At 35.3% G+C, this 72089-nt stretch overlaps 1 protein-coding gene across 1 annotated transcript; it reads left to right on the top strand.

The window, feature by feature from the left end:
* The first annotated feature begins 30611 nt into the window (after positions 1-30611).
* On the top strand, positions 30612-53852 carry LOC132565421 (solute carrier family 28 member 3-like). Its single transcript, XM_060230062.1, has 10 exons — positions 30612-30712; positions 31865-32018; positions 32313-32504; positions 33552-33713; positions 37092-37217; positions 40152-40282; positions 44037-44220; positions 44785-45078; positions 47966-48146; positions 53821-53852. Exons 1-10 carry the CDS (start codon positions 30612-30614, stop codon positions 53850-53852), a joined length of 1557 nt encoding a protein of 518 aa, XP_060086045.1.
* Positions 53853-72089: the final 18237 nt, after the last annotated feature.

The following is a 72089-nucleotide window of genomic DNA, read 5'->3' as shown; positions in this document are numbered from 1 at the left end:
GGCTGTGTTAATAGTTTACAATAGTCTGTTTCAATGAAGGCTCTGACCTTACTTAATAACTGTAAATATAAGTACAATAAACATTCTGACGGTTGATAAGATATTCCTGTCCATATCAATGTTTATAACTTGGTTCCTTATCCAGAATTTAACAACTAATCCTGCAGAGTTTATTTTTTATTCGCTTGATTTCATGTCGTTGGATAAAAATCCATTTTTTTTATTCTTTCGGCAACGAATTAAAGCTATATTAAGTAACATAAGTTCTTAATTTCTTATTTCTATTTCTTAAATTTAAAAATGTGTAGCTGGTGTTGTATACATGTTCTTTGATGCTCGTACTGTAATGTATTTTTTAGAAGAAAAGCCAATTAGAAGCTCTAAATACAGGAATTCTTTAAATTGTCATGTCCTGAGATACGTTGCTAGGTACACAACATTACCAACTGCAGTATGGTTACTGGTAAATATAAACCCAATTAGAAGTCGTTACTACAACAAGTAGTGAAACTGTTGGATAACCTTAGTTTGTTTTCAACTGGAGTGGGTGTGTATATTTGTAAATAGTTACTATAAACTATGATGCAGTATAATATTCTTGTTCACAAACACAACAAAATGTCACAAATAAAAGATATTGGAGGACTGAGAAAAACAACATATGGTCAATATGTCTGGAAGTGTCATTTCCTTTTTATCTCCGTTACATATGACATTGCTGAGAAAGACACTAAGGGCACAACTGTATTATTTTGTTGTGATAATTCCTCTTAGTTTCATTCTCCGTACCTTAAGTTGAATCACAGTTTGAGGACATTGGAGTGATCGGGGCAGATGACCTCCATACCATGACTGTTCCACGAATCAGATTCCGGACTCTGCTCTATATATTTGCAAGCGACTTTCAAATGACACGCTTGCATTGTACCCACGTCATCGTATGACAAGTATGCAAGCAATAACAGTTAAAAAGATGCTTTGTTTAAAGATAGTTCCAAGTTTTGTTGTTGATGACGTTTTAATCGCAGACATTTTGACACAATTATATCTTCGTTATATTATCTCCTCGTCTTTATTTAATTATTTTGTTTTGTCTGGAAAAAAATGAACCTCTTAATAAAGCAACTCACAGGTTACAAAATTAATGCCCCTTAGATTCCGTATAGAAGGATGGAATTATTGCAGTTAAATGTAGTTTAAATTCGGGATTCGCATCAAAAAGTGCAATTTATTTATATGCCTTTTTACTATCTTTAACATAAAGAGGTACTTACTGGTATCATGTATGGTTATATAGTACATATAAGTTGGATGATGTACTGATCTACAGCTTTTCATCAAACATTCACAGGCTATTAGGTATACAGTATTGAAAGGGGACATGCAAATAAAGGCGTTAATTAGTAAGGGTCAGACAGGTTTATGACTGTGTACCTTGATACATCATAATATCTACACACACAGGAGGACAATAGAACTGTAGTATATTGCTATTTATATTGGCTGTAAGTCAAAAGGTGTAAACATTGATCTAAACCTTCAATTTACCGATCTCCATTGATCAATCTTTCTGTGATTTTTTTTGGTTTTGTTTTGTTTTTAAATCAATTTACAAAATAATGCATTATTAAAGGTGAAATAACGAGGATGTTAATATGTTAAAAATTTTTATATGTTAGAGACAGGTATGTCAGAATGACATGCTTTTTCCGGTAGATTCCAGGGTGTGTAAATATTTACATATTAACCTTTTCCAATTCAATGTATCAATTATTGTCATTAGTCATAAACATAATTAAGTAATGTATCATTGTGTGCTTCTAGGTTAATATCGTTCACTAACAGCTAAAGTACAACCAGATCATTGACATTATAAAAAAAATCATAAGTGAATTTTCATTAACTCACATCTATCATTTATTAATGATTTATCAACTGTAAAAGGGGGCGTTTCCAGAGCCGTGGTTATAAATACAGCTCTGTGTACCCTTTATCGTTACCATTGTCTGACCAGATATTACAAGGTAAGTAAATAGCATGACTATTACCGGCACATATTTTTTATCTTTACTTTGGAAATATTTTAGTCGTATATATTTCATGAATGTAATATATATAGAAATATCTTACATGTTGAAATAAGGTAATGTCTTGAAATGGAAACTGTAAAACAAACCATGATGCTTTATACAGATCAACATTTATTCATATCTTGATAAAATGTCAACTAATTCCGTATTTTGGGTAACTTTGTAGCTGTCATGTGTTTCATTCGAGATTTTTTTTACTCTTTCAAACCAAGATTAAAGCAAAAGTTTCTTTACCGATGTCAAAGTTTCATATATAAGATTCGATTTAGTTAAGTCATCTGAACACACCTGTCGTGTATGTGAATAGAATAAGACGTTAATAAGGTTCTTGTAACTTGTGTCCAATCCTTTCGCTGGTTTTGGCGATAAAATATGTTTAAAAGTGCAACCATTTTGTAGATGTAATGGAACAGACGGACATTTTAGATGGCATGTGTTCGATCAGTTTTATTTCATGACTTACGTGAATTCGTTTAAACTAAAGAAAAACAATACTACTAGTGTGTTTGCTGTATATATCACATGCTTGATGTTTATATATTTTTTTGGCGATAAAAAGTGTGTAATATTAAATTGTAATATAACACAAGTTTAGAAAACACTGGACGAATGATGAAGTTTTATAACCATTTTACAAAATCTGTGACATTTTTCGGGAAAAAAATCGTATATATAGTCACTTTTTCAAAAGAAATGAAAAGATAGCGAGTTAAAATCACACGTATTTTGTTAACCTTAACGGATAAACAACAGATACCAGGTATACAACAAGAATATATCAATTATTCAAATAATTTCTACTTTGGAAGGTGATCTGGCCACTATACACACACACGACAGATGTGTCAATTCAAATTTTTAGTACATTTTCAAAGTAACATTTCTTTGGGGAAAAATAAAAAAAATATAATAGGTATTTTTATTGAGTTAGCTCCCATTGATCTGTGAGTCATGAACAATTAATATCGATCTATTTACATATTTCAGATGAGAACTGCATGCCTCAGTCTGCTGTGTGGGTTAGCACTATGTGTGGCCACAGTTTACTCATTTCCACAGTACAGATCAAGGAACTATTTCACCTATCCGTCATTCACGTCCTATAATTCCCGACCATCGTTCTCTTCCTTCCAGTCGTTCCCTTCGTATCCTCAATATGTACCCCAGTTCATGAATTACAGAAGTGGTAAGTTATCGAGAATCCAGTCGTTCCCTTCGTATCCTCAATATGTACCCCAGTTCATGAATTACAGAAGTGGTAAGTTATCGAGAAAAGTTACTTTTTTTAGCTAAGTATTCATTTTAGGAGTAGTAGAAATAAAAAAAAATTTCTGGCTTCATTTCTCATTTTGATTCTGAAAATGTACATTTCATTGTGTTATATGTGAATGCCTTAACTTTAAATAAGTACAATATATTTATTTATTTATTTATTTACTATTCAATGGGTTTTACGTCCACTATGACGGCCTGTCAGTCTTTCACCTTGCTAGTATAAAATAGGGTCAATGGCTTAGAGTATTTATAATATGCTTGCAAGCTTTATGACAAGCAAGTTTTTAAGGTTATATTTTGTCTAAATAGTGTTAACATTAGACATCAGATATAATAATTTACATGTGGTCTTGTTGAGCAAATGAATTAGAAAATGAATTAAAGGCAAATAGAAGCAATACACATACATTTCGATCGTATGAAATTACGCCAAATGACTTTCTGGTTCTTATTGTTACGTAATCCTTAGGTTTCTTGTAAACGTTTCTCAGCAGCACTGTTTGTTTTAAAAAGGTTGTTTATAACACAGCAATTTATTTCACCCAATGAAATGAAGTATAAAATATTGGTAAATATTTTCTTTCTATTTATTTAGAATCCAAGAAATTAATCAATTTTATTTCCTTTCAGATGACATGTTCTCCGATTTTAACAGACCAGACTACAACACATGGGAAACACCAGATAATTACTATAGTCCATACGGTGGTTACCGCCGGTTTGATTGAGTCTTCATCGTCACTTCCTGCCGTGACGTCATATCTGTGAATATTATTTGTCACGGATAGAGGGATGGTGCAACAAACGAACAGGACGGACCAACGTGGTTATCGAATTATTTCATCATTTCTAATTGGGCAAATGAAAAAAAAACTAAATACCAAACACTTTTCACTTTATGTTATGCTTAACAAGCTTTCTCCTTTCATGTGATAATTGTAACTGTTTATCATACTTCAGCGCTATTAATATTTATTGGTCATTTTAACCTGATTTTATTTGTATCAAGATTTGCGAATGTGTTCCTTGTTTTGTTCTTAATGTGTTCCCTCTTCATTCGTACATCCCTCCAATTGTAAGAGATTTTATTCTCTTTGGTGTATTGTAGTAATGTATAATCATTGTTTTCAATTTTTCAAAGACAATGTTGTGAGCATAATGTACCAGCGTACTTGCTTTGCTTGTCCGTGATAATTTGAAGTTTCAGGTTTCAGTGAAGATTGCAGAAAATAAATATGACACAATGTTAATAAAATATATAACATGTAACAAATTCTGTGTTATTGATATGTTTGGACTTTTTGATTTGGACTTTGAACAAGTATCCATACTCAAAACTGCTCCGACAGTTAAATCACTTCCACTCATAGACCCTATCTCTAGTGGAAGACTTTGTACAAGTATCCATACTCAAAACTGCTCCGACAGTTAAATCACTTCCACTCATAGACCCTATCTCTAGTGGAAGACTTTGTACAAGTATCCATACTCAAAACTGCTCCGACAGTTAAATCACTTCCATTAATAGAGCCTATCTCTAGTGGAAGACTTTGTACAAGTATCCATACTCAAAACTGCTCCGACAGTTAAATCACTTCCACTCATAGACCCTATCTCTAGTGGAAGACTTTGTACAAGTATCCATACTCAAGGCTACTCCGACAGTCTAATCACCATATCAAAATTTTATGGAAACGGTTGACAAGGTCCACTCATTGACCGTCCGTGCGGGACGGACGGACGGACAACCTGATTCCATTATACCCCCTTACTTCGTTGCGGGGATACAACTTAACTTAAGATCCAGGTAACTATAGTTGATAAATACAGATTCAGAGTCATTTGTTTCGCTGTCTGCCACGCGTATAGCGTGAAACCAGGGGTCATTTTACAAAGTAAGAGTTGAAACAAGGCTGACAAATTAAGTTTTGGATAATTAAATAATTATGAATAGTAAAACATGTATGCTTAAATTACAAAAAGTGACATTTCTCCAGAAATCTAATACACGTGAGTTATAGAGACAATGAAAACTGGAAGCGCTGCATGGAGTAAATAAAGGTGTTATAACTTGTAATACAGGTAAACAATATTGATATATCACTTTATATGTTCAACTTTTTAAGAATCTACAAACGTATAGAATGAAACGATGATCGAAAACGGAAAGCATTCCCTTCATTTCAATGAAACTTGGATATTTGCAATAATAATTTGGAATGAATTTGCTTCTAAGTTGTGATATTTGTACATTATCTGTTATATAGATAATGGTATTCTTCATCATTTTCATTAGCACAAAAAGGACTCACCAGCGTCCTGCTTCAATAGGAAATTTCATAATGGAAGTTTGAAATTTACATACAATTGTTCGATCTTTCTCATAAGATTTAATAAAATACTTTCTACTACAACCTGCGTATGTTATTTCACGCCCAGACTATTCATTAAACTCCATATCCATTGTTTATTCATACACATAAACACACGTGTATTATTGGTGACAGGCCTACCGCTGAACCCCGTCCCATTTCCGACAATATCTCAGTATCAAATGATCTTAAACTTAAATGTACAGCTGAGCTCCAAGGATGTCAGTATCGAGACCACCTAGAAACACTGCAAAGAGTATTAGAAACTCAGCCCCAAAATTACACGCCATCTTAATCGTGTCTGCAATCACATTTTCCCGCGAAGAAGCACTACTGTTATCTGCAATAAAATCTAGTTCCATTTTTTTTAAAATTAACAATTTGTGTAATTTTGTAACGTGTTTCATTGAACTAATGTTACCGGATATTTCTAAACAAGATTTCTGAATAAATAAGTATTTTGCTTCAAAAATTGCGATTTTGTCTCTTTTTGCATATTAATGAGCCAATCAGACAACCTACTATGTATTCTTACGCAAAAGTGTCAATGGGGGCGAAACAATGTTGTACACAATATATATATTTTTACGTTAAAAGGTTATGGTAGAAAGAAGTTCTACAACTCGTGGCAGTTGATTATCATCGTTATCAAACTCTCGTGAGTTAATCTTCAAATTTGAAAATTAACTAACTCGAATTAGATAACAATGATAATCAACTGCCACTTGTTGCAAAAATGAATTTATATTTGAACGTGTCGTGTAAAATCGCTTAGCTCCGCCCACTGTCACGTGACAAACGAAGAATAAAGATGGCGGCGAAAGCAAACCTTGTATGTGTGCCAGAATTGACCTCTATCAATAGTTCTAATGACGATTTACTGTCAAAACGATCAAAAGACATTTTCCCGTTACCGGCTCCAGTCTTACCATACCGATTCAGATAGTATAGCAGTCTGTGAATATTAAATCAGAGGCTATCATTATCAGATGGATAAACCGAAGAGCTACATATCCTAACCCTTACCTATCAATCATAATAGTTGAAAAATCAGTCTTGTATGCATTTGACATGTTTGATATCAAACTCTGTAAAATGTGGCCAAAATAATGGAAAAATCCCAGTTATAAAATTTTGTCGAATGTTTGGTGACAACACTGTTAAAATGGCAAACTTTGACTATGTAGACATGTAAAATGATGGCGAGCTGGTATACTTCGGAGTTACATTAGCTAGTATAAATGTGTGTGTGTATATGAAACATGGACCATTTTCAGTATACTTATGACCAATACCTGCAAAGTGCTATGTAATGTAACTTAATGGTAGAATCATGGAAAATATTAATATATAGAACTATTTTTTGTTATCTAATGATGTTTTTTGTGTGTGTGTTTTTTTGTGTGTTTGTGTGTGCGTGTGTGTGTGTTTATTTATTTTTTTTTCGCTTTATAAAAATCAATAATCTTCGTTCATTGGGCGTTATAAGCACTGACAGAACAGCCCGACATCTGATGGAATAGCAAAACAGCCGATTACAATTTCGCGGGAAAGTTTGTCAACTCAAGGAAGTAAACGGAAAAAAGTTCCAAAACAGCGTCATCTTTTTACTTTATTTTTGTGAGATATTTCAATATTTGCATTTTCATTCACATATTGCTTGGGTGTTTTAGTTTATATAAAATACATGTACAGAATTCAACAAAATGATCAAACGCAATAGCAAATTCACGTTCATTTTTACCGCAGATGTACAGATTTGACGTTTACCTGTAACTGTATAGCATATACTAATGTATATAAAAGTGTTGACATAAAATATAATTATGTCTTATGAATAATATTAGATATAACTGATATATTTTAATATCACTTAATTATGTCGGATGTAGAACACGTAATATATCAGGTATTGTCAGAAGTGTTCGTTATATATATAGAGAGAGAGAGAGCGGGGGGGGGTATATAACTCGTCTTTGTATGTTGAGAATACTTGGTTTATATGTAGATAACACATCTGTGCACATGATAAGTTACAGCGTGACATATTATAGATTATTTTGCAAAGAAATTATTTTAAAAAGCGATGAACTAAACATTTTCCAACAATCCTCAAATTTCTATGAATACCCTTATTATTATCGGGATATGTTATGATTAATTAGGGAATATCTTTTAACTTGTTTGGGGTGTATACGTGTTAGAGTTAAACAAACAGGAAATCAGAATAAAAACTACATTTGTTTTGTTGTGTGTCTAAATTGTATGATGTGTTTTGGGTGTTTTTGAGGTGATTTTGGGTGGGTGTTTAGTATGTTTGAGGTGATTTTGGGTGGGTTTTGGGTATGTTTGAGGTGATTTTGGGTGTGTTTTGGGTGTTTTTGAGGTGATTTTGGGTGGGTGTTTAGTATGTTTGAGGTGATTTTGGGTGGGTTTTGGGTATGTTTGAGGTGATTTTGGGTGGGTTTTGGGTGTTTTTGAGGTGATTTTGGGTGTTTTTGAGGTGATTTTGGGTGGGTTTTGGGTATGTTTGAGGTGATTTTGGGTGGGTTTTGTTTTTTGGGTGATTTTGGGTGAGGTTTGATTTTGGGTATGTTTGAGGTGATTTTGATTTTTGGGTGGGTTTTGGGTATGTTTGAGGTGATTTCGTTGGGTTTTTGGTGTTTTTGAGGTGATTTTGGGTGGGTGTTTAGTATGTTTGAGGTTATTTTGGGTGGGTTTTGGGTATGTTTGAGGTGATTTAGGGTGAGTTTTTGGTGTTTCTGAGGTGATTTTGGGTGGGTTTTGGGTGGTTTTGCTAAATTTGCTACACTACGTTGTTTTCCTGCAAGGCAGCTCTGTATATAGCACACTACTGTCCGTGGGGACTTTTCCGCAACTCCGAAGATGTTTGTGAGCAGCTCCTCTAGATCAACAGTAATGATTCCGCCAATACTCTGCAGTAGTACTACAACCAATCCGCTATAATCCGATTACTCAGCCTCGTACCTACTCCACAACAAATCCCCTCATAGTCTACAACCACTTGGATTCTCGTATCTGTTACTTCTGGACCAAAGTAATTCTTAAAACAAAGGTGTTGGAGTTATCTACCTTCTACCACAGTTTCCTACACAATGTAGATCAATACCCAGCCTCCTCCTATCCCTTGCCGGATTGAGCGCAGGTGGTAGACAGACTGAAAAAAAGATCGTTATTGTAGTCCAAGTAATTTATGGGTTTAACATCAAACTTGTTTAGCCTATAACCGTGATGGTGTATTCTCCCATTTCAAACTTGTTGAGAAAACATGAATGCAGTGTTATGACAATAGTTTCCGTTTTACTTGTGTTGTTCTCTAACATGTTTTAAATGTGACGTTCTCCCATCTGTTTTACCTGTGTCGTTCTCCCACCTGTTTTACCCGTGTCGTTCTTTTACCTGTTTTACCTGTGTTATACTCTCACCTGTTTCACCTGTTACGTTCCCCCACCTGTTTTACCTGTAACGTCCCCCCACCTGTTTCACCTGTAACGTTCCCCCACCTGTTTCACCTGTAACGTTCCCCCACCTGTTTCACCTGTAACGTTCTCCCACCTGTTTTACCTGTGTTGTTCTCCCACATGTTTTACCCGTGTTGTTCTCCCACCTGTTTTACCCGTGTCGTTCTCCCACCTGTTTTACCTGTGTTGTTCTCCCACCTGTTTTACCCGTGTTGTTATCCATTCTGTTTTACCCGTGTTGTTCTCCCACCTGTTTTACCCGTGTCGTTCTCCCACCTGTTTTACCCGTGTTGTTATCCCATCTGTTTTACCCGTGTTGTTCTCCCACCTGTTTTACCCGTGTCGTTCTCCCACCTGTTTTACCCGTGTTGTTATCCCATCTGTTTTACCCGTGTTGTTATCCCATCTGTTTTACCTGTGTTATACTCCCACCTGTTCACCTGTATTTCCTGGATTATACTCTCATATCTGAATGACCACACTGTACTCTGTGATTATAATATGGATAGAATATCCAAGCTGTATATTATTTGGAGCATATAAGAAGGTCAGATGGTAAAATTAATTACATATCCCCCACAAACTACCAACATGACAAATGTACAAATTCAAGTGGCGTATCTTCGCAGCTTGTCTGGTAGACCGAACACTGTGTGTAACAGATATATCTACTGGAAACAGACACAACACTTACAACCACTTAAAGGATCATGCTAAGATTGTGTTACTCAGGAGGTATGGTGTCCAACGATGTTAGAGGTTTATTCAACAAGAAATTTATGAGAATACGGTCAGATAATAAGTCGGCTGACCAGCGCTACAGGAGTAGAGGAACTCGGACAGACATCAACATGGAGGAAAATGGACCCAGACAACTGCCGTGCAGGAAAACCTACTACTTGATGAGGGTGACCAAGCCTTGGCAACATCCGACAATTTGATCAGTCTCTATAAAGCAGATACTCTCTTCTGTTAACGAACATTTAACATGCCCGACTCATTTTCACCAGATCTTCACCATCTATGTCGGGAGACGAGGTATACCTATTTGTACACATTCTACTCCCCCGCAATAACCAGACAACATGCCAATGGTTTTTTTTCACGCTACTCAAAACCTAGATGACAGACCTCTATCTCAACTCAATTTTCTTGGAGTTCCAGACCAGCAACTAGATAAGTCACATCCAACATGAAGCAGAAGAGCAACTGACACGCTGAGTAAAAAGTTAATATTGACAGCCGCCTCAACAACTCTAGGAACATTTGGAGAATGGTACAGTTGATGTTATACTAAAAGCAAGCATCCCATCTTATAAATTTAGAGATACATTAAGTTAACTGGTTCCTTTCGTTTAATTAAGGACTATTAATTATCAGTCCTTAGTATGCACATTCTAATATCAAATCAGTGTTATAAGTTAGTACATGTATTAAACATGTATATTTGTGTCAAAGATATGTGTGTATTTCAAAAATATGCTAATTATACAAACGTATGCTGTATATTACCTTTATTACTACCATTACATTTGTTGTGTAATAGCATTATATATGGTTTTGTATCTATGGATCTCATTAATATGTAGACTGAAACAAAGTGAAACATATTCCCTATACTTTTTTGAGTACCGTCATATTGCTTCATTTAATATCAATGTGTTATTTTATCCATCATATACTTATAACGGTAGTGTTTAGCGATTTAGTGTCAGATAAAATCACTGATATTGATGTGTTCCTATCAAATATCAGCTGGAATCTGGTAAACAATTGTTTAACATATCACCAAAATACGAAAAATATGACTAAATTGTACTGTAATTTACACTATAGTAATAAACAACACAGGCATGGACTTAGAATAGATATTCTAGGTCCGTGGTACAGATAAAATAGGTAGTGTGTTAGAACAGGTAAATAATCTACCTGTATATAGGTAGTATATCAGAACAGGTAAATAATCTACCTGTATATAGGTACTATATCAGAACAGGTAAATAATCTACCTGTATATAGGTAGTATATCAGAACAGGTAAATAATCTACCTGTGTATAGGTAGTATATCAGAACAGGTAAATAATCTACCTGTATATAGGTAGTATATCAGAACAGGTAAATAATCTACCTGTATATAGGTACTATATCAGAACAGGTAAATAATCTACCTGTATATAGGTACTATATCAGAACAGGTAAATAATCTACCTGTATATAGGTACTATATCAGAACAGGTAAATAATCTACCTGTATATAGGTACTATATCAGAACAGGTAAATAATCTACCTGTATATAGGTACTATATCAGAACAGGTAAATAATCTACCTGTATATAGGTACTATATCAGAACAGGTAAATAATCTACCTGTATATCGGTAGTATATCAGAACAGGTAATTAATCATCCAGTATATAGGTACTATATCAGAACAGGTAAATAATCTACCTGTATATAGGTACTATATCAGAACAGGTAAATAATCTACCTGTATATAGGTAGTATATCAGAACAGGTAAATAATCTACCTGTATATAGGTACTATATCAGAACAGGTAAATAATCTACCTGTATATAGGTACTATATCAGAACAGGTAAATAATCTACCTGTATATAGGTAGTATATCAGAAGTTCAGGTAAATAATCTACCTGTATATAGGTACTATATCAGAACAGTACAGGTAAATAATCTACCTGTATATAGGTACTATATCAGAACAGGTAAATAATCTACCTGTATATAGGTACTATATCAGAACAGGTAAATAATCTACCTGTATATAGGTACTATATCAGAACAGGTAAATAATCTACCTGTATATAGGTAGTATATCAGAACAGGTAAATAATCTACCTGTATATAGGTAGTATATCAGAACAGGTAAATAATCTACCTGTATATAGGTACTATATCAGAACAGGTAAATAATCTACCTGTATATAGGTAGTATATCAGAACAGGTAAATAATCTACCTGTATATAGGTACTATATCAGAACAGGTAAATAATCTACCTGTATATAGGTACTATATCAGAACAGGTAAATAATCTACCTGTATATAGGTAGTATATCAGAACAGGTAAATAATCTACCTGTATATAGGTAGTATATCAGAACAGGTAAATAATCTACCTGTATATAGGTACTATATCAGAACAGGTAAATGATCTACCTGTATATAGGTAGTATATCAGAACAGGTAAATGATCTACCTGTATATAGGTAGTATATCAGAACAGGTAAATGATCTACCTGTATATAGGTACTATATCAGAACAGGTAAATAATCTACCTGTATATAGGTACTATATCAGAACAGGTAAATAATCTACCTGTATATAGGTAGTATATCAGAACAGGTAAATAATCTACCTGTATATAGGTAGTATATCAGAACAGGTAAATAATCTACCTGTATATAGGTAGTATATCAGAACAGGTAAATAATCTACCTGTATATAGGTACTATATCAGAACAGGTAAATAATCTACCTGTATATAGGTACTATATCAGAACAGGTAAATAATCTACCTGTATATAGGTACTATATCAGAACAGGTAAATAATCTACCTGTATATAGGTACTATATCAGAACAGGTAAATAATCTACCTGTATATAGGTAGTATATCAGAACAGGTAAATAATCTACCTGTATATAGGTACTATATCAGAACAGGTAAATAATCTACCTGTATATAGGTACTATATCAGAACAGGTAAATAATCTACCTGTATATAGGTACTATATCAGAACAGGTAAATAATCTACCTGTATATAGGTACTATATCAGAACAGGTAAATAATCTACCTGTATATAGGTAGTATATCAGAACAGGTAAATAATCTACCTGTATATAGGTAGTATATCAGAACAGGTAAATATCTACCTGTATATAGGTAGTATATCAGAACAGGTAAATGATCTACCTGTATATAGGTACTATATCAGAACAGGTAAATAATCTACCTGTATATAGGTACTATATCAGAACAGGTAAATAATCTACCTGTATATAGGTACTATATCAGAACAGGTAAATAATCTACCTGTATATAGTTAGTATATCAGAACAGTACAGGTAAAAAATATACCTGTATATAGGTAGTATATCAGAACAGGTAAATAATCTACTGTATATAGGTAGTATATCAGAACAGGTAAATATTCTACCTGTATATAGGTACTATATCAGAACAGGTAAAATCTACCTGTAATAGCTATTTCAGAACAGGTAACAGTGTATCTGTATATAGGTACTATATCAGAACAGGTAAATAATCTACCTGTATATAGTACATATATCAGAACAGTGTAAATAATCTACCTGTATATAATATATCAGAACAGGTAAATAATCACTTATATAGTACAATCATCAGAACAGTGTAATCTACCTGTATATAGGTATTCAGAACTTGTGTACACTTATATAGGTACATATCATCAACAGTGTATCTGTATATAATTGTATTCACTTGTGTACACTTATATAGTACAATCATCAACAGTATTTATATATAGCTTATTAAAAATGATTAACATATAACTTATCAAACAGAAAAAAACATAAACCTATCAGAACAGGTAAAGATTTTTTTATCAGAACAGGTAAGATGTACATATATATAATCGTGATAAATAATGTGTATATAGTAGTTATTGGGGCTTTTCACTTCTGTTCAAAATACTTTTTTTTCTAAATTATTCCTACATGGTTTGGATCAACAGTGTATCTGTATATAATTGTATTCACTTGTGTACACTTTTGTACAATCATCAACAGTGTATCTGTATATAATTGTATTCACTTGTGTACACTTTTGTACAATCATCAACAGTGTATCTGTATATAATTGTATTCACTTGTGTACACTTTTGTACAATCATCAACAGTGTATCTGTATATAATTGTATTCACTTGTGTACACTTTTGTACAATCATCAACAGTGTATCTGTATATAATTGTATTCACTTGTGTACACTTTTGTACAATCATCAACAGTGTATCTGTATATAATTGTATTCACTTGTGTACACTTTTGTACAATCATCAACAGTGTATCTGTATATAATTGTATTCACTTGTGTACACTTTTGTACAATCATCAACAGTGTATCTGTATATAATTGTATTCACTTGTGTACACTTTTGTACAATCATCAACAGTATTTATACTTGCTTTTAAAAATGATTAACATTATACTTAAAACAGAAAAAAACAAAACCTTCGGGAAAGATTTTTTTAAGTAAGATGTACATATATATAATCGTGATAAATAATGTGTACTAGTAGTTATTGGGGCTTTTCACGACTGTTCACAATACTTTAACTAAATTATTCCTACATGGTGTCAAACGGTCAGGTTTAATCGACGTTCCCATCTGAAAAAAAACTGACCAAATTTCCCTGACTATGTGGTTTTTTGTTAAATTCTTTCGTTAATGAGGGATCATCAGTATAAAGATCCTTTTATATAAAAGTTTCTTGCTAAAATCGGGCACAAACAGCACCAGCCAGCAGTTTGATGTCTGTAACATATGATAATGTTGAGATCGTTGAACAGCACCAGCCAGCAGTTTGATGTCTGTAACATATGATAATGTTGAGATCGTTGAACAGCACCAGCCAACAGTTTGATGTCTGTAACATATGATAATGTTGAGATCGTTGAACAGCACCAGCCAGCAGTTTGATGTCTGTAACATATGATAATGTTGAGATCGTTGAACAGCACCAGCCAGCAGTTTGATGTCTGTAACATATGATAATGTTGAGATCGTTGAACAGCACCAGCCAACAGTTTGATGTCTGTAACATATGATAATGTTGAGATCGTTGAACAGCACCAGCCAACAGTTTGATGTCTGCCGAGCGATGACAAGTGAAACATTGTCTCCATTTCACAAGAGATTCTAATCACGAGAATTACTATCGCACACTATACAAACATTTACGAGCATTTTTGTCCTCGTCAGGAAGATTAGGAAAACCATGATTTGGATCTGTGTTTTGAAAATATCATTACATCATGAATATCGATGAAAATCGAGTGTCGAGATTTTTAAAGACGTAATATGAAAAAAAACCCATTGATACTAATATTGATACTAAATGCAAGACTCAAATTCAATAAAACTACGAGAAAATATGAATACAAGAAAGATTCACACGGCGACTCCTTGGAAAAGTACAAGGATATTAAGACTAGGTGTTCCGGCAGAGTAAGCGTCCTCTGCTTCATTGACGACACCAGCTAAGTAAATTTTAGGCGATCCATGGATGCAGAGGTCGTTTGTTTCTCATAGCTTGAAGTATCTTCCTATGGAAGTTTGAACCGACGTTTTCCGAAATAAGAGATCATTTAACCCAGTATTACAGCCAAATCAAAGGTCAAGGTGAGGTTAAGTTTTGTTTGTGTTGGGTATTGTTGATATAGTCAGACGTCTTTTATGAAGTAGATATTTCGAATTTGTTTTATTCCTTAAATGATTCTTGTTGTACGATAGAATATTAATAGTATTGACAAGAATATGGTACAAAAATTTACTCTTGTCTATTGTTGTAGTTGTTTGTTGGCTGTTTGGATGGTTGTTAAATTCTAATGCATTTTTCCCTCGATATGTTATGTTTATATTTCCTTGCAATAAATGAGCATTGTCTGATTTTTTATCAGTTTTTATCTTTACGTGTTGGAGACCAGCAGAACTGATATATAATGGCCGAGTGTCTGCAGTCTGGCTTTGAAACTGTGCAGTGTTACTTTTGTATTTCCATGACGTAATCATTACTTGTGTTTTGTAATAATATCACAGTGTCATTGGCCTCAAAATTTGATAAAAAAGAATTGATAAAACATTCCACAGGACAAATCTTAGAGCAGCTATTTCTTAGCTGTTGAAATCAATTATTGTATGTTTAGCCTATAGTGATGTATGTAGCATTTAAAATTAGATTGCTATGACCTTCACCTCAGTTTCTGTAAAATCATAAAAAAAAAAAAAAAAAAACACACTTAGCCTTCACAATATGATAATCGTATAATGCTAACCAACTCATCAGTATTTTCACTACTTTGACTTTTCTGTACATTGGAATTATAGTTAGGGATATCTGACTTGGCAAACATAAAGATTCATATACATGCATGGTTAAAGATGCACACGTGTACTTGACATTGTTTTGAAACACGCAAACACTGATATTTTTTTTGGTAGATGTGCTGAATAATGATGCACACTCATATTTCATTTTACATTAATTATCTCAAATCCCATTCTGGATTTCCACACAATAGGCTCCTGGTGTGACTTGGAAGCCCTAGACTGTAGAAATAGTTAATTAATCAACACATATTATATATAATTGTAAATCTGTGTTAACATGTGATATTCATTAGTTTGTTGATTAAATACCATTCTTATTAGAATTTATTGATTAGTGAATCCCAACCTAACCAGCTGTAACGATGTCTCTAGGGAATAGTCCTGTAGGTCAGTGCAGTCTCACAGGTCTATCAACAAAGCTGTAACGATGTCTCTAGGGAATAGTCCTGTAGGTCAGCGCTGTCTCACAGGTCTATCAACAAAGCTGTAACGATGTCTCTAGGGAATAGTCCTGTAGGTCAGCGCTGTCTCACAGGTCTATCAACAAAGCTGTAACGATGTCTCTAGGGAATAGTCCTGTAGGTCAGCGCAGTCTCACAGGTCTATCAACAAAGCTGTAACGATGTCTCTAGGGAATAGTCCTGTAGGTCAGCGCAGTCTCACAGGTCTATCAACAAAGCTGTAACGATGTCTCTAGGGAATAGTCCTGTAGGTCAGCGCTGTCTCACAGGTCTATCAACAAAGCTGTAACGATGTCTCTAGGGAATAGTCCTGTAGGTCAGTGCAGTCTCACAGGTCTATCAACAAAGCTGTAACGATGTCTCTAGGGAATAGTCCTGTAGGTCAGCTCTGTCTCACAGGTCTATCAACAAAGCTGTAACGATGTCTCTAGGGAATAGTCCTGTAGGTCAGTGCAGTCTCACAGGTCTATCAACAAAGCTGTAACGATGTCTCTAGGGAATAGTCCTGTAGGTCAGTGCAGTCTCACAGGTCTATCAACAAAGCTGTAACGATGTCTCTAGGGAATAGTCCTGTCAGCGCTCTCACAGGTCTATCAACAAAGCTGTAACGATGTCTCTAGGGAATAGTCCTGTAGGTCAGTGCTGTCTCACAGGTCTATCAACAAAGCTGTAACCAGTAACGATGTCTCTAGGGAATAGTCCTGTAGGTCAGTGCAGTCTCACAGGTCTATCAACAAAGCTGTAACGATGTCTCTAGGGAATAGTCCTGTAGGTCAGCGCAGTCTCACAGGTCTATCAACAAAGCTGTAACGATGTCTAGGGAATAGTCCTGTAGGTCAGCGCTGTCTCACAGGTCTATCAACAAAGCTGTAACGATGTCTCTAGGGAATAGTCCTGTAGGTCAGCGCAGTCTCACAGGTCTATCAACAAAGCTGTAACGATGTCTCTAGGGAATAGTCCTGTAGGTCAGTGCAGTCTCACAGGTCTATCAACAAAGCTGTAACGATGTCTCTAGGGAATAGTCCTGTAGGTCAGTGCAGTCTCACAGGTCTATCAACAAAGCTGTAACTATCAACAAAAAGCTGTAACGATGTCTCTAGGCATGTCTCACAGGTCTATCAACATAGATCCTGTAGGTCAGCGCTGTCTCACAGGTCTATCAACAAAGCTGTAACGATGTCTCTAGGGTCCTGTAGGTCTGTGGTGCCTATCTGTATGGTGTCTGTGGTGTCTGTCTAACTTTTTTCAATGCATGTTGCTGTTTTATTGAATTTTATTGAAGACAGAAATGCTATCACTGTGTTTCTGTACGTCTCGTGCAGGTGCAATCTTTGTTTTCATAACCATGGGTCCAATCATGAAATCTGCGATGCCTGATTTCGGACAGTAAAATTCTGAAGTCTCGGAAAAAACATATTTGAATGCATAGCGTTGCCAACGCAACTTGGCCGCTTTATGCGAACAACAAAACATTGACTCTACCTTGATGATGTTAGTGATACCATTTAGATATTGCAGGCATCAGATAAAGGGATTTTTATATGCTTATCATAAAATATCACAGAGCTTCGGTTCTTAAATCATCAAAGAAGTAAACAAAAAGTAAACAAAACGAAGTGAAACAAGACATTTCCTGTCGGTGCCATCGTTAATGTCAAACCAACAGACTCAAAGCAATTTTTTTCAAAGTTACAAAGTACGAGCTTAGCGATTTTTAAAAGCCTATACAACAACCGTGAGTTCGTGTGACCTGCTTCCGCCACAGTAAAATAACTATTCCGACGATGAAATAATCTGTTCAGTAAAGACGTAGGTTTTGTTTCCGACATCAGTTCGGGGCGAAATGTCGCTAACATGTACACCTAACAATTTTTTCAAAAACCAAAACCAGCAAAGTGCTCCCGGACTTACAAAATACGGTCGTCGATTTCCATAAAAAAAATTAGACGAAATGATATAACAACACACGGTGTGTTTTAGACATTTTCCCCGTCTCGTTCGTAGCAATTACCGTTCCGAACAACTAAAAGGACCTGCTGAACGTAATAAAAACAAATACTCGTAGGTCTTGCGGGCCCATAAATTGTAAATGCATGACATCTTGAGCTAGGCACGGCTGACATTCAATGACACTAATACGGCATACATTTATCGCCAGCCAACCTAAGTGGAGACACAATTTTATCACAGTTACAATAATAACCCACCTCGCATTGGATCACCAACATATACCTTTATGTCATAGTCATTTTTCTGACGGTAATACCAACATTACTCACTGCTAGATTGATAACGGCACAATATGCTTTTCACGCAAAATTGATTATGCCCATGTGATTTCGGAACCGGTGAGAAATATGTTCAAATTTTGTATCATTGAGAGGATAAATAGAGGAGTGAAGAGAAGAAAAGTGAATAGGTCTATCTTTTAAAGAACAAATAAAGATCAAACAATGCTGTGCGCCATGATCCCGCTGGCATATTTTGTATACATTATGACGAACACATTCATTGACGAAACATATTCCGACAATTAAACCTACAGACGTATTTTTCAGGGACACAAATAGTCTTTCTTCAACAAACCCAACTTTTCAAATGACATTTTTAACTGTAAAAACAAGTAGGATCTACAATTACGCAGATGTACAACAGCGGACGTCATAAAAATAAATGGACAGATGACATCACATAATACCTAAAGATGACGTCACATGACTCCTAAAGATGACGTCACATTATACCTAAAGATGACGTCACATGACATCTAAAGATGACGTCACATGATACCTAAAGATTACGTCACATGATACATAAATATGACGTCACATTATACATAACGATGAAGTCACATGATACCTAAAGATGACGTCACATTATAACTAAACAGATTACAGGTTGGGATGCACACATTTACAGAAGACATCACACGTGTGTATATACGAGGTCAGATAACAAATGTATAGTGTTTTATGATATGGGTCTACAAACTGCATTAAGTCTGGTTAAGTCTTCGCTAAGAGTAGAAACTTTCCGATATCTCACCACTTGACGAAAACATGCTGGTAGACAATTGTCCTGGCCATCTACTATATAATGCGGACGGCATTCTCATTATTTCTTGTAAAGTATGACACTTGACATCCTAAAGTACCGTTCAGTATTAGGAGATCGATCAAAGCCAGGCTACCTCACTGCCAGTGCTTTATTAGGAAGTATTTAATGGTCCCCCTGGGTATCGTCGGACTAATTTGATGTGCCTTTTGTTTTGTTAAATATGATGAATGTCAACGATTCATTAAGAAAGAAGTCTTGTCCATCAATAACAGCTGGTGATATGGAGGATGAACGGCACCACATCCCGATACTGGACGAACAGACGGACCAACCTTGTACGGTATGCGTTATTTACCAGATATCGTAGAACCAAATACATTTCATCATAAACTATTTGTGGGACTCTTATAAGTCAAATTCCAACGTGTATGGAGGCGACTAAAGGAAATCAAATTCGTTCGAATCAATGCCGTGACAGATAGTTCATATCTGGCTTACCGTGTTAACATTATGCGAGCAAGCAGAGTATACCCCGTGCCACAAATGGTTGTGTAACACACACAACTGTCCTTAAACTGAAATATATCATATGTATATTTTATCGTTTACTTCACAACACGAATGACCATGAGGTACTGTAAACAGAGGCTTTATCCCCTCTGATCTGATAAAAAATGTACATACAGACTTTATGAAAAAAAAAAATGAAAAAAGTCCACTTTCTGTCATGTTATAGTCTGCACCTTCTGAATTCGTTTGTATTTTACCCGGGAGTGCCGAATAATTAAATATTGATTGAAGTTAATTAAAACTGATAATTGTATATTGAAGTCAGTTTGTGATAACGTTAATAACTAAATTTTATTTATTTGTTTTTTTAACGTTTTTTCAAACATTGCCTTGTCGTTGGTTTTATTCAATTACTAAATGAGTATGTTGAAAACTTAACAAAATATTATCTATACAAATTGTGTAAGACACGTTTAATTTACAGCACTTTTTATCAAAATCTGTTCCAGATAATTATCCTCGACTTATATCTAAATTTCGGTTATATTCAAATCAGCTGCGGTTAGAATAATGAATAATGCATATATCAAAAAATGTCAAGAGACCATAACATTGTAACTAGAATTCAGTAGCAGACGAGTTCCATTTTATTCTAATCTGTCCTCTGTAGATAAATCTACGCGACCGTCCTTCGTCTTGTACAAACATGCGTTATAGGGGGAAAATCTTTGTTTTTAGCCTAATGTGTGTTGCATATTTATTAAGTTACCTCCTGTAAAATTATTTTGTCCGCCACAATTCAAATAATGATTTACTTTTGTATTCAAATGTATTTTTTCTTCTTGCATCATACAATATAATTTCATTCTATACAATATCTAAATATTTTTTTTTGTAATACAATATAATACAACACAATACAATATACAATACAATGCACCACAATACACAATACAATACACAATACAATACACAATACAACACATTACAATACACAATACAATACACAATATAATACACAATACAACACATTACAATACATAATACAATACACAATACAATACACAATACAATACACAATACAATACAATACACAATACAATACACAATACAATACACAATACAACACAATACAATACACAATACAATACACAATACAATACCAATACAATACACAATACAATACACAATAGAATACACAATAGAATACACAATACAATACCAATACAATACCAATACAATACACAATACAATACAATATACAATACAATACAATATACAATACAATACACAATAGAATACACAATACACAATACAATACACAATACAATACCAATACAATATACAATACAATACACAATAGAATACACAATACAATACAATACAATACAATACCAATACAATACCAATACAATACACAATACAATACAATACACAATACAATACAATATACAATACAATACACAATAGAATACATAATACAATCCAATACACAATACAATACACAATACAATACAATACACAATACAACACAATATAATATACAATACAACACAATACAATGTTACACAATACAATACACAATACAACACAATACAACACACAATACAACACAATACAATACACAATACAATACACAATACAATATACAATACACAATACAATACAATACACAAGACAATACACAATACAACACAATACAATACACAATACAACACATTACAATACCAATACAATACACAATACAACACAATACAACACATTACAATACACAATACAATACACAATACAATACACAATACAACACATTACAATACACAATACAATACACAATACAACACATTACAATACACAATACAATACACAATACAACACATTACAATACCAATACAACACAACACATTACAATACACAATACAACGCACAATACAATACACAATACAATACACAATAAAACACAATACAATACACAATACAATACACACACAATACACAAAACAATACACAATACAATACACAATACACAACACAATACACAACAAAATACACAATACAATACACAATACAATACAATACACAATACAATACACAATACAATACAATACACAATACAATACGCAATACAACACAATACAATATACAATACAATATACAATACACAATACAATACGCAAAACAATACACAATACAATACACAATACAATACACAATACAATACAATACCAATACAATACACAATACAATACCAATACAATACACAATACAATACGCAATACAACACAATACAACATACAATACAATACACAATACAACATACAATACAATACACAATACAATACACAATACAACACATTACAATACACAACACAATACAACATACAATATACAATACACAATACAATACGCAAAACAATACACAATACAATACACAATACAATACACAATACAATACAATACCAATACAATACACAATACAATATATTCTCTACCGTTATAATGGAAAGACTTTTTCTCCACAAGACAAAAGTGAATAGCACCTTCTAATACAGTATAACCAAATTATGAAATACACTGCATTGTTTTTCCGGTTTTTTTCTACCAGTGATATACATCTTTATGTTTTACCAATGTTGCCGTACGATGCTAACATAGACAATTACATTCTACTGACACAAACCAGTCGATACGCAGCATGGAAGGAACAACTTCCAATCTTAAAGAATCTAGTATATGTCGGCCAGAAACCTAAAGCCTACCTCACAAGGACTAACAATAAATCAAGACCAAAGAAGACGCTGTCTCCATGGAGAAATGTAATTGTTTAGAAACAGATAAGGCCACACATATTAAGTTGCTTCTTTATGGCAGCAGGCACATTTCTCACGCCTGAAAAGCAGACAAACTCGTCCTAAAAAGCAGCTTGTGGCTAACAATTTGAATTGTTAACACTATTGTCATCATTTGGAATTCTTTTTTGTACAAGATGTGCAGACAGTATTTGAGAAGTCATTCAGTCGTTTCGTCTAAATCTGATACATAAATATATTTTCACTCGAAAACATGAATATTTAATTATTAACATTTACACATCATTTTGTAGATGCGAAACAATCTTATTTTCTCACTGATGCAAATTCCATGAAGCAGAAGACGCTTACTAACCAGGAACGCGTGGTCTTATTCTTCTAGCTCCTTTTCAAGGGCTCCGTTTCGTTTTTTCTGTCGTTTATATTTTTCCCTCGGTATTTTTTGTCGTTTTTAACTTTTTTTAATCTATGTTGCCTTTCCTCTGTATATCCAGGGGCGGATACAGGGAATTTAAGTTAGGGGGGCGTTATAATTAACTTACAGAGCAGAGCCCTGGTGGGGGGTTCAAGGGGGCGAAGCCCCCCGACGGAAAATGGTTTAAACAGGTTTAAACCTCCCAAAAAACCGTTAGGAAATGACTTGAGGAGGCGTTGTTTACGAAAAAATATCATATATAGGAAAACTAAAAAAGTAAGGAGTAAGAAAAGCTACTAATGAGCATGTCATTAGACATTATTAATAAGCGTTGTGATATAGACCTTTTTTGGTGTGCTTTTGTATTTGCACTTGTATTTGCGTCAATGTGCCTGGCTGCCTGTATGAAGTTATTAATGCTCTGTTATTTCTACTAATATATACAAATGTAATACCCTTTAAACTTCTGGATAGACGGACAAATAAGGTGAATTTCACATAATCAAACTTCGTTAACTTACGGAAAGTACTATGAACACAACAAAGAATAAGACTTCAAAATTTGAATTATAATACTCTTTAAAAGTTCTTCAAAAGCATTCGCCTCGGATTTCGTCTGGCAAAGTTGTCAATTATTTTGTCTATATCCACCGTAATATCTCGGTGTATAAACAGAAGCATCAAACAGTTGAAGCGGTCTTCTGACATCGTAGATCTAAGGTATCCTTTGTTGAATCTCAGTGATGAATTAGCTCTTTCAACAGAGCTGGACGTAACGGATGTGAGAAGCATGAGATGTAGAATTGTAGTAATGTTTGGATAAATGGTGGGGCAAGTCAGAGGATCCTGTAATGTTGCCTTCAGTGTTTTTGGTCGATGACTCTGACGACCCCACATGTGCTTCCAGAGCACTAACTCATGACCGAGAGATTCAACATGAGACAGATCACTTCTATGAACCACTGTCAGGTCATTAATGTCATCTTGAGTTATGCCTGCCACGTTGTCAGGAAGCAATAGCAATGCTTTGGTGCTTTGCTTGGCCAAGTCTGAGAAGCGCATCTCAAGTTGTTGAATCAATGTGTCAACATAAGGAACAAAAATAGACCTCTTAAAGTATTCTTTAGCCGTCGAAGCTGGAACATTGCTCCTCTGCGTCTGCTTTCCGCACTGTCTCGGAACCTGTAGAGGGGTATTTGAGGACCTTGACATCTCGTCCATCTTACTGTAGATTTGGTCAAAGTCAGGGGCGATGGATCTGGAAGTCGCAATTACCTCCCGTATGTCATTAACCATTCTGTATCCTTGCAAAACGTCTAAAGATGAACCTTGTAGTTTTCTGCTGAGTCCCGACATGTAGCGAAAATAATGTAGAACCGTCTGGAAAGCAGCAACAAATACAGGTTCTGATATTTTGTGTAGCAATCCATTTGCCTCTACCACTGCTTTAGAGTCCCATCCTCTCTCCTTGGACGATATTGCATCCAAACACAAAATGATAGGCTCATAGAGGTCATCAAATGCCTGAAGTGTTGTATGTTTTTCAACCCATCTCGTTTCAGAAAAAACTTTGAACTTCTTTTTGTCAATCTTCTCTGTATCTTCAAGGCCATTATTAACCTCGTCTACTGCTTTTTCAAACCTTCTAGTCCGCTTGGGTGAGTACTTGAAAAAGATTCCTAGTCTTTTCAATGTATCCAGGCATATCTGAACCTCTTTGAGTTGACAGCTTTTACTAATAGCTAAGTTCAGATCATGACTGCTGCAATAATGGTAAATTGCTTTTGGATTGATGGCTCTAAATCGTGCGGCTGCTCCAATATGTTTGCCTGCCATATTTCCTGCCCCATCCATAGTCTGCGATCGACATTTCTGCGGGTTTAGACCAACACGTGTTAAGCAGCTGATTATTGAATCGCAAATGGCTTCTCCAGTGACACTTTCACATGGGATAAATTCAAGCAAGCGCTCCGTTGGTTGGCCATCTACCAGATAACGAACAACAAGTCCAAGCTGTTCCCAATTACTAGCATCTGTGACTTCGTCACATTGAATACCGTAATGGGGGCCAATGGGTTGTGCATTTATTTGTTTGACAATCTCTTCCTGAATGTATATTTTCACACATGTAAGAAGTTCATTCTGAGAAGTTTTTGAAATGTATGATGCATTTTTGGCACATGATCGAAGATGCTCCTGTAGAATCAAATTCCCCATATTTAAACTGTTTTCTCCGTTTGATTCGTCGTCTCGATGGCCTCTTAAAGCTATGCCTTGTCTCCCGCAGAATATAAGTGTCTTGATTATGGAAGACAAAATTTGCCTGTTCTTCTTTAATCTTTCTTTTTCTACAGTTCTAATGGAAAAGTCTATTCTCTGACTTGGGTCCTTATACGCTGCAATGAAAGAATTCAGTTTTGCCATAGACGACAAATGATACACACAAGTCGAATGCTCTTTCATGTCTTCCACAGCATCTTTCCAGTTAAAGTAAGGTTCTGAAATCAGTTTTTTTGGACGTCTATGTGAGGTATCAGGGAAAAGACAACACCCTAAACAATACAGACCGTCCTTTGATTCTGAATAACACAGGAATACAAAGGTTTTCATCCACTCTTGCTTGCATCGACGGTGTATGACGCCGCTTTTCCTCCTTTTATCTTTGTATATACGTGAAGGAAACCTATAATTATCATGAGGAATTCTGTTTGATATCAATGAGAACTTAATATCATCTGACAGATTATCAGGTTCTTCAATAACATTTGCTATGTCAAAGGATGAAAGAAGCGGTGAACAAGCATCAGAGGTACCGAGACCCATTTCGAAATCTTCCTGTATCTGTTGATTATTTACAGATTCAGATACACCAGTCTCCCCAAGTACACCAGCCTCACCAGTCTCACCGGGTACACCAGATTCACCAAGGACATCAGTCTCACCAAGAACACCAGTTTCAGCACGAAGAACACCAGTTTCCCCGGGTACACCAGTCTCACCGGGAACATCAGTCTTGCAAATATCACAAAGTACATAATCAGAAGTCGATGCGAGGGAATTAGGATCTGCCCTAGAAGACGGATTTTCGGATGAACTGACGGACAGCAAAGGAGACTGCTGGTTGAGACTAATCTCAAAATGAGCACCAGTAAGTTCAAATTGTACATTTTGTAATGATGACAGTGAGTTGGCCATGTCTGTGATATAGTCGCCCAATGCTGGCAAAGATGTTGTTTTTATCACGACCGCTTTACCATCGGGAACACATAGACCCTGTTCATTACGGCTGTGAGAATCCATCACGAAGTATTTTCCTTCCCAGGACCTAATACCAATGGTCGAGCCACACACTGTAAGGAAAGCAGTATCTGTTTCTGCAAATGTTTGCCTTACAGCAGAATTTAAGTTGTACGTAAGGTTACCAGTGTTATCATACTTCTGATTTGTAAGACCACATTTTGGTTCCAGAAGAGAAACTTGTATTGTTTTATCGTCGGTATTTATTGCTCCTGCCAATTCTGTGACAAGCATATACCCTCCTCCAGCACACTGCTTTCTATAAAGGGCAGTTCCTTTTTCCAAAAGGTCGTCAATTTCGTTAGGTGTTGAAGGTATTGAATCAGCAGTTAGGTAGGTGAAAGCAATACAACAACATTGACTTCCTCCATGATCAAGTTGTCCTTGATGCTTTGTGCCTCTGCATATCAACCTAAAGAAAAAAATTTGTAAAACTCAATTCGGCCAAAGCAAGCATTTTAAGTGGCAATGTATGCCCCTGACGACATCGGAACAATTCTCTCTTACAGAATCAAGAGCTGAACTTGACATGATATTCCTCAAATCTACTGTAAATTTCATGAATTTCTGTTGGGATTTAGCTGTCGTTAATTTTGTACGTACATTAAAGGGATATTCCGGGCAAGTTGCAAATTTCTGGATTCTCTGTATCTTTTAAGAAGCCTTCCTTATGACTGTTTACAGAAATGTCACCATCGAAATATTTTTTTTTTGATCAGTTTGACAACCAAACTTTATACGGAAAATACCTTTGGCCAATTTAAATACAGAACATTTTTCACGTGATGATTTTGAAAACGAAACTAGAAACGTGATGTCCAAGACCAAGCAAGCGACAAGGTAAGTAAACTTGAAAGCGACTATTTTCTCCCGTTTTATTCAACTGCAATAATTTGGATTGAATCGAACACGTCGCCATATTTGTTTTTGTGTATTAGGAGGGTGCATTCGTGTAGTGAAGCAATCGGAATCATTTGCAAATCGATCTAACTAGATCTATATAGAATTTCCACAAATTAAATATCGTAAGTTGGTTTATATGGAAAATTGAGGCGTACGATTTCCATAAGAACATAAGTAGATACTTCTGTACAATTTTTATAAAACAGCATCTAAAAAAATCTAACTTTCACGGAATATCCCTTAAATCCACGAATTCATATGCCTACGAATTATCAAATTATACTTGTACAAAATCATGTTTCAATCATGAAAGCGAACCGATTTGATAATCACGAAAATAGACCCCTCAGAAATATGTTATTTTACAGTACATGCCATGTGTCAATGGAATCCGTTATTACACGACTAATTAGAAATAGTAGTCATAAAAACTGAAGCGTGACAGACTGATTGACTTTAATATAAGGGAATCAAGCAGAAAGTCTTTAGACGAATAAATACTACAGTTCGTACATATACTGTAGGCTAACTTGTAATAATCTTGTTCTACTAACTAAAGTAGTAGTAGACTATTATACATTAACTCAAAACTGTAATGAAAAGTGGGTTTTTTTTTGCCAAACTGAAGATTCACGAATATTTTGTGGATGATAAGACCAAATCTTTTAATATTATATTGTTTGCTACAATATCACTCTGACACACACAAAAAATATCTTAACGTGAATCATGAATGTGCAAAGATTTTAGTAAAGTCAGATTTCCGCGTGTCAAATACTGTTCAATATTTTACTTTCTACCATAACTTGCACAGTTATTTCATGAAAAAAAATGGTGTAAACACGAATGCTGTTATAACACATTCGTAGCATTTCATTGGTCAAAATAACATTATGACGTCAGGAACTTGAACTTTGCACTGCGACCTCATCTCTCAGTGTGTTTTATGACCGAAACCAGTGTTTTTAGTTAGGTTATGGTAGAAACAGGTTACACATACTCGTGGTTGTTGTATATAGTATTTTTTCATTCTCGTTAGTTATTTTTCAAAAGTTACAAAATACAATCGCTAAAGCTCGTGTTTTTTTGTAACTTTTGAAAAATAACTAACTCGAGTGAAAGAAATACCATATACAAAAACAACTACTCGTTGTGTAACCTCTATTTATCTCATGATTACTTTGATATTCAGCAAATATCCTGGTTTCTTATGTTCTGCTAGATCATATAATGTTATTATTTAACTTTTAGTGACGTAATTTCTTATACAAAAAATACGTCAATTTTACTACGACGACACAATGGAGATAGGAGATTTTGAATCAATAGTATTTTTGCAATATTTGCCCGAGTGGTTGATCGTGTCACGTGATAAAAAGAATCTTACACGAGTTTCCATTTAATACGTATTTTAGGAAACTCGTTTCGAATTTTTAATATTTGTGAGCCCCAATAAAAAAATATCTAGACTCGTTTCATAAATTCACATATTAAATGGAAACTCATGTAAAATTTTTATGTACGTTTTCGGTTGGGAGTAGGGGTTAATTACTTACAACATTAAAGTTATGATAATTTAAGGTACTTGAATGACAAAGAAATGTCGTTTTGGGCTATGTATTTCAAGAATTACATGTATTTTAAATTTTTAAATGCAACACATGCCAACACCTAACACTCTTTATGTGCAAAGCCGGAAAAGTGTTACCAATTTTAGCTAGAATGCGGAGAAAATTCATGTCTTTTCTGGAGGTTCTCTAGGCAGTTAAAACTATTCCAAATTTTAGCCTATTTCCCAAAATTTGCAGAAGGAAAGACGGCCGCTGCGCCAAAATACATGCCGGCCATTACGGGTGATCGAATTTTCGTTAAAATTTAGAAAATTGTTTTAAGAAATTTGTAGGCTTCAACAGCTGTTTTGTTGAATGCATTTTATAGTACACACATGTTTCAATATATCCAAACAGTTTTTAGTTCAAAATCCTGCAAAATGAAATTGTAATCGAAGATCGTTTCTTAAGTGCGCCATAACCGGTGACACAAGGCTACTACAAAAGTGTGTATGATCATCCACCGCGGGGGCGATGGGAGGGGTTGGGGGGGGGGGGGGGGGGGGGGGCAAGCCAAGGCCTGCTTGTCTACAGTTCATGTGACAGTTAAAGAAATTATTTGGCATAAATACTTACTCTCGCCTTTTTAAAAAACATTCAATTTTCTTTTGAAACATATTCGAGACTACTGTACCGTCGTTACAGTTTCATACTATGTCAACAATGACACATTTTGCTCTAATATGGCCTTCATTTTCGAAAGAGTTCCTATAATCGCGATAACTCTTTCTGTCGTTATGTGATCAACTATAATAAAGTTACTGTATACTTGAAAATTAGCCCAACTTAAGTCATCTATAGCTGTTTAGAACAGTGATAGTCATAACATACGACCAAGACCATCCAGTATACTTCGTAACTCACCCTTACTCTGCCAATTTTAGGGGGGGGCGTGCGCCCCCCACGCCCCCCTCTAAATCCGCCCCTGATATCAGCTCCATTTTTCTGTCACTGATACCATTTTTTTATTCAGGAGATAGATGTCACCATTGATATACCAATGTCCTCCCAGCGGACATCAGGATACAAGAGATCATGTGTAAAAGCCGTCCAGTCTACCCTGACTGATTTATACCAGAAATGGTACGACTTGTGCTGGAGGCTTATCTACGGCTTCGTAGTGATGGCCTATTTCGTTTACTTCTCGTACGCAATGTTCCACAAGTTTGGAGATGAAGGTTCGATTCGGCTCCTTGTGTGTACCGTGTTGGTCACCATGTTCTTCGCTGGGAAGTATCTGTGCAGACGGTTTGATGGTAACAACTGCTGTTTTGGTTTCTGTATGGACAGGAACAAGTCACAGAGGATGCTCGATGCGTAAGTTAAATTTCGGTTTGTTGATTGTTGTTTTAAGTCCCATTAATAGCTATATGGTCATTTAAGGACTAACCAGGTTTGGATGATGGAGGGAAGACGGAGTTCCCGGAGAAAAACCATCGGCCTGCGATCAGAAGCGATTCAACTATTGAAAGTTTGACCAGTTTGAGCGAGGTTTTCTAGAGATGATACGACTTTTGAAAGTTTGACCAGTCTGAGCGGTGTTTTCTAGTTATTACTTCGAAGTTCGTCGATTTTTCTGTCCGGACGCAATTGAAGCGAAAGTTGAGTTTCTATCCAATTTTCACCGCGCTTATTTCGTTTTTTCTTCATGCTGGTGTATATATGGTTTTGTAATCGATTCTTACCAAGTAACAGTACAAAATATCGGAGTACCAAGTCAGGCAGTCTACTCATAATGTCACCGTCGTCTTGTCAAGCGTAACGGCCATCAATCTGACGTGACGTTGTTTCTTGAAAATGTTATTGAATAAAATCTAATGGTTTCCCTTTAAATATCATAGTTATTTCACTCGAATGACAACATATATTTATGTTTTTCACACGTTCTTCGCACCCGTGTGAAATATATATATGTTACACTCGTGAAATATATTTATACATTTTATAGAAAATCACTAAGTATCCTTTAAAAAAGTGAAAACGTGCCTGTTAAGCTCCCTCGTTATCTACCCTCTAAAGGATCTATAATAATAGGATGCCTATTTCAGTACCTGTTGATGTCTGTATGTTTATTGTACATATTTAGTATGTCAGTTTTATTTCCCTAATCAGTATCTAAATGTTATGATGATGTTATGAACTGATGAGTTTTTGGATTATGTCTTTTTGTATCTCCCTATGTTCTCTGTTAGATAAACAGATATATTTATCATTCAAGGTTTATTATCTCAGTAGTATCATTTATATACATAGCGATACAACCGCTATCATTTATATACATAACGACATAACCGCTATCATTTATATACATAGCGACACAACCTCTATCATTTATATACATAGCGACACAACCGCTATCATTTATATACATAGCGACACAACCGCTATCATTTATATACATAGCGACACATCCGTTCTCTAACCTTGATGATTGTCTGATATTGACTCGTTGATAACTTTTATCTTCAGACTTCGGATGCCTGTTGCCATTGGTATGGCCTTGTTTATTGTTATTTACCTAATAATGGACATCGCCATGGAAACGCCAAGAAATCTTACGTCCTTGACTGGAATTGTCTTTTTTGTGGTCATCCTCTTTGTCTTTTCCAATGATCCAGCCAGAGTAAGATACGTTGCTTTTGTTGAAACACATGTAAAATACCAGAAAAACATGTACACTATCAGAAAGAAAGAAATTCGTTAGAAAGAAAAAATAAATTTCTGCATGCATGACCCAGTTTTTTCTTTCATGTTTCGCAAATCTTAATTTGAAAGAAATTTTTGAATGATAACACGATACCACAGAAAGCAATCAATGTTATCAAGCTTTAACATCATGTTAAACAACATAAAAACAAGCAGAGTCACATCAAAGTTTTATTTATATCTACAACGATTTTGCTGCTTGTTTCTACAGGTTAAGTGGCGTCCTGTATTTTGGGGTCTCGTCCTTCAATTCCTATTCGCCCTTCTCATCCTTCGATGGCGGTTCGGATTCCTTGCATTTAAATGGCTTGGTGAGCGAGTGTATGAATTCCTGTCCTACACCGACAAAGGCTCGATATTCGTTTTCGGGGAGAAATACACGGACCATTTTTTTGCTTTTAAGGTACGATCGTGTTTAGTCTTGTACACGAGGTTTATCCATCTTAATTTGGAATATTTTATTTTAAAGTCAAAATACTTGCTTAAAATCATCTGAATTGATAGAAAACACGGGGAGGGGAGTGGAGACAGAATGAATAAACAAATCTATGTATTATTCGTTTAATCATTGGTTCGATTCATTCCATTATTTCTAACTGATAATCGATACTTTTTATGATCATCACAAACAAGAAATCGACCACCAGAGTAATATATTTTAAACCCACAATTTTCATTGTTTCTAAGACACACAAGACATATAACATTATATTTATAGTGTCAAAATGTATGTTTCATGATACATAAAAACGTGAAAGATGTTTCGTTCTAGACAGATACACGGACACGTGGCATTGCAAAGATAAAAGACGGCACAGACAACAATTAGATAATGTTCAAACAATTCGAAATTGGAGAGAGTAGAGTCTCCATCAGAAGCCTTATCTCAGCTTCGATATAACCTTAACGTCTACATTATTTCTAAGCCAATATAATCCTTTCCCGAGGTAACCTTAATCCTCATGATAAGGACATTTTATAATCGACACTCCGCTGACACGCATTACGCTCAGTCACCTTCTATGAATCTAGGTCCTAGAATGGCTGATTATGCCTAAAAGGGCAAAACAAATGATTTATTGTTGGGATATGTTGTAAATCTGTATCTTTTGTATAGCTGCTAAATTTTTTTGTGTCTTTCGTTCAATCCACTGACATATAACATCAATTTTCACCGCCTCAACACTTCGAAATACGCACGCTTCAAATCATGAAAACATACAATGTATCTATTTTCGTAACTTTAATCTGCGTTCTAGGGCAAGATACACTTTAAACGTCGAAAGCAAAATCATTATTTTGCAATAAATTCACGTCAACAGATTATAAGAATTAGAATAAAACAATCAGTTTTGGTTCGAAGGTACCTTACCATGTCAATACATTTCAAAAAATTATTGTGATTTAAAAGAAAAACGTTTATGCATGTATATATCTTATCTTCTTGCAGGCTCTGACAGTGGTGGTGTTTTTCAGCACGACTGTCTCCGTCCTTTACTACTTAGGAGCCATGCAGTTTATCATCTGTAAAATCGCCCGGTTAATGGCTTCCACTCTAGGCACCTCGCCCACCGAGTCGCTTAACGCAGCTGCCAACATTTTTATTGGACACGTAAATATCAAACACCTGTGACAGAGGATTTACTGCGGCAACAGGATGATAAAATATAAACTGTGCTTTGTATCTAATATAAATTAGTATTGTCTATAAAAACAGAGGTACAGTGCATCGAGTCAGCGTATCAGTATTTATCGATGTTGTACTTGTACTGTCGAAATCACGTGCGGCGTCTGAAAGGTAACGAAACGCTTTAATTGTTGTCAACGGTAACATAAGTTCGAGACATTAAACGTCGAATGACACAAGAACTCTTCACCCAGGATGTTTGACATACAGATCACAAGCCATACATATCACAAGCCATACAGATCACCAACCATACAGATAACCAACCATATAGATCACCAACCATACAGATCACCCACCATATAGATCACCAACCATACAGATCACCCACCATATAGATCACCAACCATACAGATAACCAACCATATAGATCACCAACCATACATATCACCAACCATATAGATCACCAACCATACAGATCACCAACCATACAGATCACCAACCATATAGATCACCAACCATATAGATCACCCACCATATAGATCACCAATCATATAGATCACCAACCATATAGATCACCAACCATTCAGATCACCAACCATATAGATAACCAACCATTCAGATCACCAACCATATAGATCACCAACCATACAGATCACCAACCATACATATCACCAACCATATAGATCACTAACCATATAGATCACCAGCCATACATATCACCAACCATATAGATCACCAACCATACAGATCACCAACCATACCTATCACCAACCATACAGATCACCAACCGTATAGATCACCAACCATACAGATCACCTACCATACAGATCACCAACCATACAGATCACCAACCATATAGATCACCGACCATATAGATCACCAACCATACAGATCACCAACCATACATATCACTAACCATATAGATCACCAACCATATCGATCAACAATCATATAGATGACCAACCATATAGATCACCAACCATACAGATCACCAACCATACGGATCACCAACCATATAGATCACCAACCATATCGATCAACAATCATATAGATGACCAACCATATAGATCACCAACCATACAGATCACCAACCATACGGATCACCAACCATATAGATCACCAACCATATCGATCAACAATTATATAGATGACCAACCATATAGATCACCAACCATACAGATCACCAACCATATAGATCAACAACCATACAGATCACCAACCATATAGATCACCAACCATACAGATCATCAACCATACAGATCACCAACCATATAGATCACCAACCATACAGATCACCAACCATACAGATCACCCACCATACAGATCACCAACCATATAGATCACCAACCATACAGATCACCCACCATATAGATCACCAACCATATAGATCACCCACCATATATATCACCAACCATATAGATCACCAACCATACAGATCACCAACCATACAGATCACCAACCATATAGATCACCCACCATATATATCACCAACCATACAGATCACCAACCATACATATCACCAACCATACAGATCACCAACCATATAAATCACCAACCATACAGATCACAAGCCCTGACTAGAAAAAACACGGAGACCATTGAAATTAAAAAAAGAAAGAAGACGCAGATTTTGTGTTGATCTGTTTCTAACTCTTGACAGGATATTTGATGAAATTGAAATGATCCATGGGAAATAAGAACAATAACATGGTAGTAACATCAGACGTCATTAATTCGCAACTGTGACAGAGACGTTGTTAAAATCTAGTAAACATCTCAACAACTGGCAGTTCGATATCAATCGATCTCTCGAGAGATCATTCCAGGCAATATACAAAGATTTATTTAGAATCAATATGAGTTAATGCTGAATCAGATTATGCTGGATCAGAGCGGGTGTAATAGATCAGGTCCTTTGTAACAAACAACTGAAAACATAAAATTAAAAATAAAACAACGTTACAAAAGTGTCTGGAATTGTACACTTAGGTAAAATAGAGTAGCCGGACTGAACAACTGTCAAGCTGACCTTTTGACCTTTTGACATTTCCCGCGTCATCCAAGAAGTAAAATGCCAGTTGACAAATATGTCGGAAGATAAGCCTCATGATCAGGTTTTATAGAACACGGGATTCAAACGCTGTCAGTGTCAGACGCTTAACTAGGTCATCTTACAAACGTCATACTACATCCACCGTTATAACTCATCCTCATTGTGACAAAGTAGATCACCTGTCGGTAAGCGAGTTTTCACTGGCTATTTAGATTTAATATGAAGACTTTTTATATGTACGACGCTATTTAAAAAAATAGTTAAACAAATAAAAACCATATTTATGTTTTCAATTAAAATTATGAAATATTTAATCATTCATGAACTCCGACTCTCTAAATAATGATTTTTATTTTTTCAAGACGTCCGGTTCTAGAAAAACAACTGAATTTTCTACATTAATCCTCCTGACAATTAATAGCAAGATAATGGCTTAATTGTCTTATCAAGTATAGTAGTGTACTTTTACGGAAAGTATTTCTTATAAACAGTTAAAATCCCTGTTAACTATCTGTCTTGCTATCAGGCGTTATTTCGTCATTTAAAGGTAGGAAATTTTCACATAAAAGGCATCCTTTTGTGGGTGATACCGCTAACTCGCTAATTTTACGTGAAAATTAGCTTCATGTCTGTTAATGTTATGTCATAACAGAATCAGTTTAGTTTAGAAATATTTCATTACCAAGAAAAAGACAATAGGATTGGGCACATGTTAGTACAACATTAGTAACCCACTCTCCTGTGATATTTCAACTATACATAGATATTGACCTTTCTGGGTAAAATGTTTAGTGAACTGCATACAATTAAAAACAAGAGAGAGAGGGGGGTAGGAAGGAAGGGAAGGAGAGAGAAGAAGGGAGGGAGAGAGAGAGAGAGAGAGAGAGAGAGAGAGGGGGGGGGGGTGAGGGAGGGAGAGAAATGTACAAGTAATATGATTTTTTTATTAATCAAACCTTCCGCTGGTCTTTATAAATCTGAGCACGCACACTTCGAAATACATCAAGATTGCTTTATTAAGTCAACTCAGGGATACCTGATAATAGAAATCAAGGTTGATATTCAAACCTTGAAACAATTCAAACCTCAATTGTCGATAATTAGGACAGCAACAACAGATCATCAAATACTAGAATTGTATAATGTAAATTCATAATATTTTCATTGGGGTCGATTTTCTTGGTCTTTCAAGTTTGGGGAGTTTATAATTTATGAAATCAATGAAAATCTAGGGATATGAAACTCATTAATATCGTCACATAGTTCGGTTGTATAACTTTTAACACATCCGATATTTCCGTTTTCAGAGTGAGGCTCCTTTACTAATCAAGCCGTTTCTACCGGAAATGACGAACTCGGAGTTACATGCCGTATTAACAGGAGGTTTCGCAACAATTGCTGGAACTGTAATGGCTGCGTATATTCTGTTAAACGTGAGCGAAAGGCTTTATTCTAATGTGTGTGTTTTTTAAAATTAGTTCTGGTGAATATTAACTGTTGAGAACAAAAGATGTTCGAAAAAGCGTTATGAGTTTCAAATTAACGAGAAACTTTGAAATACGCATTTCTTATCAAATTGGATTATGAAAATGCAAAATTGATTTGTTCCGTCATAAAAAGGAGAGGCTGTTGATGAGGGTGATCAATTTTACATGTCTTTAAACTGCATTATGTTTAATTTGGAGAATATAAAATACAACTTATAATGAAGTATTATAAAGAAGTAAAATAATACAATCAAATTGCCTGACAATATCAGAAATCCTCGCCATAATATAGGTAACTCAATGTCACATATATTACAACCATCCACTATTGAAATTTCCTATTTGAATCTTTTTCAATTACAAGATTTCCTTTGTCTATCTTTCGGCATAATATGCTTTCATTGAACATTTGTAACGATATTGTGTTTCGTGATATTGTTAAATATTGTGACGTGCTTCGTCAGCGTAATTATATAGCTAGAAATTGGATTACCTTCAAACCATCTTCATTGCGAAATTGTTCAATATTCAGTAAACTGTCATTCCTATAAGTGGGCCATGTATTAAGGAGCCGAATTTTGTTTGTTAAGATATATAGATAGAAAGTAAGAATTTGTTAGTTTAACCTCCTCGCTTTATGAAATTGTTGATGTTTGTAAGCAGATCTGGTGTTGTTAACCTTGTTCTCTTTTGAAAACATGACATTACTGGATTGATCAAGACTTGCATGGTGGGTGTCGTCTGCACATAGCCGTTCGGATCTCTCTTTTTTTATCTTGTACTTTTTCAGGATTCTCTGTGTAAGTCTTTCCGTTTTGTTCATATATTGCCCTGGTTTCATCGAATTTTTATTTGAAGGAAATTCTATCTATATGTCGGTATTTGTATATTAATTGTTTATTGAAACTCAAACACAAGATATCATATATAATGTACAGAGGGACTAGTTATGTGGATGGGTCATACTTGGAGGACTTACTTCACTCAGCAATATGGCTCCTTAAAACCATGAGATATTACAATAGGACAACGGATTGTACACTGTGATCGCATAAAGCAAAGACGAAATAATATTGCATTGTCTGGTCTCAATATGATAAATACGAAATAACATTGTATTGTCTGATCGCTATTTAATAAACAGGAAATAAGAATGTACTCTCTGATCGTTATATAATAAACAGGAAATAAGATTGTACTCTCTGGTCGCTATATAATAAACAGGAAATAAGATTGTACTCTCTGATCGCTATGTAATAAACAGGAAATAAGATTGTACTCTCTGATCGTTATATAATAAACAGGAAATAAGATTGTACTCTCTGATCGCTATGTAATAAACAGGAAATAAGATTGTACTCTCTGATCGCTATGTAATAAACAGGAAATAAGATTGTACTCTCTGATCGCTATGTAATAAACAGGAAATAAGATTGTACTCTCTGATCGCTATGTAATAAACAGGAAATAAGATTGTACTCTCTGATCGTTATATAATAAACAGGAAATAAGATTGTACTCTCTGATCGCTATGTAATAAACAGGAAATAAGATTGTACTCTCTGATCGCTATGTAATAAACAGGAAATAAGATTGTACTCTCTGATCGCTATGTAATAAACAGGAAATAAGATTGTACTCTCTGATCGCTATGTAATAAACAGGAAATAAGATTGTACTCTCTGATCGCTATGTAATAAACAGGAAATAAGATTGTACTCTCTGGTCGCTATGTAATAAACAGGAAATAAGATTGTACTCTCTGATCGCTATGTAATAAACAGGAAATAAGATTGTACTCTCTGGTCGCTATGTAATAAACAGGAAATAAGATTGTACTCTCTGATCGCTATGTAATAAACAGGAAATAAGATTGTACTCTCTGATCGCTATGTAATAAACAGGAAATAAGATTGTACTCTCTGATCGCTATGTAATAAACAGGAAATAAGATTGTACTCTCTGATCGCTATGTAATAAACAGGAAATAAGATTATACTCTCTGATCGCTATGTAATAAACAGGAAATAAGATTGTACTCTCTGATCGCTATGTAATAAACAGGAAATAAGATTGTACTCTCTGATCTCTATATAATAAACAATAAACAAGATTGTACCATGTGATCTCTATATAATTAATACTGTAAGGCCGGTATAGGTAAATAAAGGTTGGTGATTAGTCTATATAAACTTAAGGTTAAACGTGTCATCACTTTAGAATTTTTGCTGCCATAAGAGTACGACACACACAAAATATCTACCATAAAGACTCGTTAGGACCACATGTTTGGTTCGATGTCGTCTGTTTCATTTTCAGAACATCCTTCGCTAGAGGCAAAATCCGTAAGCATCTGGTCATTACTTCCTTCGCCTGTTTTCCCTATATAATCGCTAAAAGATTTTCTATCACAGCAGGAAGATGAAAGCAATTAGGTTAGGGGAGGCATTAACTATATGGAATTGTCCGGAAATTGCAGAAACTGTTCTTTCGTAACAGCATTTCATTTGATCTACAAATGATTTGGTTCGCATTTAAATTAAGATGTATGGATGATGAGTAAGAGATGGACTTCCTCCTACACAAGGACACCGAGTGTTGCGGATAATATCTTCATTCTGTTTTTTGGGTTTCAAAATATCTTTTCATCTAAAATAAATCAAGACACGCTCACACTCAAGAATTCAAAAAAAAAAGCTAATTAATGTGATTTGCTTATTTACTTCCTAAAATTTGAGTTTTCTTAATTAATTACAGCTCGAAGTTGGAACCGATCGTAGTTGAATGTGATCGGTTTGATATTGATATCTCTATAAATTATTATAGCAAGAATGACGTTATTTTAGTGATGTTTTTTTGTTCTATTCTATATTTTAAAAGGTACCCGCCAATCACCTCCTTTCCGCCTCAGTAATGTCCGCACCTGCTGCTTTAGCTATGTCCAAACTGATATACCCAGAGACAGTGAGATCACATGCTGATCCTGATCAAGTCTACCAGATGGATAAAAGGTGACTGTGATGTTTGTGGTTTACGTGTACGTGCAGACGTGCAAACTTGTCAAATAAACACGTCTTAAAGGGTTAGATATTGATTTCATTACTGAATTTTTTTTAAACATTTTAATATATATTAGAAAATGTTTACTTTCTGCTAATTATGATATAATAACTCAAACGCAAAGGAAAAAATAACGAAATCTGACCATTTAGTCTCTCTAATTCTCGACGACTAATTTTCACTTCTTCTGATTGCGAAATCGTCACAGTAAATTGCACACAGAAGAAAATTGATCGATACTATATATTACACGTAAGTTATCACTAGTTTTCGCTTTTTATTCAAAATTTCTACCACAATTGTTAAAGGTCATTAATCAAACATTACAACTGTTGCCAAACAACACATTTTAAAGTACACGTGGATTAAACACTTAAAGTGTTTTGATTGGCTGACACAGTGAACTTTGACTGGAACTGCTTCGTGCTGGTTGACGTCATTATGCCGAACGTTTTATTTTGGTCAACATTTGAAATATAGTTAACTCAAGTGAAGAGAGGACCGTGTGCGATAACCTTTACCTAATACTTGATACAGCTTTATACAACTTTTAACATCAGTTTAATATTGATTAAGTATAGGCCAAATAGTCACTTTACTAATATTGAATTATAGGTTTGGTTTTGTGGTATTATATTACTGATACTATTGGAGCCATTTCATTATAGAGAGTAATTAATCAGAACTAACACCCTGATTGATAGCGATCGCTAGTCGGGTATGTACAGGTATTGATAATGATGATGATGGTGGTGGTGATGATGATGGTGATGATGATGATGATGATGATGATGATGATGATGGTGGTGGTGGTGGTGATGGTGGTGGTGGTGGTGATGATGATGATGATGATGATGATGGTGGTGGTGGTGGTGGTGGTAGTGGTGATGATGATGATGATGATGATGATGATGATGATGATGATGATGTGGAGTGAAATCTATGTTTTATGATTTAATATAAAATGTCAGGCTATTCTTTTAACACACCCCGTTAAACATGTTCACTAAACAGAGTTTAAAGACTGACATTAATATTTGTGTTATATTTCTCTTCCTTATGCAACTGTTCAAAGTCATATCTTTAAAAGTACAAACTGAAGAGGATGTTGTGTAAATACTTGTAGCTAGTGTAGCGCTTGTGAATGAAACCCAAAAGATAACAAGTGCGAAGAAAACAAAAAGTGAAAATTTTCACACATACTATCAGCTGTGTGGCGGATAACAGCATGGCGGTCATAGCAACAAATAATATCACTCAGCAAGACGTTCATCACGTGCGCAGTCAACAAGAGTCTGGCTGAACGAGATTGTCCAAAATGATAAAATAGACAATAATATAACACCATGAACGAGTAAGGAATACCGTATTTACAAAACATGAAATTTATTTATTATTTATTAATTAATATGAAGTAGGCACTGCCTAAAAACGAGCGCAAGTTGGTCAAGAAAGTGCACATTTTGAACAACCTGATCCATGTTTGCACTGAAGCGTATTTTTTTAATATATTTGTTGTATATTTCGCAAGATTTGAAAAAAAACATCGACACATACAAATGTACCAATATATCATCATCAGCAGCAGCAGCAACACATCTTCTTCTTCTAGAAAATATTGTATCACCATGATCAAGCGGTGGTTTGGTGGCACAGTTGTAACACACTTGTCTATTTCCTAGCCATTCGGGGTTCGATTCCCCGAAGGGATAGAAAGGATACAGGTTTCCTCCCAAATTTAGACCACTCTCTTGCTTACAACAAGTGTGATTTTTATAAGTTGAAATAACAAAGTTTCCATAAGAAGAACAAAACAAGGACGACAAGATAACGCAAAATGTGACACTTTCCCTTCGCGAAGCTGTTTAAAAGAAAAACACACAATCATATATATATATATATATATATATATATATATATATATATTAATATTACAACAAGTTAATTTCTATTTGTTATTTCTAATTGTTCCATACAAAGTATTGAAATGGAGAACTTCTACTAGAGTACTAGCTTGATGCCTGTACAATGTTTTGAGTATCGGGTAATTACCTTGAATGGTTTAAGATAACTAGTTTGAAAAACGTTTTGTGGTTTGGCCTGTATGTTTCCATGGTAACAGAAAAAGTATTTAAATGGCAATCATCCCCATAGCAAAAGAGACTACTAGCTTATTAAGTGTAAACAGTTTTGAGCAATTACCTTGTCAGAGTATTGGCCCAGAAAAACTGAAATTTTGATGAGGGTCATCGGTTTCAATGATAACAATAAATGTATTAAAAAAGTCACTGACAACATATCTAGACTATAACAATTGATAAAAAAGATCTTCAAAATAAATGCATAAGAGTTTCCCTTTTAGAGTTACAGATATTGCAGAGAGGACTTTCTATCATCTTTGCTTTAAAATAAGAAAGGATTTTGTCAAAATATGGTGAAAGATAACATATTATAGTTTTAGTCGGATTTGTAAAGGTGGTGCATATATATTTAACAAGTTTTCATTATTAAAATCACAATGTTCTCTCCCGCCGTTTTCTTTTCTCTTTGCTATTGAGAGTGTTCGTTCTGTTCATTAACAAATCATAAAATGCTTCAGAACCTTTGGTTTTTTAAGCAATTTTAACTTGTCCTGGTAGCAAAAAGAGGGTAAAGTTATAATCACTGTTGAGACTATTCTGTTATACATTGTAATTAAGAAAATCAATATAAATATAAATGTTTAAATAAAATTCTTATGAAAGCCACAATATATTGCATAAACTGCATTATTCTGGACACCCCCTCTCCCCCCCACAAAAAATCACCACTAATAGTTATTTTATCATTGTGCCTTATAAGTGTTTGCTGGAAATTTTCTAAACACATGATCATAATTAGTTATCGAAAGAACATCCTTATCTTGCAGAATTAATATAGTTAGGAGATGGACGAGTTTTTCGTCAAATCGGGACCTTACGTCACTTTCCGTGAACGAGAAACACATCGTCTCGTTCATGGAAAGTGACGAAAGGTCCCGAACATTAAACCGGAGATCAGGTACATCGGAGCACAATCGAGCTCAAATTTTGAATGGTTAAAATTGCAATTTTCCAACGAGATATTTGTTATATACGTTTCAAACCATTAAAGTATATGTTTGTTAAATTCATCTGATATATTTAAGACTTTTAGTATGATTTCATTTCTACATGAGAGCTTAAAACGATATTTTGTTGGTCAAAATAATTTTTAATCCATTCAACGGGTCGGCAGTTCTCATTGCGTGCTGCGGCAAGTGTATTGTAGGTAATGAAGTTCCTGCCACACTTCCGTTTTAAGTTGATCGTATGGGCAGGTTGTTGGAGTTGAATTATCAAACACACACACAATACCATAAAGCGCTCGCTGCGCTCGCTATTATTGTCGCCAGATATTTTGATGGGTTTTTTACCACGAAGAAATACATAAGTTATAACATTAACCTCGCTGCTTAACGGCTTTGCCATAATTCATATAACTTAGGAAACTGAATAGACTGTCAATGCATACAAGAGCCATTTTTCAAAAAAGAATACAGCACTAACTGAGAGACCAAAAATTCTTACTTATGGTACATGTGTGTACATTATTGTTAGGAGGCAAACTTTCTTGAACTGATGTTAAAATAACTTATTTTGCATTTTTTTTTTTTTTTTTACATTCATCGGTTTCGGCACCACCTAGTCCAGAGAGAAACGTGATCGAGGCAGCCTCCAATGGAGCATCCCAGTCGATTAAACTCATAGCAAACATTGCTGTGAATATGATCGCATTCATTGCCATGCTTGAATTCGTCAATGCTACTCTGGATTGGTTTGGGGCAAGAGTAGGGCTAGAACCACCCAATCACGAACGACTAACATTTCAGGTTAGTTACTTCCGTTATGATATGAGTTGTTACGGAACACACCTTAGGTACTGTTTATTTTTTTACAAGGTAATAGAATTAAATCATCTAACTGGTATGTAATGGTGTACACTGTGGACCACTAATTCTGTGATGAGATGACATAAATATGTAGCAAGGTTCAATATCATGTAAGGCTCCCAATCATATTTTTCATTTTTGTTCGCTATAAACTGATAGCCGTTTTTGTATATACCTCTATTAATGTTCATCTTATGTTGAATAGTCATCCAGTAATGTTAATGACAATAAGGACAGACCGGAACATGATTCAGTATGGGCAAATACAGTAACGGGACGAAGTGGTTTGAGCTTTCCACACAGATGGCCGTCGAATTTTCGTACTCTTCGTGAAAATACTAATTGTCAATCAAAAATGAAAATTGTCCGTTCAATATTAAAGTCTGTGTGTGATATTCCTGTATTACTCCGGTTATTTTTGAAGATATATAAATAAAATAATTTTATCTTATTTTACTTCTCACTGCATGCAGTTGATACAATATTGTATTTTTTTCCTTTCAGTTTTTGTGTTCCTATATATTTTGGCCCATAGCTGCCATGATGGGAGTAGACCTTACTGATTGTCGGAAAGTAGCTGAGATGATTGGCACTAAAATATTCATAAATGAACTAGTGGCTTACACCGACCTTTCTGTTTACATGAATAACAAACTTAATTTTACTTGGTATCAACAAATAATGCAAAACATGACGTCATTAGATTCCAACGGAAGTGACGTCATAGGATGGTACTTCTCTGGAGATGACATTGTGTACACGGAAATGAACATAACCCTTCAAAAGGGAATCATGTCGGTAAGTAAGATTTCGTTATTTGGAGGATATTGATTATAACAGATGATATTACTTTAGAAATATACGAACGAATCAACGAAGGGTGTTTGTTTTACCATTAAATTTTATTTCTGTAAGCTGGAGGCTTTCAAGTGGTGGTAAACGTTTTCATTTCTTTTGAAGTTTTATTCCAATCTCAACCGTCAGAAGTTATCTTGACTGAAAGGAAAAATCAATGAAATGTTTTATTGGATCTTTACGAGAAATTTAGTACATGTACTTTATAAATATGCTGTCGATTTCCCGCCGATTTTGAAGTGGAAAAAAGTTAGAATTGCAGTAAGAGTCGTTATATATTATGTCTGCATCCTGCTGGCACACGTTATATCGTTAACAAATCATAATCTATATGCAGTTTTGGGTTAAAGTAAAAAAAAAAAAAAAACAAAAACAAAAACAAAATAAAAAAAACCTCAGAATCCCGTAAAATTACTTTGATAAAAAGATACACATCAAGTGATCGGGAACTAAACCTAACGAATTCAGATGAAAATTTGTGCGTGTTATTTTTCCTGTAGCAGGCACTGACATCGTCGGAATACACCTGCCACGTGTTGTTTTTGCTGTGTTCTGCTGTGACGGAAAACAGCTGTACTTTAGCACGTGCATGAATTCTACAGAATTATTCTCTGGTTTACTTAGACGTTTTCGTTTGAAAATGTAAATAGCTGCTTAAATAAGCGATTTTATTTGTTGTAACAAACAAGTTTATTTACGAAAATTCATAAAATTGCGGAGTAATTGTTTTGACGTACATCATCATGCACAATTCAGCGTAACGTCAACGTCAGGTTAACAAAGATTGAGTAGACCTAACTTACAGTGTTGATGGATAAATAGAATACATGTCCAAAGACAAAATTTGCTGGCCCCTTGCTTCATCCTCGCCAAAATATATCTATATCTTAGGACACTAACCATGTATTCTCAATATATCTCATTAAATGAACTACATTTCGTTAAACAAGAGCTTTTGAAACAATAGCAAGGCCCTGGACAATTTCTGGCAAGAAATAAGAAAAACCGTGCAAATGGCGAACGCTACTCGACCAACGATACTCAGTCAATGAGAAAACGTGAGGTTGTTTCAATACTAAAAAACGGCTGGGAAATGGTGTTATCAAAAAGTTCAATTACCTTCCAAATAATCTCTGACGTCATCTCATTTGGACTCTAAGTATGTTAAGTTCAAATAATGTACAGTTATAACGTGCATTTTCCCAATCACTTTCAAACGAACCCAGTTTACACCACTACGCAAATAAAATACCCAAGCAATGTTAGAGACCAAAATGTTGTCATACCAAAACAATACGAAATATGTCCATATGAGAAAATGATTGTTTGTTTTTCAACAATATCTTAATCATTCATGCCCTAAAAAAGACCACGAATGAGCACAATCTCATTCAAGACGTATAGGATGATTCAAACTGTTATTAGATGATGAGGTGTTTGTGAATCTGTAAAAAGTGATTGACAATTTCACGCTTAGCTTGTATTGTTATAGCGTCGTTGATTTAATGATAATTGATATAGGCAAAAAATATAAATTAGGTAAGCGCGTCACGGATTGGTAACAAATATCATAACGGGTATTACAGGGGTCAGTTTTAGGGCCTTTTGTTTTTGTTGTAAAATCTATTTGTTACTGTTTGTACGTGTTTGATACACTTTCAGTCACGTTTCTATGCTATCCCGATATTCACAGTCATTTTCCAATTTCCAGATTGATCACTTCTTTGGTTCAGAAACCCATCTCAAATTTAACGTCAGAAAAATACTAACGAATAGATACCTTGTTTCCTCTATAAACGGTCAGACTTGTATAGAGTGTATTATTTGGGGGATTTTAAAAGTGCAAGAATAGGGCTGCAGGGTTTGATATGATGGAGATAAGATATTTGATTTTTTGCCATGTTAGCGTAATTATTCATTAATGTATATCTGAAACTCACCCTTAAAATACTGACCACATGATTGTTATCTTTGTTTTTCTTGGTACATGTATTGCATTCCATACAAATACAAACACAAGGTAGCACAGTGGTAAGCTCTCTGCTCTCTCGCTGCTGAATCTACAAATCTATGTATGGATGTCATACACATGAGTTTATATAGACATATTTCATATAACCTCGAAACGCTTATGACATCACTTCAGTATTTGTTCTCCTTATACTGAGAACATTTTGTTTTTGTATTTGATTACATCGGAAAAAATCGAATATTTTAATAATACCAACCCCCATACCCCCACACACATAGTAAACATTTCACAAGTGTGATCTCTTATTGAGGAAACGAGGTATGCATTCTTTGTGTGTTTTTTAAAATAGCCCGCATTACAGTATAAAATGACTCTTTCAGTAGGTGTTAACATTTTCCATGAATTATGGCATCCTTGCTTTAATCCTTTCTTACTGGCTGGTGATATCTTATTAAATTAAATATAAACAAGTTCATTTTATCATTTTACTGCGTTTCAATGATACTGAAAAAAGTGGATACAACTTCAGTCCTTCATTTTTACAAGTGGATACAACTTCTGTCCTTCATTTTTATAAGTGGTGTTTAAAGTTTTCACAAACGAATAACTATTTTCCTAAAACATACAACTCTAATGTATCTACAGGTATACAGAATTCATTATATACATGTTTCTATAAAGTAAGTTCACACTGGTAATTGTTCTTAATATGTAGGTGTGTCGGTAGGGCTCTGCCGAGACTATGTATCTTAACAACATATATTTTTGTTTCGTAAACTCGAGATCATTCTGTTGGAATTGTTCTGTAAAGTGCAGTTTCAAAAAATCAATGAAAATTTGTGTTACTTTTATATACAGGAGAGATCGATTGTTATTTCAACGTATGCATTGTGTGGATTTTCCAACATCAGTTCCCTTGGAATTATGTTGGGAGCACTTGGTGCCCTGGCTCCGTCCCGGAAATCTGATGTATCGTCTGTAGTGATCAGCGCCATGATCACAGGAAACGCTGCCTGTTTCATGACTGCATGTATTGCAGGTAATGGCCTTGTCAACAGTAAAGTATTGATTTTGTCATGTTTTGTTTAATTTATGTCACACAAAAAATATTTTTTAAATAAAAAAAAAAACAAAAAACAAAAAAACACGATAATGTTAATTATTCATTTGCTAATTCATTTATTACTGAGTTGACTTTCTAAGCAACGCAGTATCCTTGAGAATTTATACAGGAAATGTTTAACAGTCATTTGGATCCATTTAAACAGTTTGGATATCAGTTTGATTAGCGCGACAATAGAGCAAATCCATTTCAATGAAATTAGTATATCATAAAAATTACCTTATATCAGGATGTGGAACATCCGCAGAGCAAAATACGACAAAAAATGTGTAGAAGAATTCAAATGGAAAAGAACGATTGGTTTTAGAAATCTGATATGAAACGTTTCACCACTGTACTTTAGTGTGGTTTTGTCACGTAAACCTAGTCTTTGTTGTGGTAGTAATTGAAATTAGTTTTCAGTTCAATACACACTTTCATTTAATCGATTTTAATCAGTAGACGTTCTCATATGATACCAAACTATGGTACAATATTTGCAATGACTTAAGAAAATAAAATTTTCGGTTGAATTTAAGCCTGTGTACTCAATGTCACTCCTGTATATGATATAGTGATCAAACGATGTCGTTCTGACTGCTGAAGATTAAACTACCAGTAAGAAATTGGTCGATCGCGGTGGGAGTGTGAAAGGTGTAAACAGTGATGTGTGTGAATTCGAGAGCTTACACAGAAGAAATTACGTCAATGAACAGCTGACCACACTACTGCATGTCTTGGAATTCTAAGGAAGCCTCGAAAGTAATTACGTAGAGTTGGAAACCAGTGTTTGGTACTGCTTTCAGATATATATTCTATCGTCTGCCTTCAAGTCATTACATACAAATATCATAAAAATGATAACTCGTGACACTCCCTTTTCGCCCGGCTTGGAATGAATTGTACAAGTACTTGTAAGACAGATGTCAGTATAATGTGACCATGCGGGATGTCATGATGCCGAGCCTAGTTGATGACATCTCAGTATGTAAGCGACAGTCAGTGACTGTATTTTAAGTAGACTCCGTCCTTAATATCTCGTTCTGTCGAGAGAATGTAAACTCAAATACAACTAGCCAGACATTTCGTTCTATTTATGCCCTTCCCCATTGTGATAAAAACCGTTTTACGTCATTTCCGCTTTCGGTGCCCTCTTAGACATACCATTGTCTGTTGCTTACTTAGTTTTTCTGTTTTCTTTTTCTTTTGTATTCTATTGAAGTTTGAAAATATGTCTTAAAAGTCTGCATTGGAGAGTTTCAAGGTTGTACACCGTATATGTACAATATCTCTGCTTGTCACTTGGCTTTGGATTCGATGCACCAGGATTGGTGAACCGCTGTCGTTGTACAGTAATATAACGTAGAGACGGTGTCATTATACTGTGCAAAAGTATGACATTTCAGTGTGACGACACTATAAAAACTTTCGTCCGTGGCCCAATCATTCGTGGACATCGTCATCAAATATAATTTTTTGGGTGTGTCAATTCAGCGATTGTGGCCAAGTTTTCTGCATTTTTCAACTGCAGGAACTGCACTTGTACCTTAAACCACAAGAAGCGTCAGTTATGACGCTTTAACCCTATCATCACTAACGAGTCTGATATGATCGAAACAGCTGCATGATGAAGTTAATCCATCATTTGACTCCAATGTATCTCTGTATATAATTTTTTATCGAAACGTTTCATTCACTTGTCTGATTGGATCAAATAATTACATGGTACTGCCAATATTAACTTCATTTGATTATCTCACTGGAATGTCTCATATCAATCAGTACCTTTTCATCTCACTATTCGATCGGCTATTTTATCAGGTCTGTCCACACTGTAGTTAGAACATTATATGTTGCCGAGCTTGGCTGTGAGTAAACAGCTTTTGTAGGATTTGACGCTATGCTCTGCAAAAGAGTGCTTGACTTCTCGTCGTGAATTCCTGAGACTTTCTCCATAAGACAACCCCTACAAACAGGTATCCTGCGACGTTGGTTTACACAGTTACATGGTAAAACCTTTAAACGACTTCTTCCAAAATACTGGAAGGCCGAGAATCATTATATATGGCTGCAAGGTTCCTTTGATGAAGCTTAACATAGTTTGTGAAAAGAAAAGACCTTTACCCATATTCAAGATCACAGAGGTCAAATGTGTTAAAACCTTTGAACGACTTCTCCCCAAATACCGGAAGGCCTAGAATCATTATATTAGGCTATGTTCCTCTTATGGTGTCCCACAAAGTTTGCTAAAAGAAATTACCTTGACCCATATTCAAGGTCACAACGGTCAAATGCGTTAAACCTTTGAACAACTTCTGCTTAACCAAAAGGCCTAAAATCATAATATTTGGCCGAAAAGTTCCCTTTATGGTTCCCACATAGTGTATGAAAAAACAGTTTTACCTATAAAAATGTTTAAGGTCACTGCGGTTAAATTTGGTAAAATCGTTAACAACTTCTGGTCAGAAACAGTTTCACAAAGGCTTATATACAAATATGTAGAACCTTCCAATGACTTATTAAAGGAATATATTTGGCTGGGAATTTTCTTGGCATAATTTGAAATAAATTTTAAAGACCTTTCACAGTGATGTCACACTGTTCCAAAAAATAGATTAGGCCAAGCCCCTGGAGGTCTGAGAGGCTTGAGCTAAGTAATGTGAAAAACTGAATGTTAGCCAATTACTAACGTTCTATTTACAACATTAAAATACAGAAAACATGATCGCAAAGGGAATTGCAAGGTTCTTCATAATTATAGCATAAATAAATAAATAATAAGGTGATCCCATTTGCTATGCAGTGTTTATAGGCCTACAGTAACCGGGGCTTAACTGACCATGGTGACATCACTGATGATATGCATGAAGTGTTTTATTATTGGTTTTGAGTTAGGATTGTGGTTTATAATTACATGTACCTTAATTTTTCCTGTCTTTATATTTAATTGTTGCTATATATTGTTGACTTGTGCAAGTCTCAAATATGCTGTATCTGTGTTTGTAAACAATGATCTAAAGGGCAAGTAAGCTTCTGCTGTCCTGGGTCATCCGTCCAGCTATAACTAAGAGTTTTTCTGCTATATATTTTGAACATCTTCTTTCCTTGATTTAAAAGAAAGCTATCAATTATACTTAACTGGAAACATCATAAGATTGTCTCAATTCAACATTGCACAGATGAGGGGGCTGACTATGAAGGGACAGAACCAATATGGAGTAATTTGTCATATTGCTTTAAGCATCTACTGTGGAACATATGCATATATAGCACTGTTGGTCATAAAGATCCAGGTGAGCGATACAGGCCCTCTTGTTATATTTAAGATTATGGAGTTAGGAGCGTGTCTTCTTAATGAATATTTTTACCACGTGTCTGTGATGTGTGATGTGTGATGCGTGATGTGTGATGCGTGATGTGTGATTCGTGATGTGTGATGCGGGTAATTGTGGATTATTTATTTAATGTGAGACGACATTCTATAGTAAACCAAAAAACGACTTTTTATAATGTTCGCGTATCGCTCCTTAAACATTAATCATAGTGAAAAAATTACCTACTGACATGACACTCCATGAAATTGATATAATAGCTTTTGACAGTGTCTGCCGAAGTATTCGAAATATTGAAAAATAATTTCAAAGTCATTCATTTCGCGAAAATATTTTGCAGTCAAAATCACTTATGAGAGAGTAAAATCGCAAATATTATTAGCCGTGAAAAGGAAATGATCTACAATCCTGGAGAAGCCTTAATAAACAGAGTAGAATCTCCACGATCTTGTTCCTCAGTAATTCGTGTTCTATAGTAATAATTTCCGACCCGTGATACGAGACAGATGATGTAGGATATTGGTTTGTATTATTGTCTCTGTAAACATTTATACTTCAGTCACGTCGCAGAGCAATTATGATTCCATAACAATGTTTATCCGTGTTCTTATCCAAAATGAAACTTATTCTATATCATTTTGGTTGGATATAGATGTGTTTCTTCAGCGAAATATTAATCAGCATCACAAAAATTCTATGTTTCAATGTTTGTCTCTTTCAGCAGAGATCAAATGATTCCTTGGCTTGCTTTTTCGATAAGGCAGCTGATTGAATACCATGGAATATATTCCCTTAGCTAGTTATCCTTAAATCGTATGCTTTCTTTTGTTAGATTTTAATAAGAAGCTATAAGGAATAATGTAATAACCTAACAAATATTAAATACTGTAGAACACTATATTACTCGAAATGAAATACAGAGTTGGTGACGAAATATCTTGTAACTGGTTTCGTCTGTGGTAAATGGATTTCTTTTCTAAACATAGCAACAACAGTGACTAGACTCATTTATCTCGCCTGAAAAAAGCCGGAATTATATCTTATTTCATATGAATAGCACGTCGTTTCGATATTGATCAAATTTTAACAAAAACATGTTTACATGTATGAGTCCAGTATGTAAATGTGAAAAAGATTCACGTGCTGATGGCAGAGACATTGTTAGGAAGATCGTGTAAACTTTGGTCAATCCAAGTAAGTAATGCCATGTTATTATAAAGAAACCATCAGGAATATGATAAGAACACTTGATCTCATTTTCGTTGTTCTTTGTAATTGGCTCTTGTAATCATATTTTGTCCTCATGTCGTTGATGTGGAGTTTGAAATATGTTTCTTTCGACATATCGGTGTTTCCTCGGCTGTTTTTACTGGTAACGCGTGCCCATTCCAGTGTATCTTCATCGGCATGGAAGTATATTTATATCACTTCCTGTCTTTGCTCACTGAAGCATCGCTATGCATTGAGTGTCCACTATCACATAGCTGCAGCTCCAAACGAGGGTTAGTCACGGTATTGCTAAAACAAGAGACATGAAGCAACGAGTCGGGATTGATTCCTGAGCCTACAGAATACTTACTCATAAACCAGTTGCCCCTAATGCTGCACATTACATATTGTAAAATAAATATTTTTCGTCGGGAATACATTTTCGTTCATTTCGTGGTTAGTCTTAATCCAAAAAATTACACGAGCTGATTTCTTTTTTTTTTTTTTTATTTTTCGTAAACGATATCAACAGTCTACGGGACAATTGATTTGAATCTGAAGGATTGAACAATAAAAGCGCCCAAGCTTAACCAAAACTCTGTCCTTTGTTGAATCATATCCCTGTCGTATTCTACAGTATATATATCGAGGTTTTTTACGGTAACAACAAGAAAATACCAGCATGTCAACATAATCAAACTCAGTTTCTTATAAAAGAAATATTTCTAAAAGACGGAGATGAAGATCAGTGACAGTTCTTTGGAGTTCCTTCAAATCCACATACTAGACAGTATCACAATACAACTGTTATCCAAATTTTATAGTATTTAAAATGGTAATGAGTAGTTTTGACTAAGGTTTAGTTGGAACAAGTGGACGAGTTTAGGAATCTCAAACAAACCGGGAAAGTCCACGTATAGGCAATCAAAAGGATTGTAATACTAATGTCTAGTATAGAATAAGACGTGTCGTCTGTATGTATATAATTGTACGTTGAGGTTCGAATCATGTGTTTGATACTTTTGAAATTAAAAAGAAATATTCTTATTATTTTTTTTATTTATTTTCAGGTCTGTTGTATAAAGAGGAAGTTGATTTTTAGCTGCTGTTGAGGAAGGGCGTATATCTCGCCGTATTGGTACTGGAGAAACTCACCTGCTGGAGAAACACTAAAACACTTAGACATATTAAGACAGGCTGCAGCAAGCATACATATGTACACACTATTACGGTGACTTGTATCCCTGGAGAGACTGTAACTGGTGTTCAACCGCTTACGCCTCTATGTTTCTGATATTATTTCAACTTTAAAGTGATATCATCAAGCACAGCAGACATTGTTTCATAGCTGATTTTTTACAAGGTAGGATTATATGTGATGAATACTTGCATACTCAAGTTATACGCGGGATAATTCAATGTATTCAGCTTAGTTTGTCCGAGAGTTCACGACTTAGCTATACATATACTGTGTCTAGTTCTGGATTTAATTGTGAAAATTGTGCAAAAATGAAAAGCATTTTTTTTATAGTTTTAGTAGTGCCAAACAACGAATAGACATCTATTTAGGATTCGGCAATGATACTAAGGATCTAAATTTTAAACCCAGGAGGGGACCGAGGAAAATCCAGAGTGATCAAAAAAATTGCGCCACAATTCATTAAATTTCAAATAGCTGGTGATTTTAGTATACCGTCAAGTAAATATATATATTCTTAACCGCACCACTATTCGAATGAATTAAAACGAGGCATGCATGTTACGGTCAACTTCTGGGACTTACCGTCCAGCAGCAGTGTGACAAGGCAGGGTGTTTCGTATCGTCGACGTGGTTGAATTATTGACGTGACGTTGTGAATTGTAACTGTGATGTCATGCAATTGTCCTAACAAGGGAAACACCCACTCGGCACACCTCGACCAATTCCGTCCTTACATCGTTTTGATGCAAATATGGAATCACCCAAGATTTTGCCGATCGGAACCCGCCGAGGATGAAACAGGAAAATCTCATGCCTGTAAACGTCGACGAGACAATTTACAGATTAAGTGTTCCACAACATTATCGTGCCGTATCTGTTTCCAGTCCATAGTTAACATATATGACGCATTTTTCAAGGATCAAGGCCATTTAAGATTTGAATAAGGGTGTAATTTTTCCGTCGTAGATCAAGCCAACCAGATAGAAGTTTTATATGTCTTCAACCTCACCAAACAAAACGATATCTTGCATCAAACATTAAAACACGTGTGACATGGTCGTTACATTAGATTTAAACGATATACAAATTGAAAAGGATATTATATATTGTAAACGTGATGCGGCTGTTCCCCACAGCTATAGGAACTTAATATCTGATGCTGTGGACATATTCTAAAAGTATTGACATTTTTGTACCGTTTGTTCGGTTATAATGAGGTACTTCAGTTAATCCAACACCTGTGAAAATGTGAGAGAACTCCTCCGCTACATGTGTAGTACTAGTATATATTAAGCTGAACTTTGTTTTCACTGTATTCAACGCCTGGAGCAAAACGCATCAGCTTGTCCTGCATTGATCATAGTCTGTGTCAAATGTATTTTTTTTTTACAGATCAACGATCATTGTCAAGTATTCCTTAGTGTAGCGACACCTGAAGTTTTCTGTGCCACAGCTAAAAAGCCCAATATTTCTTTTATGATTTGGTGGATTGAAGTTGTCTCATATACAAGGAAATATATCCGTTTTAAACACAGATTGGTAACAACTGTATAAATGTTACAGAACCATTCTAACGTTAGCATCTTTCACTGTCAGGTCATTACGCTTGTTAAAGTGCATTTAGAATCTCTCCATTTTGCATTGGTTTAACAATCCCAATTTCACTCTCGAATTCAAACATGAATTATTATTTTGAAAATAACATAGTATTTGTGTTCCTTTGATTTAAGATAATGTATCTTTGTGCTTTATTCCGGATTTTATACCTTACATTGGATATTACAGTATATATCAAAGTTTTTGTGAAAGCATCAGACATCAGAAAATGCAGCCTTCTACAAACATGTTAGAAATGCTCGCAAAATTAAGCAAACAGAATAATATCTATGTAACGATAATAGGTTAGAAAAATCCTGAACTCTAAATGTACTTAATATCGCGTTGTCAAATTCTACTGCAGTATCACGTTTTGGTAAAATATGTTTTTTCGCATCAGTGGTAATTGTTATTTGTAAACATTACACAGAAGACACACATTGAAAAACACAATCCATTTTTACGATAATCACATGATCCTGTCTGTAGATAGAACATCAGTTTATCTGTGAACACAAGTACATTTTCTGTTCTCAGACCGAGGGATTCGTGACGTAACTTAAACATAATGCAATCTTTCTACAGATAAAGAAATTAGCCAATCATGTATTACACATACAGCAATATGTTTGAGAAAGTAACTGATAAGGATATATCTCATTTCATGTGAACTCCTAAACTTTACAAGAATCCTTGTAATATATATTACTTGTTGCTTAATCACCCTTTGAAACCCTCTTTCTCAGTAGTATATATACAAAAGACGCCACTTCCAACACAAAAGATCATTTCGATCGTATTAATTGATGTTAAGATAATAAGTTATCATCCATTTCTGCTGAAATGTACGGGCGTGTGTGGTTCAGTTATAGTAATTGACCCTCTTGTTACCCTCACACTATAATACCAGCTGTGTTTATATACGCGTTTTTGTGTTTAGCTCCACATTTAAACAAGTTGAATGTATACACACACAGTACCATAAGGGCTTGCTAGCGCATGTTATTACAGCCGTTCATTTGCATAATCCTGAAATTATTGGTTATGTTTGAGATATACAGGTATAGCATATATATATTTGTAAACTACATCAAATTACATTGATAGGAGAGATTGTGTAAATAAAAAAAATTCTCTGATTTTGACATGTGATTGCCATGGGTACCGATTCAAAAAAATGCATAAATAAAGAAATTTATTTCCGAACAACTGTCTTGAAATTAACAACATTGTCATGGTAACAAAATACTTACATTTCAGCAAATTCCAACTCGGAACGCCTTCACAACATGACCACGTATAAACACTATGAAAACTCCACTTCCTGTAAAGCTAGCTTTTGGTGTGTAGACACAGATTCGAGACTGTCCAAATAGTAATCTTCGTCACAATGCAAAAAAATTATTTTGACAAATATGAAACCCCTTCGACATGACAAGACCAGTTTAAGCTAGGATTTAAAAAAATTCTAATCAAAACCTCTATAATGGAGTAATTTAATGAACAAAAATATCTCGCATGGCCACACCGAGAAACTGTGTACTGCTACCTTTTTATGAAAGTGCAGAAAAGTAAACTTAGAACTCAAGAGCTTATGATCAATGTAACACATCTGCTCCTGAAAAGTTAGGGGTGATTGATGTTGGTTCTCTATGGGACTTTTTACTCTGGATGTATTTTCAATCAAAACTGTCTTTTCGAAAACATGAGCGATGCGATTCTGTTCTTATATATGGTTGTGAACTTCGTGGGTGCTGTTTAGCATTTGTCCTAAAAGCCAAAGGCACCTTCCAAGAATACTTAAATTACGACTTTATTAATTAGAATGATTCTTTTATTGATTAACAGTAAACTTCCGCTTTGGTAGCTAGATAAAAAAGAAAACAATTGACACACTTTAGAAAATAAAGAGTGAACCTTTCTTTGACCTTCTAATTTAGGCCTTTAAGATCACTGACGAGTCATAGAACGAAGAAACAGCAGTATGGAGCATTTTGCTTTTTTTGTTTTGCTTTATATAATTCTAAATTTGTAATGATACATATTGTAGATGCCATTCCCTTGAATGTTTATAGTCGCTTTACGTCCTATGAATAGCCGAATGATTTAAGGACGTGCCAGGTTTGGATGTTGGAAGAAAGCAAAAGTTTCCGGAGAAAACAATACGGACTTGTGGCCATTACCTGACGACTTCCCTGCTCGTAGATCTTGCGATAGAGGGCAATTGATAAAGACTGTCAGACACGTAAACCATTCAGCCATTGTCGTCATTCTCTCGGTCATAATCCAGTTTTTAAGGTCTGTAATTTCAGTGGCGTGTAGAGTCCTATAATGTATAACGGTAGAGGAAAATCATCGAGATAGTACAACTGTACTTTCATACGACGGCTGGGCAATTGGTGGACTTTGGTAATGTAAAGCTCATGCATCATGCAATAATCCAACATGGCATGAGATGAATTCTCTATAAAAACAAGAAGAAAATACCAACATGTCAACACAATTGTAATGCGAACACAAATTCAATAAAACTGGTACAAAATATGAACAACTTCACACGGAGACTCTTTAAAAAGTACAAGGATCGTAAGGCCAGGTGTTCCGGTAGAATAAGCGTATTTTGCTTCATCTACGACACCCGCCATGTATACCTTGGTCAATCCAAGTAAGAAATAACACGTTCTTAAATCAGAACACGGTATACAACAATGGAACGAACAAGCAAGCTAACAAGCATAAATAATAATTGATCTTCTCTTGGATGCTATGAATGTAATACAATCTTCGAAATTCGCTACCGAGAAGGAAATTTGAATTTGATTAATTTTATAACGCAATGGCACTCGTAGAATTCTCGGCATAACCACACTGCAATGATGTTACCTCTCTGAGAAGATGAAAATGGCACTTAGGAGAGAGTTTAAAGTCATGTCTGCTGGCTGCTGGTATTGGTTTCGTAATGATATGATATTGATTTTTTTTTCAAGATATAATCAATGACTGAATAAAAACATATAGTCATCCCGTGTTATACTTGCTAGTGTCGTTTCCATGAAAATAATAAAATCTAGATTTATACCGTCATATGTCTTTTGTAATACAATCTTCATATACAGTGTGTCAGTAGAATATCCTTCTACAACGTGTTACTAATGATATACCATTTGTTTGGCAATCTTATTACTAACATGCTTTGCTTTCATTATCTGTAATCTGTCAACATGCAACAGAGGTCATTATTTATTTCAATAACAAACTTAGAAATCGAACCAGGGACCTCTGTGTTATATACTCACACCCAGTGTTGCATTCACCGAAATGTCGTTTGTATATATATATGAGTATATGAGAATGTATACTACAATTGACAGTGATTCGGGTGGTTAGAAATATGTCTTCTCAGTAAAACAAATGGCCTGTGATCACTCTCAGTTTCTTATATTATATACTTATATTCCGAAGCTGTTTAATTTCCTGTATTGAATAACAGTTTTATAATGTAGAGTTGTAAATAGTTTGAGGGTTCAACAAAGAGCTTTAAAGATATTTCTGCACTCAAAAGTTTTTTTCAATACAAAATGTTTTTTTTTTACTCTTCAAATATAGTCAGAGATAACAGATTATAGGATCAGACTGGTGTCAGGAGATTATAACCGAGTCCTATACCTATGTGTCTTCTTTGATACAAGTTTACATGGAAAAGGATTCACGCATTTACAGAGCAGAAAATGTGTCATCATACATATGTAGCTGCCTCTCGGTTTTTAGATATGTCCCCTTAAAGATTCTTTGTCCCCGTCAATACTATTAAGTCGTTTTTAGTAGGTATAAGCAAAATGCATTGTTTTGGCTGAAATGCTTGCTGTTTTGAATATGTACAATTTTGTATTAAAAAGATGTTCATTTCAACAGTATCAACCGCTTTAATCTGTTGAAGAATTCTACGAAATCACACATATTCCTGCTGGAAACCCTAGTCATGCGGGTATTGATTTCCCCACTGTCTAAGTTGAAAAAATAATTAAACCTGCATTGAAAATGGTTATGTATGAGACACATCTATGTGTAGAAACCATATGTAAGTAATTTTACAATCTTAATTTGTGCCTTGGGTTTAGGCGTAAACAGGTGAAATGTCCACGGTATTGATATTCAAACGCGTATATTGTGAATCCCATATCATTGGGGAAATTAAACTGCGAACATCACATGTAAATATCTTCCTGGATGGCGCGAGGAATGTAATCTTCTCTGAAAAAAGGATTATGTCTCGTGGTTAAAATTAGACTTTAACTGAAAAGAACGTCGAAGTCTACAAAAACAAATCTTTGGACATATGCAGTTGATGTTGACATCCAACAAGATATGCCCTCCTGTCATTTTAGACATTTTAGAGGTTACCAAAGGTTTCACTTATAGTATAGTACCTTATTACACATATAAATATGCTCTTGCGTCATTTCTCAAAACAAGACTTTTCTGTTGATAATTCAATATTTAGTTTACGTTAATAGCTTGTTTTAATGAAAAAGTTTTTTTTCTCATAATAAGCGTGTTCCAATATAATGTAGCTATGCCGTTGCATATCGAATTTCAATTTCGACAAAGCTGATCTCAGACGAATAATAATTAGGATATTGCCTGCCTAAGACCTGTTTGCTGGAAGGCCAATGTCCTGAAATCTCTATCAGAACAGGAGTGATTATATCAAGGACGTTATGAATGAAGTAATAAAAAGAGATTGTAAGAATATACAAAGTAAAGCAGACGTGACACAAGTACGATGAAAGATTCTTTATTGATCTACAATTATTCTCTTTATTTTTCGTTGTTGTCGGACAAAAACAACAAAGAAAATATCGAATCATCATTCACACACATATTCGATGAAACTAGGGCAAGATATGAAAAACAAATTACACGGAGACACTTGAAAAGATACAAGGAGAACAAAAAACTGTTCCGCCTTTAAATCTTGGTTACTGCAAAAGAAAAGTGTAACGTTTCCAAATAAGAACAAAATAGAAAACAACGGAACCATCAGACATCAAAACGAGTACCAAACATTCCAAGCTTCATATCGCACAAGGAAACAGAATATATTCTCCATGATAGTATTATGGTAACATAAAACTTTCCAATAGTCTCCATTAATATTAGATTGCATCTGCCTACATCCTGAGCTGTAATTTGATCAGTTGCAGACTTCTTGCACGAAAATCTTGATAATAGGAACAACCCCTTGAATTTCTTAATCAACTGCTAAAGGTAACCAACATAAGATGGGGATGCGGAAGAGTTGCTATGCAGAAATGGAAAAAACTAGTTTGGGAAAAGCTGTACCTGATGGTTTCATGGTAGAAAAAGATAAGCGGTCGATGAAGAAGAATTTGTAGTGTCCTTGATTTCAAATTCTGGTTGATATATAGACCCATGGCGTCATCAATATATCTGAAAATGAAATTTAAGAACTTTGCAAGGTCTTTGTAACCTGTTGTGATCAACTTTTTAATAAATTCATATGGCAAACAAAGGGAGTGGATAAAGTTGTAATTGATTGTAACTGAATCTATGTTTTTATATTTTTATCAAAATTTTTATCAAAATGTAATGCATTAAGTATTTCCCAGTGTGTTCTGTACATTCATTTTCAGTCTCGATACTCCAGGAGTTACGATCACTTATGCTCTCTACACTTCTGAAACATGGCATCGCAAAATTGAAGGTTCTATACGGGACACCCTATGGACAAGACGAAAAGACTAGTTTGATACTCTGATGTACATCAAACGAATCTCAAGGTCGCATAACGGTATATTGTAATGGCTTTGAAATCAAGTATCCCGCTTATGTAATCTTCAAATGGATCGTATCAGCCTGTGATAGGTCGGCAGTTTCCTCCTTGAACCAATCAAATTACTTCGCTTGTACCTTCAATTTTGCCATGACATGTTCCAGGGATGCAGAGAGTGACAGTGAATCGTAACCATTGAAGTATCGCCGCCATATCACATGATGGTGAAGTCTTTAATCCCCTGCCCGTAACCATGACAGCTATGTCTAAACTATTCTGAGCAGTGTTACGGATAAGAATTAACACATTATTTGACGTATCTAGTATTGAGAAATCACCAAGTGAAATAATTATGGTGTTAGTGCTTCTCGTCTATATTCAGGAGGATTCTCGGGTGTATTATTCTAACCCTCCCTTTACATGTTCAGTGCACAATACCCCATCATCAGTGACGAGATAAATGATCACATAATCAACATAGATAGCTTTTTATTTGAGAAAATATTTTCATCTCACAGATTTTGTTTTGTTTTTTCGTATTTGTTAATTTGTTTTCCATTTTTTCATTTTTTTCTCTTTTTGCCAGCGAAATACTTAATTAAGTTCGTGCAGCACAAACAACACTAATTCATTATGAGCATTTCTTTTGTTTGCAATCCGTAGGTCCGCATACTGTTGCTTTACTCAAGGGATAAAGAAAAAAAGAGAGACATTATTTTTAATATCTTGCGAACGCGTTGTTCAAAAACAGTGAAAAACAATGAAAATCGGTGAAGCAACTCTCTGGGTTACAGTGCACGTGGTCCTGTATCGAATGGTGCATTATTGTATTGCATGATGATGTCTTCCGGGGAAAGCACGAAACGGGAAAATCTCGTGCACAGCAGTGTTGTGACATTGAGTTACACTTCTCGTCATACCATTAGGTAGTCTTTATACAGACACATTTTTTCCCGATATTTTATTTCTGAAAGCATTAAACAATGGCACGGCTGACGGAAGTTCAGAGGGGTCAGGCCATCGCGATAATTATGCAAGGTCAAAGGCAAATACAGGTTCACACATTTTGATGCCCATACTTGCACTATAGAATGTCTTGTTAGACGTCTAATGGAAACCGGATGGGTTGCTGACAGACCTAGGTCTGGGCGTCCGCGAGTGACGTCACAACGTCAGGACTGGTTTATTCGTCTTGCGCACTTTCATAATCAGCACCTTACTGCCACTCCCTTCATACCATAGGTCCTCATAACCGTCCCATCCATGCAAAAACTGTAAGGAAACGATTGCGGAAAGTTCGACTGCCGGCACGTTATCCGTTTGTATGTCTGCTGTTGCCAGCACCATATGGCTTGGGTAGCGGCACATGCTCCCAGAATATTCCCATTGAGACAGAAGAGGCGGGTCTTGTTTATTGATGAGTCCAAGTTCACCCTGTTTCGAACAGCCGTTCGACGTCATGGAGAACACTTTGCCGATTGCTGCTTAGTAGAGACGGATAGGTTTGGGGGTGGATCGGTTATGGTGTGGGGAGGAATCTCACATGGAGTTAACTTATCACTGGTTGTGGTAGCGGGTAATTTAACTGCCGCTAGGTATAGAAATGAAATTCTCCGACCCCTAAACTTCAGAGCCTACTACTTCAAAATGAAGCTTTTACTTCTGAGTGTGTAAAACAGGAGGAAAGATTAACGATGTATTGTAAAATTAAGTCCTGACACACACCCGTCTTTTAAAAGTTCAATGATGAAAATATTGATTCTGTACGTTTTGTTTGTTGCGTGAATTGTTTTAGCTTCTCCTTGATTAACTTAGGACTTATTTCACTGAAAACAATGCGGAAGGTCCGTCGCATGCTGTACGCTTTGTCCAAGAACACAACCATGGGGACTGTCAGTGGATTGTAATGGATCGAATCTTCATGTGTGGTTGTTAAGTTATACCGACTGGATGTAAATGGCATAAAATCAAGAGATTGTGTCAAGACGTGCGAAAAGATAACCAAAAGAGATTGAAACAGAAAATCATCTTAAAATCCGAGGGCATAAAAAAATTAAAGGATATGTAGCAACATAATATAGATCTTCACCTCATTGTCCCTAAGATATATAAGACTTTACTTACCACGCATAAAGGAAGAGCGTCCGCGTGGGAGGGCGTCTGCGGGGAACGTAACATTGGAATAAGTCAGATAGTGTAGTTTTTTGTTTTTGCTTTTTTTTTCAAATGTATGGTCATATGATATTTTGCAACTCGAAGTACGTCCATGATTGTAAAATTTTCAAACAGTGTGATAAGAATTACTTCTGTGAAGCTTACGTTTTATAAAATGATTACAATCCAGGCTGAGGATTTGTGTAAAAATCATAAAAAGGAAAATCAAGGACACGTCAGACTAATGTTTATTTCCTTTTTATGAATTTTACGTTTTATGTAGTAATATGCCAATTTTCTCAACTTAATGTGTTTCCATATAAGGATTCCCATGAAAGACATAGACAGCTAACAGATAACATTTCAAAACAGGGTTTCTCAGCTTTACGAAGACTATCGGGATTTTATCGGGTGTCATTGAACACAAATTTTTAATCACTTTTCCAATAAAAAGTTGTAGATAAACGACGACGACGACAAAAATGTCGTATATAGGTGTTAAACAAAGGTAACCAATGAAACATAGATTTAATATACAAACTGGAATTAAAAGCTACAAATAAGATACAGCAATGAATCACCTAGCATGACGCTCGGAGATCCGTACGCTGTGTGTACGTCATTATAAAACGGATGATATATGCCACGATAAGAATCAGCAGTTCTGTTGCATACTTCGCTTCCTGAGACTGCATGTCATGACAAATAATGTGTAGAATCCTTTAATATTGTGGTGTAGTACGATTACGGAAATTGGTACATCAATGATATAATGGCACAGACATTCATAAATGACAATACCACACCAGTCAAGGTTATCTTCTTCAATAAAAACAATGCTGAACGGTAATGAAATGACGAACATCACGCATTGACTTGTCTCTTCACGAAAAAACAAAGTCAAGGATATTGGATGTGATCATGAGAGACAATGGTGAAATGTTCCAACTTGATGGCAGGATTTTCATTTCATCATAGAAAGTAATGCAACCTCGAAAAGGTTCCGGCGGTATTGCACTTTACTCTCAGTTGGCAATCATTTACAAATGGGCATACGTTTCATAAAGCAAAACCTCTCGAAGCATTGATCATCCTATACAAAACATTAGATGGAATTACCAGACATTCTGAATATACATGACACATACGACAATAGGCTTGTACGCCGGATATGACGTTTTTGGAATTTCTTTCGATCAATTTTCATCGGTCCTAGGTCTCAGATTTTAGGCCCTTTTAGCATCACTTTGGAGTTCTAGAAGGACGAAACAGCTGCATGATGCAGTTTCATACATTGCTTGGCTCTACTTTCTAATTATAAGTTCGTATTAAAAGGTGATCTTCACTTGTGTGTCCTTTGCACAGAGGACCGAGCGACGTGCCAACAAAATACAATTCTAAAAATCGATAAAAATAAACAGAATAGACGGGTTCTCTATGCGGATACGAGTCCCTCACCAGTAATATAGGAGTGCAATTTGAACGAAAATGCCTCGTTTTTGTAATGAAATAATCCGTCATTTAAACAGTCAGTCTTGAAACTGTATAAATGACAGGGCTCCAAAAGGTGTCTTTTTGATAGGATCTACGACAAGAATTCAAAATAGCCTATCTCAGAATCCAGGACGATAACGGCCCGTCTTTTACAAGTCAGCGTTAAAGTCAACCATGGATTACCACGGAGCCAAAGAAACTAACAAGGCGGAAACATTGTGCCTATAAAACATATCTTGTCACAATAATTACAGGAACACTACGATGCATACAAATATCTGAAAAATATAGTCCATGTACTTTGCATGCATGCAATTACCGTCATATGGACAGTGTCATCGCTATGTTTCAACTGCTTCTGGAATGGCCGATCCTTAGCCAATACCAATATTGGACTGTTTCAATAAAATTATTCTGAAATGAAATCAAAACTGTTCAGCCGCTGAACTGACATTTTCTAACATGTCGGCCAAGGATGTCCCAAATATGCTCCATTGATAACTAATCAGGCGAGTTTGACGTTCAATCTAACATCGGCATGACATTCTGCAGCAGAAAATATCTGCTGATCTGATTGTTGTCTACAGGCGAGTTTGGCGTTCAATCTAACATCGGCATGACATTCTGTATCCTGGCCACACTCGTCCCCTTCTATCACAATATATTATATAATTTGCGGAACGCTTCTCCTATCCTGTCCACACTCGTCCCCTTCTATCACAATATATTATATAATTTGCGGAACGCTTCTCCTATCCTGACCACACTCCTCCCCTTCTATCACAGTATATTTTACAATGTACTATTAAGGTTCTATTTAGGTAAGTGTAATGTTGGATAAAACAGAGCTTTTAATTACGAGTTTCTAGAAATTCTTTTGGTTAATATTTGTGTAGTTATCTAAAAGTACGTTTATACTAGCATAAAAATGTTCTCTTCTCCTACGTTGGAAATTGGTGATATGAGTTCTTTGATCTTAAAGTTGTCTACGTTCCCTCTAAAAACAATCTTTTAAAGTTCTTTTTATGAAGCCTATTTCCACTTCTAATTTCACTCCTCAGTTTTGGTGTAAACCACGTTTTATCATCCTGTCTTATAGTTATCATACACTTAGTTCGGTGCAATCATAGGCGTACTCCAAAAACTTTTCAGTAAAAATTGAACAATTCAATTTCAATTCATTTCCGTAAGTTATACAAATTATTGGATAAATAACAGTTAAAAAGGGCAAAGACACTCGCTCTTACCATCATACACACTATGTCATCAGTCATAATGCTGGTTTAATAGTTTTAGAGGAGACCACGAAAATACTAATGAACTTGAGACAATAAATCTTTACTACGTTTATTTGCTGATGTTTAATACTTTCTTGAGTTATTTAGTTATTTTTATTTCGACTTTGAGCAACTGAATTAATTTAAACATATTAGGCTTATTAAGATAATATGGCTTAACAAATTTGGTACGAATATCTGCACAAAATTTACATTTAATCATAAAATGTTATTTGTCTTCTATATCGTTCTCATTAAATGAAATATACTTTCTTTCTTCCCTTGGTAGTCCTTGTACCGCCCACGTTCGAACATGTGTAGTCACGCCAAACGACAAGACGTACAGGTAGACACTGGGGACATAAACGCTCTAATATCTCACGTAAAACACTTATTTAATATTGTGAACTAACCCCACTCCCCTACACACATCTCCCTAGGGTATGCATAGAATGGGTATTAACAGCAAGCTTCTGGACACATTTCAACGGCTAGAGTTAGGACAAGGCATTATCAGGCTCTGGAACCGTCTACAAAAACTAGTAATATCAACGATCACCGCTACAGACGGTTCCATCCCATGGAGGGGGATGCAGGTCACCCCCTGGCGTCGACAGAACACTGACGTTCGTCGATGAGACAATACCCGGACACAGGAGGCGTCAGGGAGGGGTGTTCTGTGCGTGCCAAAAATAAACTATGTGATACCTGTATTGTTTGGAAGATTATAAACTCAATTTGTAAAAAAAAAACTAAAATTTCCACGTATATTTGAATGATGGTTTTCCATATTAATTAGAGTCATTTCACTGCAAGTAAATGTTCCCTCTAAGTCCGCGCCCCTCCTGCCCCAGTGGGTCTGAGACCAACGTTTGCATAAACACTATTTCCCTTCACTCAAGAATGATACACATCGAATTGGGACAAAATTCTGACATTCCTACAGAAATAGAATTTGAAATTTTTTAACCCTATTTCCTCTTCTGGGTACCGCCCCTTCCGCCTCAGGGGCCCCGAGGCCCAACATTTATACAATGTTGACCTCGTTTCAACCAATGGTGCTTCTGAGGAAATTCCAACAAATGTTAAAGAACTTGCTAAATTTCCCTGTTTTTGGCCACGTCCCTCAGATCTCTTGGCCCGGGATCCACTATTTATACAAACTTTGTTAATTTTTCCCAAAGAGTTTTTTTACACCAAATTTGGTCATAATTGGTTTAGTAGTTCATGACTAGTAGGTATTTTTTATAGAGAAAAAAAAATGTTGGGAGACGCATGGCGGGAAATAGACGGACGGCTGTCACCGCGCCTTGGTGTAAGCTCCCCTGTCCTTCGGGATAGGTCAGTTAATACAATGTTACTATAGTAACTTAAGTGAAAGAAATACCATTTACAGCAACCACACGTTTTTTAACCTCTATTTATTCAATATGTCCGTAGGCTGAGATCCTTTTTAAATGTCTATATTCAAAAGTTTTGAAATTTTGATAATCTAGGTAAAAATACGTAAAACAGCCACAGGAAAGTTTTGACAGAATTTAGACAAAGATAAGTGAACAGGTCACATTGTCATAGTGATGTAAGTAACCTTAATTATAATTTATTCCACTTCAATTTATTGACAACCCGTCCTGTCAATGTGATCATAATATGGAGGACGCCACTCACTTTATTTGACATTGTCCAAGAAATACAATGTTTAGACACTTAATATGGTACACAAATATTACATATGAAAATCTTTTGTAAGGTGATAATTCTTTAGACATAAAATAAAATGAAGTAATTTGTAAGCATGTTCGGAACTTTATCGTTGATATTAAAAGATTGACTTAAATACAGGTCAATATGTAGTGTATCCTGCCTAGTTGTCGACTCCTAAATGTTTCTTTCCGATTTCTGACTCCCTGTTGTATTTTCTTTATTCTTTCGGCTGTTCCAAAAGTTCTACAACTTTGTAAAATATATTATGAACTGATTATTGTAAAGTCATTATTATACTTTGCATTTGTATAATTGTGTTATGGAGAGGACATTGATAAGTGGTGATAACATGCGTCCGATCTATCTGTATACTTGTGTTATGGAGGGGACATTGATAAGTTGTGATAACCTGCGTCCGATCTATTTGTATACTTGTGTTATGGAGAGGGCATTGATAAGTTATGATAACCTGCGTCCGATCTATTTGTATACTTGTGTTATGGAGAGGACATTGATAAGTTGTGATAACCTGCGTCCGATCTATCTGTATACTTGTGTTATGGAGAGGACATTGATAAGTTGTGATAACATGCGTCCGATCTATCTGTATACTTGTGTTATGGAGAGGACATTGATAAGTTGTGATAACTTGTGTCCGATCTATCTGTATACTTGTGTTATGGAGAGGACATTGTTAAGTTATGATAACTTGCGTCCGATCTATCTGTATACTTGTGTTATGGAGAGGACATTGATAAGTTGTGATAACATGCGTCCGATCTATTTGTATACTTGTGTTATGGAGAGGACATTGATAAGTTGTGATAACCTGCGTCCGATCTATTTGTATACTTGTGTTATGGAGAGGACATTGATAAGTTGTGATAACCTGCGTCCGATCTATCTGTATACTTGTGTTATGGAGAGGACATTGATAAGTTGTGATAACCTGCGTCCGATCTATCTGTATACTTGTATTATGGAGAGGACATTGATAAGTTGTGATAACTTGCGTCCGATCTATCTGTATACTTGTGTTATGGAGAGGACATTGATAAGTTGTGATAACCTGCGTCCGATCTATCTGTATACTTGTGTTATGGAGAGGACATTGATAAGTTGTGATAATCTGTATACATGTGTTATGGAGAGGACATTGATAAGTTGTGATAACATGCGTCCGATCTATCTGTATACTTGTATACTTGTGTTATGGAGGGGACATTGATAAGTCGTGATAACTTGCGTCCGATCTATCTGTATACTTGTGTTATGGAGAGGACATTGATAAGTTGTGATAACTTGCGTCCGATCTATTTGTATACTTGTGTTATGGAGAGGACATTGATAAGTTGTGATAACTTGCGTCCGATCTATCTGTATACTTGTGTTATGGAGAGGACATTGATAAGTTGTGATAACATGCGTCCGATCTATTTGTATACTTGTGTTATGGAGAGGACATTGATAAGTTGTGATAACATGCGTCCGATCTATTTGCATACTTGTGTTATGGAGGGGACATTGATAAGTTGTGATAACCTGCGTCCGATCTATTTGTATACTTGTGTTATGGAGAGGGCATTGATAAGTTGTGATAACCTGCGTCCGATCTATTTGTAAAATTGTATTATGGAGAGGACATTGATAAAAGGTGATAACCTGCATCCGATCCATTAGCATGATGAAGGAGGGTAGGGACGGGGCGGGAGAAAAGTTTATCTCTAGGTATTGAAATCATTTTCCACTAAGTGTCCTTATTCAAATTTCAATATAACAAGCAATAAATTGCAAACTGACAGCGTAAAAAACAAGGGTCCCATCGGGCTTGTATCGTTCACCGGGTATTCGATATATTTCCATAAATATATGTGTTACTGACATTCTACAAGTTGTGTCTTTATTACAATTTTACAACTTTGAAACTTATACTATTGCATAATATGTTTGAGTATTTCAGCTAATTTGACCACTCTGAGCTTGAAGGTCGTTTCATAAACTTTGTGTGGCTTCATACTAAAGAGGAATGGCGAGGTATTGCATTCATCTCCTTGGTCAGCCTAAAAAATACACTGCTATGATGACAAGTAAACGTTCATTCGGCGTCACCGTGTCTAATTATATAGAACACGTAATCTCTGTACAATGGTTCGTTTACAATGTGACGATCACGATATTTCAATTAAGGATGAGAAATATACAAGAAAAGGCAAAACAAAAGATTAATTATATGACTGTATTGCTCCTTAATATGTGACCTTTTATAATCCTGAAGATACATTGAGATGACATCCCACCATGTCTCCAACACTAAGTCATCAGCACTATCAAGTAACTGCAGTCAGGTTTTGGCCAGTAATTTTCCCAACGCGTACGTATATGAATAATTAAGTTAAACGAGACTTGACATAAAAAATAGTTCATCAAAAATGTGTATTGGACAAAGAAAAAAAACCCAAAATTAATATACTATAATGTTAGCAGCTGAAAACGTGCGAGCCCATGAAAATTTCAATGGCGTGGGAAACGATGATGAAGAAATCAGTGACATTTTATTCGTAAATTCAAAGTCGAAAGCATTAGCACTTAAATTTTGGGTGAATTTCATTTTTGAATTTTTCAGTTTAGCGCACGCTTGTACCAATGTTCGATAGGATTCACGTTACATGTAACGACACTGGATTAGGTGCAGTGTGTCAAAACCCCGATGTTTCAGTGCATATCGCTTCAGGCAGCAACTTTGACGATTTGTGAGAAAATGGGACATACCACATATATAAGATATTTTTTCTGATAACTGGTATCTTTATATATCTCATTGAGATTACCTTTCCGAATTAATCAAAGAAGAAAGCTCATTTTTCCATTTTACTCTTGGTCACATCTAGGTCGAATCTGGCAGTAACAGTAATTCTTGAATATGAATCAAGGACGTTTCTTTTCGCAACATAAAGTTTCATCACTGAAACTCCAATTTTAAAACTAGAATAAATATCGGCCGTTTATTATTGTGATGCAGTCAAGGAAAAATTTAAACAATTTTGACCTCTGACAGCGAATATGGACCAAATTATGATTCTTTCGCAAACGGTGTTGTTCTCCGGAACCTAGAGGATACAAATCATAATTATAGTCTTTTCACTCTATATGGAGAAGGCTTTTGAGCATTACAATGAAGAAAATAATCGAGCCGGACAATCATTTGGCCGTTCGAGCCAGATGGACATGAAGGGCAGTCTCATATGATCCTCTGCTTATGAAATACAGTCCCATTTCAACATATGCAAGGTATAAATAAACAGAGAAAAATGCTTATAGTTGTTTTTTCATTTTCATTTTATAGAGTACAAAACTTTCATTTGTGGAAATGGTGATACTTTCGCAAGACTGGCGGCCAAAACTTCACATTTTCATATATATAGGGAGCAATTTCAAATATGTACCTCGTCTAAGACAAAAGTAAACTTGCGGATAGATAGAAATCTTTGGACCAGTAACTCAGTGGAGGAGATGTTCTTAACACACATTTAAACGGGCGTACAAATTAAATGTTAAATAATTTACATACAAGTTATTTACTTGCTTCAAAAATGTTACAGCTATTTGCTTTTTGGGTGCAATCGCAAGATGTCATACGGCGTACGTTAATCGCCTACATAGAAGGCATTAGAACAGACTTAATATCATCCAATAATGAGATAATAAAACACTGTTTAAACTACCTCCTTAACTGAATTCCAATATCACCAAAAGGTATATCAGAGCATTTAAATAGCGTTCCAGTCAATTTTTTTCTCATCGTGATAATAGACGTTTTAGTGTGTATATTTCATCTGAGAAACGGAACTCTTCACATAAGTGTTCACTTCAAGCATACCACTTGTGGTCGGGTGGCGCAGTGGTAAAGCACTCGCCTAGCCGTCCGGGGTTCGACTCCTGTCACAAATGTGAAAACGTAAGGGTCACATGGGTTTTCCCCGGATACTCCGGTTTCCTCCCACACTACGACCCCCCGCGCGCTTACATCCGGGCCAACAAGAGTGATTTATATAAGTTGAAATAACTTCGCAGTTGTTGTAAAATAGATAAAATTTATTATTATTAAGCACACTTATTTTC

The sequence above is a fragment of the Ylistrum balloti genome, unplaced genomic scaffold (genome assembly GCF_031769215.1).
Source record: "Ylistrum balloti isolate Yb309-2 unplaced genomic scaffold, AGI_CSIRO_Ybal_v1 Utg369722, whole genome shotgun sequence".
NCBI lineage: Eukaryota > Metazoa > Mollusca > Bivalvia > Pectinida > Pectinidae > Ylistrum > Ylistrum balloti.
The sequence above is the reverse complement of the archived record's forward strand: the minus strand, read 5'-3'. Positions and strand labels throughout refer to the sequence as shown.

What these genes read in the sequence shown, in the direction of transcription:
- LOC132565421 (XM_060230062.1), top strand. Translation starts at nt 30,612, where the DNA reads ATGTTCTTCGCTGGGAAGTATCTGTGCAGACGGTTTGATGGTAACAAC. An exon ending in CTGCGTATATTCTGTTAAAC is followed by an intron (nt 37,218 to 40,151) that starts GTGAGCGAAAGG and finishes ATATTTTAAAAG; the next exon opens with GTACCCGCCAATCACCTCCT. An exon ending in TTCAAAAGGGAATCATGTCG is followed by an intron (nt 45,079 to 47,965) that starts GTAAGTAAGATT and finishes TTTTATATACAG; the next exon opens with GAGAGATCGATTGTTATTTC.